This window comes from Marmota monax, unplaced genomic scaffold (genome assembly GCF_021218885.2).
Source record: "Marmota monax isolate L192 unplaced genomic scaffold, Marmota_monax_Labrador192_F-V1.1 WCK01_AAM20220418_F8-fsc00014, whole genome shotgun sequence".
Classification (NCBI taxonomy): Eukaryota; Metazoa; Chordata; class Mammalia; order Rodentia; family Sciuridae; genus Marmota; species Marmota monax.
The window spans coordinates 13,356,041-13,426,528 of NW_026695222.1; the positions used below are offsets into that span (position 1 = coordinate 13,356,041).

General features: G+C 49.8%; 2 protein-coding genes across 3 annotated transcripts; both read left to right on the plus strand.

The window, feature by feature from the left end:
* Window positions 1–4,707: 4,707 nt before the first annotated feature.
* On the plus strand, window positions 4,708–27,897 carry Xkr7 (XK related 7). The gene is made up of 3 exons (XM_046433053.2): window positions 4,708–5,291; window positions 25,130–25,332; window positions 26,480–27,897. Exons 1-3 carry the CDS (start codon window positions 4,708–4,710, stop codon window positions 27,433–27,435), a joined length of 1,743 nt encoding a protein of 580 aa, XP_046289009.1. The 3' UTR covers window positions 27,436–27,897.
* A 10,755-nt stretch (window positions 27,898–38,652) lies between these two features.
* Window positions 38,653–57,071, plus strand: Ccm2l (CCM2 like scaffold protein). 2 transcript variants are annotated; one of them, XM_046433617.2, is made up of 10 exons: window positions 38,653–38,730; window positions 41,782–41,949; window positions 44,300–44,383; window positions 44,466–44,670; window positions 45,514–45,974; window positions 49,744–49,879; window positions 51,263–51,326; window positions 54,024–54,153; window positions 55,219–55,357; window positions 56,044–57,071. In XM_046433617.2, exons 1-10 carry the CDS (start codon window positions 38,701–38,703, stop codon window positions 56,352–56,354), a joined length of 1,728 nt encoding a protein of 575 aa, XP_046289573.1. In that variant the 5' UTR covers window positions 38,653–38,700; the 3' UTR covers window positions 56,355–57,071. The 2 variants fall into 2 exon arrangements, with proteins under 2 accessions (XP_046289573.1, XP_046289574.1); XM_046433618.2 differs by having other exon boundaries at window positions 44,487–44,670.
* Window positions 57,072–70,488: the final 13,417 nt, after the last annotated feature.

The following is a 70,488-nucleotide window of genomic DNA, read 5'->3' on the forward strand; positions in this document are numbered from 1 at the left end:
TTTCAACCAGCTTCTCCCATTCTGTCTCTTCTTTTTCCTGTGATGGCCTTTCTGTATTAGGACAGAGAGTGCTCACTGTTCCAGGTCATTCCACTGTCACAAGTCCCATGGCTTATTTAGCCAGTCTCTTGATGGGCACTTGGGTCATTCCCAATTTATCATAAACAATGCAATATCAATTATCTCGTGCACAGTTTGCATGGGTACAGATATTTTAGTAGGAACTAAAAGGAAATTATTAGTAATTATTCCAAGCAGAGGGGGCAGTAGGCGAGGACTGAACCTCAACAGGATCCCAAAGCCAGGGTGAGTAAGAAGGGCTATGAGAGCTGTTCCTAAGAGTGATTCCTAATGTAGCCCAGAGACCATGCCTTTGGCAACTAGGGAAAACTCCCAGATTTGCCCCTGCCAATCACAAATATAGAACTCCTTGGGCCTCAGTGTCTCCACCTGCAAAATGAGAGGGGCTTAGGGAGCTGGACGAGGAACTAAGGGCCTACTCAGTTCTGACCAGCTGTGGCCCACAGTCTCCCTTCGTGTCAGCCACACTCAGCCTCTCTCAGCTCTTCAATGTATTTGGCTCAGCCCCACAACAGAGCCTTGGCCCAGTCCCTACCTCCCACCACTGGAACACCCCTGTGTGCCCCCTTAGGTCCCAGTCAGAATCTCTGAGCTTGTGGGCCACTCAGAACACCTAGTCCAAACCCCTCCAAGGCAGAGTCCCCCTAATACTCCTGACAGGTGGGCCACACCCATCCAGAGCCCCCCAAATCCTTCTTCTCTATAATTTCCTCTAGTCACCTGAACTCTAGCATCAAGTTCCTGAATGCCAACTTTGCTACTTCCTGACAAATGGCCTTCTGACAGTACTATACTAGGATCAGTTTCCACCCCCAAAATGGATGGTTTGTGTAAGGACAAACCACGTACACAAGTGGTAGAGCACTTGCCTATCATGTGTGAGGCACTGGATTTGATTCTCAGCACCACATAAAAATAAATAAAGGTCCAACAACAACTAATAAAAAATTTTAAAAAAAAGCTTAGGGGAAATGTCCTTGGACTTTTTTTCCATATCCTTCAGTTTGAGGGTAACAAGTGGTACTATCAGTAAAGTTCTTAGTACAGCTGCTGACATTCAGAAGGGCTTAGTCACTCTGCAAGTCACTGCCCTGTATGACTAAGTTATCTTTACAAAATGGGGGAACTAACACCAGGCACCGTGGTACACACCTCTAATCCCAGCAACTCAGGAGGCTGAGGCAGGAGGAGCACATGTTCAAAGTCAGTGAGACCCTAAGGAACTGAGTGAGATCCTGTTTTAAAATAAAAAATAAAAAGTACCAGGGATGTAGCTCAGTGGTACAGCACCCCTGGGTTTCATCTCCCATACTTAAATAAATCAATCAATAAATGAAGGGGGCGGGACAATGGAACCTATTTCATAGAGTCAATCACTCACTCATTTATTAATTCATTCAATGATCTTTATAGAATACCTACTGAGTGCCACACAGTATTGGGTGAAGAGTTATGGAAAATAAGTTTACTACAAAATAGCCCCCAAAGGAAAGCAGAGAGACAGTGAAGCTCAGGAGGAGGGAGAGGAAACTAGCCAAGCATTAAGCTTCCAGGAGATCCTTTCTTGATCACAATGGACCCTGAAAGAAGGAGACAAATACTGAAACTCTGGGAGACAATAAATTCCAGAAAAAGAAATACCCATTTCTCACCATTTGGACTCTGATCTCTCCAAGTAACAATGAGTTTCCACCTTTCACAGCTGCCCTCCTGTAAAACAGTTGCTGTTTTACAACTGTTTTAAACAAGTTGCTGTTTTACCCTACCTAACCAGCCCCTGACTGTCCAAATGGCACACCCACAACTTCCAATGATGAAACCACCCCAGTTGTACCCTATAAAACCCAAATCCACTCTGTAATTGATGGCCATTTTCACATCCAGAAATGAGTCTCTATGGCCCCCGAGTCCAAGAAGAACAATAAATGGCTTCTCTGAATCTGTTGAGGTCTGCACCCATCATGTTGCCCTTATATGGGGCACTAGGAGATTTGGCAGTAAGGAAAATGCATTAATTATACCAACTCTCATGGAATTCCCAGAAAATTGTGAGCATAAAATACAAAAACAAACACTAAAAGATAAATTGCCAGTGGGCTGAGGTTAAGAAGGAAAATTCAAAGGTGTATGGAAACTCAGCAGGAAAGTGTCAGGGAGACTTCATGAGGGATAGGGAGCAGGGCACAGCTGGCGATTCAGGAGGACTTCCTGTGGGAGGAATCGCCCCATTTAATCTTTCCCACTATCCTCAGCACAGGCGTAGGAGGAAGGCACTAGTTATCATTTTACATTTCTGTGAGACTAAGAGAAATTCAGCGACTTGCCCCAAGTCATGGAGCCATGACCAGACAGGTTTCAAACCCACATTTTCTGGCTTCAGAGTATCAGACCTAAAAACCTGTCTTCTATTGCCTGTTTGAATGGGCTGATCCTGGGATACAGGGAGGCATGGGAGGTAGAGGTGCAGACCTCAACAGATTCAGAGAAGCTGTTTATGGTTCTTCTTGGACTCGGGGGCCATGGGGATTCATTTTCTGGATGTGAAAATGGCCATCAGTTACAGAGCGGGTTTTGGTTTCACAGGGTATGACTGGGGTGGTTTCATCATTAGAACTTGTAGGTGTACCATTCGGACAGTCAGGGGCTAGTTAGGTGGCTTAAAACTTTTAGCTTGGGGCTGGGATTGTGGCTCATCGGTAGACGGATCGCCTAGCACGGGCAGGACTGGGGCTCGATCCTCAGCACCACGTAAAAAAACAAAGGCATTGTGTTGTATCCATCTACACCTAAAAAATAAATATTAAAAAAAAAAACAAAACACTTTTAGCTCAGGAGGGCAGCTATAAAAGATTGAAATTCTCCAACAAGCCTCCCAGTCTAGTACTGTAGGAGACAAAAAAGGCAGAGATGGTTCTTTCTAAACCACATTGGAATTCAGATCTTCCAGCCCAACCAACAAACACCCCAACTAGTGTAAACACGGCTGTCAGCCTTGAATCCAGTCTGGAAAGTTCCCTTAACCCCTAACTCTTCCCGCTCTGTTTTCAGCTTTGGGCAACAACTGGTACCCCAACCTAAGTATTATCAAGACCAAAATAGTCCCCAGAGACAAAAGCAATGCCAGGCTGCAGGACTGCAGAGGACTACTTCTTCCTGACCCAGGGCAGCTGTCGCCTTTCATCTTTCCTTCCCTGCCACTCTGAGGCTGGGTGGTCCTTCCACCCCCACATCCCACACCCTCCTCCCTCTTTTCCTCCTTCTCCACTGCTTCCCTTGAGAAATAGCAAAGCTTATTCTGGAGCTGAACAATGGGCTTGAATTTGGCTCTAGTACTTTCTGTGTGACTTTGAGCAAATTCACTTCTTTCTTCATTTGTGTTTAGGAAGGGAGAATGTAAAGTACTTCATAAATTGTGGAAATAAAATGAGTTAGTAGTTGTACAGTGCTTAGAACAGTGCCTGGCAAAGAGAGACTAGGATATGGTGTTTGTATAATAAATGCCCTAGGATGTTCAATCAAAGCTAAGGTGGGAGAGATGGGGGAGGGAGGGATGGGGGGTTGGGATAAACAAGACATGGGAGGGACCCCACCTCTTCTCTGATCACTATGAAAATCTCTCCAGACCCAGGACACTTGGCTGTAATAATTCTCTACTTTGGCTGATGGGTCTTCTTTTTAAATCCTGACACGACCACATTATTTGCCTGTTCGAACCCTGCAGCGGTTCCCCCACTGCCTGCTGGATAAAGCTGCCTATGGGCCCTTCAGGACCTCATCCCAGAACTCCCCAACCTCATCTTTCCCATCTTTGCACCCCCCTGGATCCCTGGTCCAGACTTGCTGGAAAATGTGCCCTCCAATCCTGGGTCCCCAGCACTTTCTCTCTCCTTCCCCTGATGTCCCCTCCCTCGCCTTTCCCTCTGCGTGTTGCCCTCTTCCCTCCTCCTCCTCTATTAGGGCTGTGGCCATATGAAAGCAGTCCCCGAGGGAGGGAAAAGGAGAGTGAGGAAGAGACGGCAACTCTCAGAGCTGCAGTTTTCTCAGCTTCAAAAGGAAGACAATAAGAAAAGGGACCTCTCAAGATCAAAGGGAAGGATGGAACAATAAGTGAACACTCAGGAAACTAGGAAGTGGCTCGTTAGCATGGAGTGATTGCTAAAGGGCTGTGGGGGGCGGGGCGCCCAAGCTGCTGTTCCCTCAGCCCCTTCATTCCCAGACCCTGACGCCCAAAACCCTGCAGACCCAGGAGATAAATGAAGAGGAGAGGACGGGGAGGGGGCCAATATAGAAGGAAGTGAAGTCCAAGGGAGGCGAGAGAGAGAAGCTTGCGGTTGGAGCCCCGCGGCTCCTAGGAGTCAGAGGAAGGGTGACCCGGGATGCTCTCCCCACCCCCTTGCTCCGGTCCCTTCCCAAGGGGGCTGTCCCCATCCGGCCACAGCCTGGGCAGATGGGGGTGGGGCGGTGCGGCGCCAAGAAGAATGAATAATTGAAGTAGAGGGAGGAGGAGGAGGAAGAGGAGGAGGAGGAAGAGGAGGAGGCGGGAGCCGCCCGCACAGGGTCCTCCCCGCTCCGCACCCCACCCCCTCCGCCGCCCGGAAGTCGCTCCCCGCCTCCTGCTCCGCCAACATGGCCGCGAAGTCGGATGGAGCGGCGGCCGCGGCCGGCCCGGGGCCGGAGGGGGCTGCCGGAGGCGCCCGCGGCAGTACGGGCGGGCGCGGGGAGGCGGCGGCGGTGGCCGGGGGCCCCGGGGTGGTCGGGGCGGGAGGCCCGGGGCCGCGCTACGAGCTGCGGGACTGCTGCTGGGTGCTGTGCGCGCTGCTCGTGTTCTTCTCCGACGGCGCCACCGACCTGTGGCTGGCGGCCTCCTACTACCTGCAGGGTCAGCGCACCTACTTCGGCCTCACGTTGCTGTTCGTGCTCCTGCCCTCGCTGGTCGTGCAGCTGCTCAGTTTCCGCTGGTTCGTCTACGACTACTCCGAGCCCGCGGGGGCCCCGGGACCTGCCGCCAGCACCAAGGACAGCGGCACCGGCGGAGCCGCCATCAGCACCAAGGACAGCGCCGTCGCCTTCAGGACCAAGGAAGACAGCCCCGAGCTGAGCCCCCGGCCCGCGCCCTCCTCGGCCAGCGCCTACCGCCGCCGCTGCTGCCGCCTCTGCGTCTGGCTGCTGCAGACCCTCGTCCACCTCCTGCAGCTCGGCCAGGTCTGGAGGTAGGACAAGAGCAGGTGGAGGGAGTTAAGTCTGAGGAGTGTGGGGACAAGGAGCTGCCTGTCGCCCCAGCCCTACTCTGACCTTTCCAGGTTCCCTTCTTGTCCCGACCTCTGCCCCGCCCCACCCCATTGCAGCTCCCATTTCTTCTCAGTCAGCTGCTCCTGACCTCTGCCCCCCTGACCTTGTCCAACCCGAGTCATCCCCTCAGATCTGCCCATTGCAGGAGGAGGGGATGGGGCAAGAAGGGAGAGAAAAAGATCTTCAGGGGCGTGTGAGTGAGGAGGACCAGGGCTCCTGAGGATACTGAGTCTTGGAACAGGGCCACAGGGCTGCCTCCAGCCCTGACGCCTCCTCTTTGTCCGAGTGCTGAGCCCAGAGTTAGGAAAGATCTCAGAAGTCCTTTCTTGTTCTCAAAGAAGCTCAATTTGGAAATGCAGCCCCTTCCCAACCTCTCAGGAGAGACAGGATTTGAGGCAGCTAAATGACCATCCTGCCTAAACTTCTTGGGCTTTTTGGGAAAGGGTGTGCTGGACTCAGAGAAGAAGCTTTCTGCCTTCTTCTGCTTCCTAAGGACTCCCTCAGTGCCCTCCACCTCCAAAAGGGCCAACAGGATCTGGAATCTTGCATCTGACATTAAATGGTCATTGGCTGCCCTTTAATCCTAGGACAGTAAGGCAAAACTGAGGCTTTGTGCAAGCTGCTCACTTCCAGGCTTCCTTCTCTGCCAGGACTGAAGGTGCCTGCTGTGATGAGTTAATTGGTGAGAGGGGAATTCTAAACCTAGGGCTCCTCTTGAATTCAAACTGCTCTAGTACTTTGGGTCCTCCCATGCAGTGCCAAGATGAGTACACTTACTCGGTGATCACAGGCAAACCTCCTCCTCCCTCTGAGCCTCAGTTTCCTCATCTGTGAAATGAGGGAGGATCCCGACTCTTCTCATTTCATTGGCTTAACTTACCTTTCCTTACCTTTTTAACCTGTTGGGATGGTCAGGTGAGACAAGGTCTGCGAGAGGACCTTGAAAACTGGGACCTATTTGGGGACTGTAATGGATGATCCCGCTTCTAACAGATGTGGGGGAAGCATAAGAAAAGTCACTCTAGAAATATAAAGGGAGATTCTTGCTGTTGTTATATTTACTCTGCTACTTGTTAACACATTTTGCCTAACTCAGAAGATTCAGTTCTGGGTTGAGGGTTGGAAACAGGACTCCCAGGGTTTGTCCCAGCTGCTCACTTGCTGTGTCACCCTTGTTGTGTTGCCAGTTCTTTCTCTGCCTTGGTTTCCTCATCTATACCTGCCAAGATAATGTATATATTGCATTTAGTTTGCCCCAGGGGGAAAAAGGGGATGGAGTACTATCCACACAAGGTGGTGTTATTATTATTAGCTCAACACATAAAAATATTCATGTCTACATCCAGGAACTAATCTGCATTTATCATTCTGTGCCCGAGTGGACAGATGGTGAAAGTTATTTTTAGATTCTGAAATGGTAACTTCCTATTCTTGGTAGCCAAAGCTTCATCCCCCTTTCCCTTCAGCCTAAAGTGGGCCAGCTGCCCCACGACTCCCTGGCTACCCTCCTCCCCATTCAGAATCCACTCACAAGAAGTGAATAGGTCTCTTCTTCCTCGATCATAGACTGAGTTTCCTTCAAATAGGGAAAAAATGACCACAGGCAGGTGTTCTCGGGGGAGTGACTGGAAACAGCTAAGGGTTCACTGAGCGCCATGGCTTCTTAGATAAAAGAGCTATTTCCACTGTCTCCTAAGTGAGGGAGTTTGGAGGAGATGACTTTGCTGGGATAGCAATCTAATGGCCATGGGGTGGAATCTGGCTCTGGAAGTGTGTTGTGTGGCTTGTATAGTATTTTTAAAACCCAGGGTCCTAGCTTCTCTTGGGGGAAAAAAAAAGATTGGCTGTGGCAGCATCAGGCCTGTAACAGTATAGACCGGATATGTGTACTCTAGCTTCTCTGCTCTTCCCTTTGATTACATCTGGACCATTTCTCTTAGGCATGAGAGCATTCATTTAGCACGAGAGCCCTAACTTATGGTTCTATAACAATTATTTTATGAAGCATTCATTTTGTTCCAAGCCTACTGGTTGCCTTCTTACCTGCTGTATCTCCTATATCCCTCCTAATAATTCTGTCATGTAGTTAGTATTATAATTTTTACTTGACAGATGAGGGAATAGAGGCTAAGAGAGGGGGCATCCTTGCCCAAGGTCACACAGCAAGGGGTTAGAAGAGCCAGGATTCAAAATTCTCTGCTTTCAAAGCCCAAGTTCAATTTATTCACCATGTAATTCTGCCACTAAAATGTCCCCCGTGCTCAAAGAATTATGAGCCTGAGATTCCAAGATTCCAGGATGATAGAAAGTCAGACTTCTGTTGTACTGAGATAAGAATGTGAAAAGAGGGAGAGGGAGTTGTTCCATCAGGGTGAAGACAAGGAAATAGTGTATACTCTGAGGGAAATGCTGGATTGGAGGAGGTACTTTCAGGAGACTTACATCTTCATCTTTGTTTGCAAGTGACCTTGGGTCAGGCTTTTCCCACCTCTGGGCCTCAGTTTCCCTATGTTTGAAATGAGAAGATTAGATTGGATGACTTTAAGAGGCAGAATGTGCCTTTGTGGTCCTCATAACACGCTAGCATGGTGCTGGGAAGTGACTTGCTCAGAACAGCTTAAGGTCATCTTTAGACTTGGGGACTTTCCCTCTAATACCCTCTCTATGTCTAGGCTACAACATTTCTCCCTCTGCCTCCTAATAAGCCCTTTACTCCAGAGGGGTTCTGAAATGAGTTTGTGACCTGATGGTGCTTCATTCCCTGCACAGAACAGAGATGGCTTGAAGAGAGAAGTGGGGCTGATGTCTGCAGAGAGCTGGGAAGGAATTACCCACAGCTGACTGTTCTCTTTGAATTCAGATTGTGCCATCAATTAGGAGAGATTTCGTAGAAATGGCTATGGAAATGAAAAATCCACATATAAGGTCACATTAATCATGTGAGAATTCTGACTCTGGGTCTAAATGACTGACCAGAGCTAAAGTCTCCAGACCCTTTTTCAGAAGCTTGGGCTCCTAAATGTCTAAGAACCTGGCTGAATAGGGGGAAATCTGGAGAAGGTATAGAGAAATCACTGGGACTGGCTTTCCTAGAAATTAAGCAGTGTTAGCACAACATGTTTGCTTACTATGTGAGATGTTCTCACAGATGTGCTGAGTGGCAGGAACAGGGGTAACAAGAAAGGAGGTGTGTATCTGAGCCCTGCAGAGTCAAACCTGGGAGGCTAGCCAGCCACTCACCTCCTAAGCCCGTGCTCCCAATCCTGAATAAAATAAATTTAATCTTAAAGATTTTTTTTCAATTCTTCAAGCTTATATAATGCTGGATCAAAAGCCCAAGTGCTTTGGGAAACCAGGCAGGTAACACGGACATAAGGCACAAGGAGGGTCAGACAAGGGGATATTATGGGGAAGAAGCATCCTGGAAGAGGAAGTCCCACCTTGCTATCCTGACAGTGCCAAGGGAAATCATGGCCCCAGAGTTGTCGAGTCTTGATTTCTCAAGAGAAATGGGAAATTGGAGTTTTTGTGTGAACTTTCCCAATTTTCAATTACCAATTAAGATATTTTAAAATAATATTAACCAAATGAAACACATTTGTGCACCTAACTTCTTGTAACCTCAGGCAACTTCTTTACAACTGATAAGTCCCTTTCACACAGATGTTATATAATCTTAAACATAAAATGAGAGAATTCACCCTGCAGGACCCATGTGAGGTGTTCCAGGCTTACAATCTCATCTCACCTTGACATCTCCCCTCTGATGGCTATTGATAACATCTATTTATTGGACAAGGAAGTTAAGGCTCAGAGAAGTCAAGAAACTCGCCCAAGGTCACTTGCTGAGTACGTGGGAAAGAAGTGAGGGGCCTACCCAGCTTTGCACGATTACCAAGCCCAGCTCTATCCCAGGCATCCCACGCCGATTATGTTGGGGGATCCCAGAGCAAAGTCTCTGTGCAGCAACAGATTTAATTCTTGAGAGAAGAGCAAATAGACCTTTTCAGCCAGATCCTCTGGCTGTGGGCTGGACACCAGCCCGTCTTCATCCCCCCCCACGCCACCCCTCTATCAACCCCCTGAGCTGTTAAGCCACTGAGGGCTGTTAAGCCAATTAAGGTCCTAACCCTGTCTCCTCTGACCCTATGGGCAGCGGAGCAGTAAGCCATGAATCCTGCTTTCCCTAATCTTGAACTCATGGGCCCCAGCTTTGCCCAGATAAGCATGGTTTGCTAAGCCAATTAGTGTGAGACGGCCTAGCCCGGGATTCCTTCTGGGCTGTCAGGATCTGGACACCTTGAAGTGGAGAAGGGGGGAGGCATTCAGGCTTTGGGGGCCTCCCTTAACACCTCTCCGAGTCTCGGCGGCAGCCCTGCTCCCTGTGCCTCCTAACAAGCCCTGCACTCCAGAGAGGTTCTGAGATGAGTTAGTGGCGTGAAGTGTACAGGTGGGCTCTGGGAAGCTATATTCTTGGTATAATGTTAAGAGCATGGACCCTAGATTCAAATGTTCTCAGCTCAAATCCTGACCCTACTACTTCCTATAGGTGACCATGAGGAAGCCACATAATTTCTCATCCCTCCTAAAACAGGGACTGTAATTGGACCCACCCACCTCTTGGGTCATTGGGGTTTAATGAGATAATGTGTACAGGGGTTTAGCAAGGGGCAGGTCCCACTATTAAGTGTTCAAAAACCCTTGGCCACAATTAGTGTGTCATCAGCCTGGGATTTTCTATTTGTGGAGCAAAGGTTTATTCACTGAACAGGCAGCCCCTGAGGCCATAGTGACATGGTGGCCATTCATTAATCTGAATTTATTCACTCAGCAGCTAGGCCCTGAAAGAGGGAGCTGGGAGAATTTGTCTGGAGGAGGAACAGGGTCTTAACTTGTGTTTTGCAATGTCCACTCTGGCCACTGAATGGAGGCTAGACTGGAGGGAGGCCAGGACAGAAGTGGCAGGGCCAGTGGTCTGCTTCAAGCTGAACTGAAGGATTTATGTCCTTCTCTGGTCCTCAGTTTCTCCATTGGGCAGATGATGAATGATCAGAACCTGCTCTCTAGAATCAGCGGTGTCCTGCATCTGCCACTTCCTGTGACTCTGGGCAGAATTCAACTGTGCCTTGATTTCCTCATCTGCAAAGTGGACATTCTAGTAATAATACCTATTTCATGTGGCTTGAGGATGTAGCAGATTAAATACTGCGTATAGATTTTTCAGCACAGTGCCCAGGACACAGAAGTATTCAACAATTATGATTAGCCTTTGTTAGTTGTATTATTATGTTTAAAATAGCCCAGGGCTTGGGTTCCATAGTGGTTTTCAAACTGTGTGTCACTGTCCTCTCTCCATCATTTCAACCCAGGTGTCTCTGTTTGTCTTTTTTGATATAATCAGTGCCGCAGCTGAAACATGTTTACAGCCTTTGAACTTGTAGTAGTGACCCTCCAGTAGGTTCCTCCCTGCTCTGACTCTGCAGGGCTCCAGCTGGGGCCTCACTACCCACCTCCTGGGAGACCCCTCTCCAGGACACACTGCACCCCACCCACCCTCCTCCCTTGCCCATCCGCTGCAACAGGCCATTAGAGCTGCTCCTAACAGACACAGTGGCGGCAGTTGGGCCCAGCGTCCCCTGTTTGATCTATAAAGACCACACAGGAGAAGCCCTAGGGAGTGGGAGGAGGGAGGACTGCCAGGAAATGGCTTTGAACCCTGACAGCTGGGGCGAAGGTCTCCAGGGAAGGGAGGGAGGCTATTTGGGATCTGCTCTGGCCTCTCTGCTCACCTCCCTGCCTTTGTTAGGGTGTCCAAATTCCTCCCGTTGGAAATTCGATCAGCCTCCGGTTGTCCTCCCCCCAAGACCCTCAATCCTACTTAAAATCCCAGTGATTGTTCCCAAGCTTGGCTCTGGTCCTGCCATCCTGGAGTACCAGGCCAGCCAGGATCCCACCTGCCCTAGGGCAAGTCCAAGTGCTTTGGCCTGGCACCAAGACCCTTGCCCTCTGCCCTTTCATCTCCTCCTGCTCCAGCCCTAGGATGATCTGCTGCTCCCTCTTTCAAAAGCAAGCCCCGCCTTTCTCCCTGGGTAGGGGCTGCCCTCTCTAGCAACATCCCTTCCCACTCATCTCCCAGTGAAATTCTTCACATTCTTCAAGGTCAAGCTCAATTGCCACCTCTTCCAAGAAGCTCTCCCTGGACAAACCAGCACATTTCTGCCCCCTGCCTCCCAAGGCCCCATTTTCCATTTCCTTGACCAGCAAGAGTCATTGTTTTTATAATCTGAAATGGGACTTGCTTGGCAGTTCTGTTTGTTTATGGAAGAGCTACACATGCTTGTTGAAACCTCTGGCAGGACAGACAAGGCTTAGAGAAAGACCCCCCTCCACTCATTATCTCTTGGGGTGGAGGGTGGAGTTAAGATTTCTGCTTAGTAATTATTTATTGCAATGCTTGAAGATTTTACTTTTGGTTTTAAATTAATCAAGGAACACATGAATACATTCAACTATTTTAAAAGGTCAGATAATCCTAAAAATTATAGCTATTAAATAAGACTTTAATCATTCATCTTTACACATTCCTGTTAAATACGAAGAATGGAGATGAGGAATAAGGACAGTAGAGCCAAAACTCTGGCTCTGTCACTTATGAGCTTTGTGGTCCTGAGCAAGTCACTTAATCTCTCTGGTCTTTAGCTTCCTAATCTGTGAAATGGGGATAATGGTTTCTCTGGATGGCCATTGCAGAGGCTTATTGAATTAATATATGGATCATGTTTTGCACAGTACTCAGCACATAGTAGTGCTCAATTAATAACCAACATTATTGGCCCATTTTACAGATTTGGAAACTGAGGGGCAGAAAGGAATGGCCTCCCAGTAAGAAAGTAGCAGAGCCAGGTTTTGAAACCATATTTTCAAGCCCATATGTGTAAACACTAGGCAATCCTACCTTCTGCTAGTGAAGTGTGTTCTTATAAAATAATCAAGCATGTATTGTTTTGAGAAGCAGAAGAAAAAAATCAGAAAACTATTTAAAAATTTTAATGTTAATATAAAGTACCCACTGTTGGCACTTGGAGTTCTTCCTCTCAGACTGCCCCCCAAGTGCGATTACTCATTCCTCTTCACGCCACAGCTCTGCTCACATTCTGTTGTGATCGGCCTGTCTGCCCACCAGGCTGGTTTTCCCACCAATCACAAGCCCCTGGGAGTTGAGGCCTTGTCCCTTCTTCTGTCTCTGGTGATAACTGGCCCAGAACAGAGCCTCTGTTCCCCAGCCTTGCACAGCTAGCTCTGCTGAGGTCCACAGCAGGTCATTGGAATGTGAAGGCTGTTGAAGCAGCCTTTGGGTTTTGGGCTGACTGGCAGGCGCTCAGGCAGTGAAGGAGCCTTCTGCAGTTACGGCTGCAGCGCTGAGGCCTATTAGCCGACACCTCAGCCCTCCAGACTGTCAGTGGGTGGGGCTCAGGGCAATGCAGAAGATGTAATAGGAACAACTGTGGGTTGGGTTACCACAAGGATATAGGCATGAATGACTGAGGGTGAAGGAAGTAAAATTCCTTGTATGCAGTAGGTGCTTAATAAACGTTGGTGTGAACTGAGTAGAACCTCTGAGGTCATTTCATTATTGGAGGTTCAGCAACTCCATCTGTAAAGTCCAGGTGGCGGCTTGAGAACTATGGTTGACTTTTCCAAGAATGTGGTCGAGAAAGCAGAGGAGCCAGGGCCCTGGGCCCCGGTGCAGATCAAGTCGCCACGACTTGCTAGCTGTGTGATCCTGGGCAAGTTGCTCCACCAGCCAGAGCTCCTTCCCTCTGTGAAGTGGGGGTGGTAATGTATCCACCTCTTAAGGTCAATGTAAATTCGCAGGGCTGGTCACATGGTGTAAGCCCAGAAAACATTCAACGCTGCTATCATTATTTGCCCAGCAGCAGCCCACCCTACTTGCTAAGTATCAAGAAGGAGGATGAGAGAGGGACACTAAAGACCTAACTCTCAATAACCCTCGGTCACTGACCCCCTATTGGGGAAGAGACTTGTTCTTTGGCTTCAGAGAAAGTACGTGGACATATGATGACCCGAGGTTAAAGGCTGCTCTTCAGGCCCCCCGCGACAGAGCAGGCTTCTCCAGTGGGGTGAACTCCATCAGCAGAGGTATACAGGCAGAAACAGGCGACTGTGGCAGGGATATTGTAGCAGAGACTTCTGCTGAAGCTTGGAGGACACGTTAGACGACCTGAAAAGCCCCTTAACAGTCTCGAGACACTGTGACTCCAACGGGTGGTTTTATGTTGCTAGGTTCCATGATGCTTAACAAATTGGTAGCACCTGGGCAAGTTAAGCCTAAAAATATGTGTGTTTGGCCTGCACAGTGATTTTGTTTTGTTTTGTTTTGTTTTTTTAGCCTACTTTTTAATGAAAAAATTTTTTTCCAGTACTGGGAAGTGAACCCAGGAACTCTACCACTAAACTGTATCCCTAGCCCTTTTTATTTCTTTATTTTGAGACAGGGTCTTGATAAGTTGCTTAGGGCCTCAAACCTGTAGTCTTCGAGTCTCAGCCTCCCAAGTCACTGAGATTACAGGCACGTGCCACTGTGCCCAGCATGTCTAGCTTTAATGAAACTTTTTATTACAGAAAAATGTAAACATATATACAAGTAGAGAGAATCAGCTAATGATTCCCTGGGTACCATCACCTCACTTAACAGTTATTAAGTCCTGGCCAAGCTTGTTTTATGTAGGGCAGCACCATGCAGTAGGACTCTGGGTGACAGAATGCACTCTCCAATTCAGTAGTCTCTAGCCACACAAGGCTCTTGAGCACTTAGAATGAGGCTAGTGTGACCAAAGAACCAAATTTTTAACTACATTTAATTTTAATGAATTTTAACGAATTTAAATGTAAATTAACTCTATCTGGGAGTGTTGGCGATGTAGGTGTTGGAGAGCATAGTTCTAGAGCTCACCCCGTTTTCTTCACTTTCATATTGTTTTGAAGCACATCTCAGACATCCTATCATTGCTTCCATAAATATTTCAGTATAGCTCCAAAAAGATAGACTTTTGAAAAACATCTAAAATATGTAATAGTGCTATCATACATAAAAAAAGGAATAATAATTTCTTTAACATTCACACGTATTTCTTTAATTAGTTGCCAACATTTCCAAGTTGGAACTTTCTTTCTTTTTGCATAAATATCCTAATTTGCAGCTATTCTTCAAAAATTGATAAAAAAAATATTGAAACTTAGTCATTTAATCTCCATTTTCTCTGAGGGGAGCAATAGGGGCTGCCTCTTTGTACCTGGAACCCCTCTAGAGTTCCCCAAAGCCCCAAATAATGCAGTCACCTTGGCCCCTCTGCACATTAATGTTTGAGACCCTGACTCTTCTGTCTGCAATCTCACAGTTAGGCCAGAGACGAATAGAAGTGATGCTTTCTCCCAGCTATTACTTCCAAGTGCCTTCATATGCCACAAGGAGGCTGGAATCCAGTTCATGACACCCCACCTCCACACAAGGATATCAGGAAAAGAAAGAGGGAACCAAGAGCCTTGGGATTTTAGAACATGGGGTCCCAAGTTTTAGTCTCTGCTCTGACCCAACCCATTTCACAGAGGGGGAGAGTGAGGCCCAGAGAGGGAAGGACAGCTGGCTGTACTCATACAGTAAGGAATGTGAGTGGCCAGAACCTGGTCCCAAATGCTTGGCTTGAGAGCAGTTGGCTGCTTCTCTGCCCAGCAACAGAGGGACACTGGCTGGAAGCTGACAGAAGTGTGCAGGATGAGAGAGGGTTTCAACTTTTCAGCCAGAGCCTAAAATTAGTGGCTGGGAAGTGCTTGGCCTCGGTCCAGCAAGAAAAGAGGTGCTGTGACTCCGTAGGGGGCTGCGAAGGAGGAGGGAGACAGCCTAGCTCCCAACACCACACGGAACGGGAGCCAAACGTGTCGAATCACATTCTTTACTGACATTTATGATTCATTTCACTGCCAACCCCAGGAAGGTCCTATTTTTTACATCCTTGCTGGAGTGCTCAGAATTGAGGGGTGAGCTGATGGGGAAGGGGGTCTCGGCCATCCCCTGCAAGAGCTATCTGGGCTACCCTGCAGATGAGGTGGCAAATGTTTCCCTGAGAACCCACAAACTGGTCTGGGTCCCTGCAGCCTGGCTCGGCTTGACCTCTGCCCTGTGGTGACATAGGTATCACTCAGCCCTCACTTGGGATGCAACTCTGATGCTTTCTGGCTGTTGGACCCTGCACCTCACTATCCAAGGCCTGCTAAGCCTCTCTGGGCCATCCTCACCTGGAAACTGCTCTCCAGTCCTCCACTCCTGTCCCCCTGCAGTCTGTTCCCTTTAACTTTTTTTGTGGGGGGGGGTACCAGGGATTGAACTCAGGGGCACTGATGACTGAGACTCATCCCCAGCCCTATTTTGTGTTTTATTTAGAGACAGGGTCTCACTGAGTTGCTTAGCACCTCACCTTTGCTGAGGCTGGCTTTGAACTTGTGATCCTCCTGCCTCAGCCTCCCAAGATGCTGGGGTTACAGGCATATGCTACCATGGTGCCAGGCTGTTCCCTTTAAAATGCACTATTTGAGACTTTCATGTGTCCTGGGATAAGACACCTTATCTTGGGATCAGACAACACTTTATCTCTGGCCTTCCCCCTTTCTTCTTTGAGCTACAGCCATTCTGACCACTTACTGCCTCCCTCCTGCCCACCTCAGGACCTTTACTCATATTGTTTCTCTGCCAGAAACTCCCTTCCCTCCCATGTTCATCTGCTTAGATCATGTGCCTGCTTGAGACCACGGTCACCCCCTCTAGAAAGCCTTCTCTGACTCCAGGCCCTTCTTCCCTAGCTCTGCTGGAGCCTGGGAACATGTTTGGGGCCTGTGGGGAGCCTGGGGGATGTGTTTCTTATTAGGTATTTACAGGATGGTTTGATTAACACACAGGCCCCCCACGAGACTGAGTTCCTGACAGATGGGCTCAGCTCATCTTGCTCCCCACTCTGTCCTCCATAGTCCCCAGCATATAACAGGTCCCCAAAAATGCTTGGAAAATAAATGTCAAGCGGGGTGGGGGTGTAGCGCAACATGACAGAGCATGTGCTTAGCATGTGTGAAGCCCTGGGTTCAAACCCAGCTCCCAAAAATAAATCAAATGAACCTTCCCTTTCCTGAGACTCATGTCTTCTCATCTGGAAAATGGGAATCTCATTCGCAAACCTCCCAGGGCTACAGTGAGGTATAGAAAGTATTGAATGAATGGTAGCTATTTTCTGGGGGGGCAGACAGACCCCCAAAGGAGACCTGCCCTGTGAACTTATCCCAGAGGGTCTTCTTTGATCCTCTGTCTCTGGGGGACACATTCAATAAGCACCAGGGACAGCCAGCCTGGGAGTGGGTCTCAGCCCCACCAGAAACGAGACTGAAAACTCCAAGCCTCCTTCTTCCCGGTCGGCCTCTGATTCAAACAACCCTTTCAAACCTCCCCTGATCGAGTGCCCAGCAATGGGCTGGCTGTTTCTTACATATTGCCACTCTCTGGTTTTCCCTTTGAGGTGGATATTGGGCTGATGGGTTCAGAGAAGGGAGGCAACTGACCCAAGGCCACACACAGTAGGTAAAGGAGCCAGGATCCCAGCCTAGGTTCCCTGGCCCCTTGTGTGGGCTCCCTGCCTCTGTGCTTGGTGCCTGTCCTCAGGAGCTGGTGAAGCAGAGCCTGTGAGGCACGGTCACCCTCTTCATTCTTTACTCACTCAACAAGTGAACATGCATTGAGTTTTCATGATGTGGCAGGCGCTAGGGACAGCCGAGAACAAGGTAGACCTGTCCCTGCTCTCGTGGAGCTTAGTTTCGTGGAGAAGGACCCACGACAAATATGTCAGCAAGTAAATTAAGGCATTTTGGGTTGTGATGTGTAATGAAGGAAACATGACAAAAACTGACCAGGGGGGCAGAAGTACTTTGGAAAAGTGAGGGTCTGGAAAGCCTCTCTGAGGAGGTGACACTGAGCCCAGGTGACTAAGCAGGTTTACTGGGCATCACTGAGACCTTGCCAGGCAGAGACCCTGAGGCTGGACTGGGCTTGCTGTGCTCAGGAAGCACAAGTCCAGCAGAGCCAGGGGGCAATGAGATAGGGCCACACGAGGCCTCAGGCCATGGTGAAGATTTATCTAAGAGTAGTGGGGAGCAGCTTGGCCTGACTAGGAGTTCATGAGACCCCCGGGCTGCTGCAGAGGACAAGCTCTGAGAGGCCAGGATGGAGGCCAGGAGGCCAGGCTGCTGGGGTACACTGGCTCGGACCAGAGTGGTGACAGTGGGGGAGAGAAGCACTGGGGCTCAGGGCAGCAGGGCCTGCATGTTATCAGAGCTGGGTGGGTAGAGAGGGGCCTGAGGAGAGCTCCTCAGGGGAGGCAAGACTCTATTACTGAGGCCCATTTTATAGAGAGGACTGAGGCCCACAGTGGGCTGGACCTCCCCAGAACCCCCTGGGTCCCCTGACTCCTTCATACTAGTGTCATTTTCTCCTCATCTTTCTCTAAACCCATAGAATCCCAAGAGAAGCTTCTAGGTCCGTATGTCCAACAGGGGTCCTCCCAGGCAGCCCTGCTGCACACCCTCCGTGGTTCTAACAGAGGCACCCTTGATGGGCAGCTGGGTGATGGGGACATGGAATGGGTATGAGGCTTGCTGACCTTGTCCCTTCTCCGACTCAAGGGGCCATGGAGAGGCCAGACCAGAGTCCTAGGTCTGGCACTAACTTTTTGTGTGACTTTAGACAAGTTCCAGTCCATTTCTGAGTCTCAGTTTCCTCATCTGTAAAATGAGGGTAATAGTTGTACCTACCTGAAAGGCTTGCAGTGATAAATGGACATGCTAATCTGAAGTTGGCACCTAATAAATGTGATAAATGTGGGTTGTTATCATTATGATTAACCCCTGAATACTGTCCCCTGCAGAGTAGTGATAGGCTTGACTGGCGGGAGGGTCCTGCTGCCTCCCGACCCCAGCCTGTTCAGCCGTCAGTGGTCTTCAGGGCCCAGCCTACCTTGGAGACCACAGAACTCGCCTGCCAGCCTGAGGCTGGTTCCTGGATGGAGTGGAGCGGGGGAGCCGCTGGAAGCTGCTGTTTTTGGCCCAGAGCTGTGAGGGGGTGTGGGGAGGGGCGAGAACACACACTCGGAAACACCGAGACTGACAGATGGAGGAGCTGAGGATGTGAGAGACACAGACAGACAGAGAAGGACCCAGAGTCAGGGAGAGGATGAGCAGGCAGGAGAAGACGGCTGGAAAACTAGCAGTTCCACTGAGCCACGAGCTGAGCAGCAAGCCAGCAGATGGACCACGCAGCCCAGGGACCAAAAGACCCCAGACAGACAGATTCCCAAGCAGACCCAGGATCTAAGACAGACAGGAAGACAGACTTAAAAAGTGGAATCAGTGTCCCCAGGGATAAACAGATCCTCACAGCATCCAGAGGACAGACAGACAGGCTGACTCAGGATCCCAGGGTCAGACTAACAGAGGGACTCAGTACTGGAACAATGTGGCCCATAGTCTCAGGGACAGTCAGACTGACCCAGGGTCTCAGTATGAGACTGACACACAAATGATTGCCTCACAATGATGTAGGGATGGGTAAAGATGCTGACCCTGTGTTCAAGGGACACACACACAACAGGCAGATCTGAGCCACAGACAGACAATGACCCAGGATCAGAGGCCCAAGGTGGGGCCAGGTTTGACTGAATGAAGACTAAGGCTTGGGCCAGAAACCAGCCTAGGGCCAGAGACTCAGGGTGATGCAAAAACAGGAGAGACACAGGGTGGCCCAGATGCTGAACCCAGAAGCTTCCTGGCTTCTCGGGAACATGAGCCCCCCTTGTCCTCCACCCTTTCTTCTATTAGAGCGGATCCCTCAAACTCTGGGGGATGCTGGGAGTTTCCTGGGTCACAAGAGGCAGTTGGGCCTGGAGAGAATGGAATGAGGTCCCATCTAGTTCTTGGCCCTGCTCCTTGCTGGTGGAGGCCCCGGGGTCCAGAAGAGGCAGCTCGTGGATCCCTGAGCAGAGGGATCTCGTGTCCTAATTGCTGGCTGCTCTCCTCTCCAGGGCCTTTTGCTCCCAACCCTAATAGAACACACTTATCAGCCCCTCTGAGTCCTTCCAGAACATGCTTCTCTTAGCACAAGACTGGGAGACAGCAAGTTAAACCCAAAGTGGACTTCTGAGTGCCTCTGTTTCTTCTTTTATAAAATGGGGGCAGCAAAAGTCCCCATTTGAGGGCTGACTGAAGTGCTGGGCTCCCATGGGCTCAGGCCACTCAAGTGTGAGAACCGCTGGGAGAAGAGAGGCCTTACAAGGACCAAGGGCATCAAGGAAGCTTCCTGGAGGAGGAAGGACAGAAATGAATCAGGGAGGACAGGAGGAACCTGTGAGGTGCCCTGGCTCTATGCAAATTCAGGTAAAGACGTCCAGGGCCCTCCAGGATCAGGATGGAGAGGCTCATGTTTATTCATTCATTCAGCAAAAATGTATTAAGTGCCTATTCCATGCATTAATGCAGGGGACACAGCGATGGCCAAGGCAGAAAAGTCCTTTGCCCTCATGGAGCCCCAGTGATAGACTAGAATAGAAAAACAAAAGTCTAAATAAATGAATAGATAAATAAGCCTATTTCATAATATTGAGAAGATAAGAAGACCATGAAATGTGACAGACTAGAGTGATCTGGTGAGGTGGCAATACCATGGTGGGATGGGAGGCCTTGGAGGCCTCCCTAAAAAGGTGACATGTGAGCTGATGAGAGGTCAGCCACAGAGGGATCAGGAGAAGGGGTGCCCAGGTCCAGCGAGCAGCATGTGCAAAGGTCCTGCATCAGAAGTAGGTCTGGCTAGTTCAAGAAACCTCCAGGGCACCTGGGGGGTGGGGGTTAACAAATGGGACAGTGGCTTGAGGTACAGTGAGAAATGGACAAGGCAGATGGTCTAGAGCCTGAAAGCCCAAGGGAGAAGCTCAGGTTTGATTCCAAGTGTGATAGGAGGCCCTTGGAAGGCTTTGTGAAGGGGAATGACATGATCTGACAGCTTTTAAAAATATCCCGCTGGTCGCCATGTGGAGAGTAGACCAGACGGGGGGAGGGTGGATGCAGGGAGCCTACAGAGAAGGCTGATGTGGCCATCCAGGCAAGAGATGACAGTCGCCTGCACCAGCTGGTGGCATTGGAAAGATGAGCAGACTAGGGATAGATTTGGAGAAAGGAAGATGTGCTCCCCTCCCCCGAGGCTGGATTCCTTGCCTTGAGCTGCAGCGCCCTTCTCTGTGAGTCGTTCAGTCCCATTTATGGTGATACCAACTCCTTTCAAGCCAAGTGGGATGTGGGATAGCCGAGTGGGATGTGGGATAGCGTAGGCTTCCTGGAGGAGGTGTCAAGAGAGGCTGTTGGTAGTTAGGAAGTGCAGAGGCCTCCACCCAGTATATGTTCCCCTCTCCCCCAACCACGTGCACATCCTGCTACAGCCTGAAAATCATTCTCAAATCTATCATGTAATTTAATGCTTACAACAGGGAGGGTAATAAGGCTCAGAGAAGCAGAGAGAGACCATCCAGGGCCGCACAGCAGGTCCAGCGCAGGGCTGGGATGCAAACCTACCAGCAAGCCCAGCATATTGTCATCTTGCCCTTTAGTTGCTCGGTGGCCGTGACACAGGTAGGGTGGCAAGTTGCCAACTCTGTCCTAGAGAAGGGGAAACTGAGGCCAGAGAAACTAGGTTGCATATCCTGGGCAGGATTGTTGTAAGACCTTTGAGGGCTCCGCATCTATCAGGCATATTAAAATGCAGCCACATCAAACATCAAATGTAAATTATATATAACCAGATAAAAGCCAAATTGCAGTTGACTGGCTGACATCATGTTCTGTTTTGCAGACATTTAATTAAACATTTATTAATTTTGATTCTGCAGTTTTTCCCTGTGTTTTAGAGCCAATTTTTTTCCAGGCCTCAAACATTTTCCTAGGCCCATGAACATCTCGCAGGCCCTTGGCAGCGAGTACCTAGCGCCGGCTGGAAAGAACAGCCAGTTTGGCCCCATTGCCAAAAGGGGCAGAGCGAGGCAGAACCCAGGCCTCTCCTCCCCAGGCTGCAGCGTGCTCTTTGTGCTCCCTGCCGACCCCACGTTCCTGGGGCTCGGACGCCTTTCTCCCACGGCAGGAGCCCTTTGGGCTGGGGGAGCCCTTTGTCTGCAGTTCGCCCAGAGCTGGCAGAGGAGAGGGCAGGAATGGGCGGGGAGGTGGGCAGGCGGCCTGTCAGGTAGTGATGGGTGCTGGCCAAGGGCCGGGCTTCCCTCATGCTGACCCAGGCCCGGAAACAGATGGTCTTCCAGCCTGAGAGAAATGTCCAGGGTGTCGCCCTCCCCCAACTCCCCAGGCCCCTTCACATTGGACCAGCTGGTCTCTCCTTCCTGTTCAGAGCTAGAGCTGTAGAAATGGGTTGGGGAGGAGGGGCAGGTGTGGAGGCTGGGAAAGATGGCCTCTGTTCTGGCTCCCTTAGAAACGCCGGGGCCATCTTGGTTTCCTCCTATAGCTCCCCACCTTTGGTCACCTTCAGGCCTGCCCTCTGCCCTTCCTGTATCCCCTGCCCTAGCTCAGTGCTGTCACTGCGGTTCTGAACCAAGGCCCAGCCCCTCCTGGCTCCCCTCCAATCCAGCTTCGGAGCCAGCTTTGAGCTACCGAGCTGGCCACGTCACCTCTGATTCTGGGATGGAATTCAGATTCAGAAGAAAATCTGAAGACTCCAGTCCAGATTGGTGTGTGAGTGTGTGTGTGTGTATGTGTGTGTGTGTGTGTGTGTGTGAGAGAGAGAGAGAGAGAGAGAGAGAGAGAGAGACGCCAGGATGGAAACCAGGGCCTCCTGCACACGGAGCACACACTCCTCTACTTCTCCAGTCCAGAATTTGATGCTCTTCACAATTCTAGTCTTGTTATGCTCCTACCCATTAAAACCCTCCTGTCCAGGCCCATGCGAACCCTGGCCATTCCCTCACATGGCCAGGTGCCTCAGGCCTCTGTGCATCTGCTGGTTCTTCCACTTGGAATGTCCTTCCACCTCTTGGGCGCCTTCAGTGTCACTCCATGCTGTAAAATTGAGATCAAATCTTTCTTCCTCCTGGAACTGTTACCTGACTTCCTCCCCCAGGCACAGTTATCATCTCTTGTCTGGGTTCCAAAGCGTCTTGTAACATCTGTTCCCCCTCCTACTGTTACTCCTTCCCAGGGGTGTGCAACAGGTAAGGACAGAGCAGGTGGCCACGGTGCGCTTGCTGTGTCAAGGAATGACTCTGGCTGCTAAGATCCTTAGGTGAGGATAGGCCCGGGCCCAGAGAACAGAAGCTACAGGGAGACAAATTTCCACTCGTTACAAGAAACACAATCCGGCTCAGGAGCTTCTCCGAAGCTGCAGGTAGCGCGGAACGAGGCAGTGGTTGTCACGCTCGGGCTGGAAACAGCTGAGGAATCCCAGCACTGCCAGAGACTCACAGGGAGGCACCTGTGCATTTTCCAAGGCAGTGGCTGAGGGACTAGCCCTCCCCCCTTCTGGATGCCAGTCCTGTAATGTGTCACATGGAGGGTGTGTCTGCGGCATCATCTGTGCCAGGAGGATCCGGGGATGAGGATGAGGGCCCTAAATTGGATGTTCCTGGCCATGTTTTGGGGGGGAGAGTCTGGCTCTGAAAGGATCCCCAGAGCCGTCCAGCCATCCTCTCAACAGAGGAGAAACAAAGGCCCAGGAAAGGCCACACAGCTGTGAGACGAGGAGAGCTGTTGGAGGACACTCTGGGTATAAGCTGGTCCCATGGCACCGCAGTCCTGTCTCAGGCTGGTAGCACAACAGGAATACAGCTGGTCCTTGTCCCCAAACAACATCCCGATAACAAAATGAGAGCACATCCATCTGGGAATAGACTTTCCAAATCCCTGGTTCTTCAATTGTAGATCCAGGCAACAGGATCACTAAATCTGTGTTGGGATCAACTGCCAGTTTCTCAGGGCACGCATTTTTGGAGTTTCCCTCTATGGTTTCAGCAGAAGCCTGCCTGCCCCAGGAATCAAAGAGCTTTGAGGGCTAGGAAGGGGGAGGGTCTGTGGTCATAACAGCTAAGAGTGGAGCTGTTGAGCAAGAGAGGGGAAATCAGACCCTGAGAACTGTGTGGACAGGTCTCATTCATCCTCCCTGGGTACTGCACTGTACAGTGTACAAAGCAGCTTCTCATCCATTTAATTAATCCTCATAACTTCTCTGGGAGGGACTAACTAGGACTCAAAGAGGGTCTTCTCAAGATCACGCAGTAAATTAAAATTGGGAATTGAACCCAGGGTTCCGCGTTCCTTCCCTACCTGCTCCAGGATTACCAGAGTTCTGTTGAACTCGACACACTCGCAGTCGGACATGTATGCGTTCATTCAACCCACATGGATTGAGTGCCTAGTGTGTACTAAGAACTGAGGCTGCAGCAGTTAGCAAGCCGAACTGACCACTTATGAAACTCACAGTCTGAGGGAGATGCGTACCCCACAAGGACTAGGTGAGGAAATCAGGCAAGCAGGAGAAGCATCTAAAGGTGGAGGGTGGTCAACAGACGCTTCCTAAAAGAAGTTGTGTTTAAAAGCTGAACTCTGGAAGAAAGGCAAGACTTATCCAGGTTTGGGGCAGGGGAGGAGGACAGAGGGGGGATCAGGCAAAGGGAACAATAGACGCAAAAGCTCAGCAGTGAGGGAGAGCACGGGAGCCCTGGGTTCTGTGGCCTTGCAGAGGAACTGGAGCCCTGAAGTTTGTTAGGGAAAGTGGCATGAGAGGGGGCCGCAAAGTCTCAATGCCAGGAGAGAGGGAGCAACTTCCCTGCGCCCCCATGTGGGGACTGGGCCCTCAGAGGCGAGCTCAAGAACAGGTCAGGAAGCTGCTGCAGCAGAACTGGGGGCTGGTACCAGAGGCTATACCTGAACTGTTGATGGTTTCCTGTAAGAAGCAGTGCCATCTAATGGTTAAAGTGCTGCCTGGGTTTGAATCCTGGACTTTACAGTGTGCAAAGTAGCTTCTCATCCATTTAATTAATCCTCACAACTCCTCTGGGAGGGACCAAAGAGGGCTCGGAGATGGTCTTCCTAGTTGTGTAATGTTGGACAAATGATAGGCCTCTCTGGGTCCCACTTTCCTCATCTATAAAATGGGGATGATGAAAAGGTATCCTTTAAGCTTAGGGCACTCTCAGGTGTCAGTAGTCTTTCAAAGAAATTGGGATTGGGGATGGTGGTGCACCCCTGTAATCCAAGCTACTAGGAAGGCTGAGGCAGGAGGCTTCCAAGTTCAAGGCCAGCCTCAGCAACTTAGCCAAATCCTGACTGAAAAAAAAGGGGGGGGGGTGCTGAAGATGAACTCGGTGGTAAAGCGCCCTGGGTTCAATCCCCTACAAGAAAGAAAGAAAGAAAGTGGTCCCCGCAATGGTGGTGATGACCCTGTATTAAGGCCTTCCCTTGTGTCAGTACTTGAAGCTCCTGAGCCCATTCGGTGCTCTCCAGCCACAGCCCCCACCCCCACCCCAAGTGATCCCCCATCACCGTTTTGCAGCTGAGGGAGGGGGCTGGGCATAGCAGGGACTCCCTGCTCTTGAGGGTGGGCCCTGGCAGGTGACAGCCAGAGGCGGAAGAGCCGGGGGAGCTGAACCCGCGTCCCCTCCCGCAGGTACCTGCGCGCCCTGTACCTGGGGCTACAGAGCCGCTGGCGCGGGGAGAGGCTGCGGCGCCACTTCTACTGGCGGATGCTGTTCGAGAGCGCCGACGTGAGCATGCTGCGCCTGCTGGAGACCTTCCTGCGCAGCGCGCCGCAGCTGGTGCTGCAGCTCAGCCTGTTGGTGCACCGCGGCCGCGAGCCCGACCTGCTGCCCGGTGAGCCCCGCCCCGCCCCAGGCCCCGGGAAGCCGTGAGCGCTGCTACAGGGCCGCTGGGTCAGGGCTGGGGAAGCCCGCCCTATATTCTCATCACCCTCCAAGCCTCTCAAGACACCTGGTCCCCCTCGGACCTGGCCCCTCACCCCTCAGGTCCCCTGGGCACCCCCTCCTGCCCCTCCCTCCCCCTTCACCAGGGCAGACCAGACCCTGCCCTTCACCCCCTCAACATACCTTAGATGCACTGGGGAGTCCCCTGTCCCTTCATTCCCTAAACCTTTTTGATCCCAGCCTGCATCTCCAGAAGACTCCCCTACCCCACAGATGGCCCAACTGCCATTGGTTTCCAGAGAACCTGTCCATCTGCTGTCCCACTGGAAGTCCTGGGGACACCTCCAAGGCTTAGACCTGGTCCCCTTCCTATCTTTCTATAGGCCCTCTTCACTCCCACCTGCCCCTTCTAGAACATTCCAGGCCAGCCCCCTCAACATCAGAGAAAAACTGCCAGCCCTGTCTCTCTGGGGCACCTGGTGCTGTCCCCACCCAGACCCTGCCCAAACTACCCTCAGTGTCCCAAAACACTGTTACCACAACTCAGACCCCCTGGGGATCCCTTTCCCAGCATAGGAGCCTCACCTGGGATCTTGTCTTGAGCCCTCAGATTTAAGTCCTAGGTGTCCCTCCACACCTAGACTCAGCCTGGTGCTCCATGTCTTCTAATGGCCCCTCCTGGCTCCCCATGCCCTAATCATGACCCCCTCTTTACCTCTTCTTCCACTCCTAGAGTCCTGATCCTAATTTCCTACCCTCCCACACTAAGACCCTTGAATCCTAATAGCCCCATACTAGAGTCCTAGACTTCACCCTTTTAGATACCAAAATCACCCAACTTGGACGCCCCTTTATGCTCCACGCCTGCAGAAATACCCAGCCCAGCCACTCTTGCTCCGCCTCACCTCATCATTGTTCTTGAGGACCTCCCCCTAAACCCTCTCACACTTCTGCAGACTCAGAGACCTCACGCTTCCTCACGCTTCCCTTATGCCTCCTCAGAACCCAGCTCCTGACCCAGACCCTCCCCTTCTCCCCAGACCCCAACCCAGACCCACCCTAACCCAGCCCATCCCATCCCCACCCTCTCTCCACAGCCCTCTCCACCTCTGCCTCCCTCGTGTCCCTGGCCTGGACGCTGGCCTCCTACCAGAAGGTGCTACGAGACTCGAGGGACGACAAGCGGCCACTGTCCTACAAGGGCGCCGTGGCCCAGGTACTGTGGCACCTGTTCACCATCGCAGCTCGCAGTCTGGCCTTCGCCCTCTTCGCCAGCGTCTACAAGCTCTACTTTGGCATCTTCATCGTGGCTCACTGGTGCGTCATGACCTTCTGGGTCATTCAGGGGGAGACAGACTTCTGCATGTCCAAGTGGGAGGAGATCATCTACAACATGGTGGTGGGCGTCATCTACATCTTCTGCTGGTTCAATGTCAAGGAGGGCCGCAGCCGCCGCCGCATGACCCTCTACTATTGCATTGTCCTGCTGGAGAACGCAGCGCTCACTGGCTTCTGGTACTTCAGCCGCAACTTCTCCAACGACTTCCACTCGCTCATCCTGGTCTGCGTGGTGGCCTCCAGCTTTGCGCTGGGCATATTCTTCATGTGTGTCTATTACTGTCTCCTGCACCCCAATGGACCCATGCTGGGTCCCCAGGCACCTGGCTGCATCTGTCCTGAGACCCCAGGGACGTGTGGCCCACCAGCCGATGCCATCACAAGTCCCCCACGGTCCCTGCCAAGGACTACAGGCGCCGAGCGAGATGGGGCCTCCGTGGGGGGTGAGCGTGCAGGGACCCCCACGCTACCTGTCTTCCAGGTGCGGCCTGGCTTGCCTCCCACACCAGTGGCCCGCCCCTTGCGGACAGAGGGGCCTGTCATTCGGATTGACTTGCCTCGCAAGAAGTACCCAGCTTGGGATGCTCATTTTATTGACCGCAGGCTCCGGAAGACTATCCTGGCATTGGAGTACTCCTCTCCCGCCACACCCCGGTTGCAGTACCGCAGCGTGGGGACCTCCCAAGAGCTGCTGGAGTACGAGACAACCGTGTAGGCCACAGTCTGCTCTGACAAAAAGGGATGGACTTGGCTGATCCCACATCGACTACAGTGTTGAGCCAGGAATTTCAGGGCCACCAGGCTGTGGGGTCATGGATCTGTTGATCCAAGGGTAGAGTGGCCCCATCATTGGGTTCTTTTTAAGGGAGGGGGCTGTCTTATGGAGACTCCAGCCCCAGACCCCATTTACAGCCCTGTGGCCAGTTCCCTAGATTCCCCTGAACCAGGGCCCAGGGAATCAACTGGTGCTACACTCCTCATGAGCTGCCCCACTTTCATGGGGCCTCCGTACCATGCCTGTTGCAGGGGGCCCGCACCCTCTCCCCTGCCTGGCATTGTCCACACATTGCCCCTGGTGAACCTACCAGAGGAAGGGTACTGTCTGGAGTTCATGGCGAGGCCCTGTGCTCCTTGGGGGTATGGCAGTGGGCTGCCTCTGTGGTGGGAGGGGATCACTGAGAAGGATGGAGGAGGCCATGGGAGGTGGGGGTGAGTTTGGAGCATCTTGTGGACAGGATCATCATAGTACCTGGAGGGTCTGAGGCCTGGAGTTAGGCAAGAGGGCAGCTGAAGGAGGGAGTAGGGGTGGGTGGGGAATTGGGATGGGGGCTGATAGTGCAGAGATGGAAAGAACCCCAAGGGGTCCAAGCTGGCATAAACCTGGAAGGGTGGAAGATCTGGGGGAGGAGGACCTGCAGACCAGGGTCAAGTCCAGAGAAGGACTCTTTGGGAAATATACTTCGTCGTGGGCGCTGTTATGGATGAGGTTTGACACCTCGGGTGAAAATATTTCAAGGAGGCATTTTTTGCTCTAGATGAACATCCGGAACATTCCTAAGATCTTGAGCACAGCAGATAAAATGTCCAGGAGGATACATTGTCTGAGTTCAATTATAGATGAGGATCTAGCTCATTTGGCAGAAGAACTATTGTAGAGATGTGCTTAGGTCCAGAAGAAGTTCTAGAAGAACACTTAACTGATGAAATGTCCTAGGAAGTCTGTCATAGATTATGTATGACAAGCAAGGACACTGGACCCCTGCTGCTCTGCTGTGGAAGATTCTAGTGCTTGCCATGGTGGGGGGGAGGCAGCTCTAGAAACCAATGCAAATGGAATGTTCTAGGGGTACTTATGGGACTTCTAGGCTCCGGTCCACCTTGGTCCACAGTTATCTTTCTAAAAGGAAGTTGTCCTCAGAACCCCGAAACATTTCAGCTGCCAACTGGTTCTTAGCTAGAAAAAAGTAGCTCTGGGGATGTGACATGAATCCTGGATTTCAGCCACCCTGCAGATGCCGCTCTGGGGAGGGTGTCTGGGAAGCTGACTTATTTTTGTCTCCAATCTGACAACCTCCCCAAGACCTGTGTTCCATTCCCTTGGCCTGAACATCCTGGGGTGCTCATGGGATCACTCATTCAGGGCCACTTTTAGTCCTGGATGGGGTGCAGAAGGTTGGGAGTAGAGAAGGAGGCAGCTCCACGGAGTGGAGACAGAGCCTCTAGGCAGAGACTGGCTCCCCTTCCCACTCACCCATGCCCACTAAGGCACGTTTGCTGGGAGGATATCTGAAGCTCAGCTGCAGGGCGGGGCCGCAGTGGGTGTTAGAATCAGACTATGCAAATTAGAGGGGGTGCTTAGCCCTTGCCGGCTCAGCCTCCCTGGGGATTATAGTGGGGAAACTAAGGCTCAGAGTGGCAGCTACTCTCCCAGGTCTGGCTGGACCATCAGATGGTGATGGGTAATGATGGATTTACTGAGGATGTAGGGAGGGGGCCACATTCAGGGTGTAGGGTGACCCCACAGGCAGCAAGGGCAGGACTGCACCCACAAGCACACATCATAGCTGTGATACAAGGCCCCCACCCTCCTGGCATCACAGGCGGCTGCATCCCTCATGCAGACATTTAAGAATGCATTTCCTTCTTCCTCCTGTTTCCCTGAGAAGCCTCAGGAACCCAGCCGCAAGAATGATAGGGGGTTCCATCCTGACCCAGATCCGTTCTGGTGATTCTCCTTGTCCTCTATCCAGAACTGTTTTTGGAGATCCAACTCTATGACCAGTTACGCACAGCATTGAGGCTGGGGACCAAGACCCACTACCTGTCTCTCCAGGGCTGATTGTGCCAAGAGTTTCCACCCACAGGGTCTCCCTTACACCGTCCTCTGCTCACAACATCCTTACAAGAGCCATTCTCCGCCTACCCTACAGACGAGGCAACTAAGGCTCGGCGAGGCAACGTGAGGGTCTCCTTGGCAATTATTTTACTCCCAGGGTGCTAGAATGGCCCATTTCCAGCATTCTAGAAGGAGAAGTTAAAATAATACCCTACCTGGCAGCTGGGAGTCCTTTACAGCTCAGAAGACTCCAGGAGCCAGGGAACAGGAATGAACTGGCAATGCCAGGCAGGGCTTGAGGTTCATGGGGAAGCCACAGCCATATTTTCAGGGCTTGTACTCCACCCTCTCATCAGACCAATCCCACAAAACCTCTCTTCAGGGCCTCTGTCTGCAAGGTCAAGGTCATGGTCAAAGGGCTTGAGGAGAAGACTGTGAGCACCTCTCACTTCTCCCCGTTAGCTCAGCCCCTGAAATACATCCCTCCCTGGAGTTCAGGATCCCATCTTTCCCTTCCTGAGGTCCCCTTTCTGCTGACCTGTTTCCTTGTTTCACTGCAATAGAGGAGTCAGAGGGGAGGGCCTCATTTCCTTGGAGCTGTTGTTTTGTGTCCCTTTCTGTGACATAATCTACCTCAGATGGTTGGTCTCTCTTCCCCATCAGAACTGTGTCCCCTGGGTCCTCTGTACCCCATTCTCTAACCTTCACCCTGTCCTGGATGTGCAGTCCTTCCCAGGACCCCTCCAGAGTCCTTGAAATGAGAGAAGTTTCCAGAAACACAGCTCAAGGGGGCTTTGGGGTCCCCTAAATCAACCACCCTCTAATCCCATTATACAGGAGAAGTTGAGCCCCAGAAAGGGCCAGGCACTTGCTCAAGATCGCACAGGAAGTCAGTGCAGTGGGAGTTAGTTGGGTCCACCTTAATTTTGCCAGGAACAGAGGAGAGCAGAACACTGGGTACCAAAGTACTGGGCAGTCGCCAACCCCAGGAAACCCTGTTCCTGAGGCAGACCTCTGTTTCTCTCTTTTCTTGACCTCCCACTTTAAACTGACCCCACAAGCTGATGACTGCTCCCCAAACCTCTCCAGGTACCAGACACCCCAAGTCGCACCTCCATGCACTGATGTGCCTTGTAATGGTCACCCCAGCTGAACAACACAGGCCACCACCCTCCCCCACAGGGGGCTCCCCAACAAGGGAGTACTCTTTGGTCCCCTCTTCTCATCTGCCCCATTCCTATGTCTCCCCGCAGTCCGTCTTCCCCTCAGCCAGCTCTCTGCAGTCTGTATCTCCTGGAGGTGTGTCACCCACAAGGGCGGGGACAGCAGAGGGCTGGGAGGCCAAGGCCCCAGGAGTGTCCAGGTCTCTAGATCAGGACCAAGTAGGGTCTGCAAATGTTCAGGGAAAGTCTTGCCTGGCAGTTGCAAAGCCCCCAGGAGACTGAAATTCTGCAGGTGCTAAACCATAGGGACCTCCCCAGACTCCCCGCCCCCTGCTGCAAATGGGATAGTGTGTGTGCCCTGCTGGAAGGCATGAAAGTTCCAGGTTTTGAAAGACCTCATGCTGGTCAAACTGAACACTGTACCAAGCCCCTGGGGCTACCAGTTTGAGAGCTCTGATTCAAAGTGTTGGTGGGGGTGCGGGGCTTGGGGACTTAGCTTAGTGGCAGAGCGCTTGCCCTGCACTCCCAAGGCCCTGAGTTCTGTCCTTGACCCCAGGGGTGGAGGAAGAAAATGCAACAAATTCTGAGAAGGTTCCAGGGAGCCCTGCAGAGTCTGGAAGCCCCTCTGGTGAAATCAGGGTGCCTTGGCTCCTTCTGAGGCTTCTCTAGTCTAACCCTAAACCCCTTTCAAAGCACACCCAACTGCTCTCTCAGCTGTAAGGGAAGGGAAGTAGGGGAAGGATCATCTGAAAGGGTGACAGGTTTCTCCAGGGCCTTAGGGGGCTGCTTAGGGACTGGAGTTTTCTGCAGTGGTGGGGACTCCTGGTTAGGAGAGACCTGCATGGGGTGGGCAGATTCCAGACACAGTTAGGTTCAAAGTCAGGACCCACTGCCCCCTTGGCACCTGCCTCCTTCCCAGTCTGCGGGCAGGGCTTGTGGGGAGAGGGATCTGTTAATGTCTGTCCTGAAGTGCTTTGTGATATCTCAATGGAAGGGACCAAGTCAGTGCCAAGACACACGGGCAGCTATGGGCAGCAGCCTGGGTCCCTCTTCCCAGCCAGAGAGGTTTCTGAGACTCTGGGCTGGGGACAGGGGTGGGGTAGTGACTGTAGCGTGCCATTCTGGTTGGGGGTGGGGGGTGGGACATTCCTGAGTTTTGGTTGCTACAGGCAGAGGCAAGGGGAGGAGGAGGGCTGGAGCAAGGCATTGTGGGAGTGGGAGAGGAAGGCTCAGTCCAGCTTGGCCTAGTTCCTGGGGGCAGAAAAAGCCCCAAGGGATGAAAGGGGGGCTTCTTTTATCTCACCTTCTAGAGGCAAGGAGGGGGCGCCCCTCTTCAGCAACCCTGGCCTGTATTCTATGCACACTTTCTGTTAGGGTCCCCCAGGCCAGGGGTGGGGGCCCAGAGGCACTGCAATAATCTCAGCGTGGAGGGTACCCAGGGACAAAGAGAACAGCACCAGGTGGGCAAAGGATATCCCTCCGTTTCCCCAGCACCCCAATCCCAGAAGCTAACCCAGCCTAATGGAACCTTCTTCTTGCCTCTCTCCACTGGGCTACACCACCCAGCTCCACGGGGCCTCATATGAACCCCCATGGCTTTCCAAACCAGTCATCAAATAGTGAAGGGCCCTGAAGCATTCCCAGGCTTCCCCAGGGTCCCACAGTTCAGGGGATTCATTTCTTGATGAAGGATTCATTTTGCCACCTTAAATTAACTCAAGCTGAGCTTCTGGCTGTGGGTAAATGCTCCCAAGGCCTCAAGTTAGCTTCCAGGGCTTGAGGGTAGCGGAATTTCTGTATCCTATTGGATCGCTTAGTACGAAATTCTCAAAAGCACTCATGGATGCCCTTTCCGGTCTCCATAGACCCTCAGGCAGGATCCGGGACCCCAAGTTGAGAATCAGTGGCTTAATTATCCAGCATCCTACTTTCTTTACAGAAGGGGCAGTTCCAGAGATAGGAGGTGATCTTCCCAGGGTCACACAGCAAATTGGTGGCAGGGTGGGCCCAGACCCAGGTCATGTGGGAAGGGATCCCACCAGAATACCCCCAGCTCCGATCCCTGCTACCTTTTCTCCAGGAACCACTAGCCATGCCTGAGGGACTGATTTCCCTCTGTCAATCAGCACAATCCTGGTGACTCTCTCCTCTGTGTTCTTCCTTCCCTCCCTCGGCAGCCCCCACCCTGCCCACTGTTTCCTATTCCTGGCCGCCTCTGCCCACCCCGTAGTTACTACATCTGTGCCATTCCCAATCCTCCCACTCCCACTCGCCCTTCTGAGCTTCCCCCAGGAGGGGGAGGGGAGCCCAAGCTGGGGCTTCTGTACTGAGACTCTTTTGTACACCACAAACTTTTTGTATATTTTTAATTTTGCTGCAACATGAGATATTAAAAGTCATTTCCGTACGTGCTGGTTCGTGTTCTATTGTTTTGGCAATTCTGGGCCACAGAAAGGAGATAAGGAAAAGGGGTTAAGAAAGAAGGCTACCTTGGGCCACAATCCCTGTGGCTCCTTTTTAGAAGACAGGCACTTGCCTGGGAGAGGGCAGAACATTACACAGACAGACTTTCCTATTGATTGAATAGAACCTTCCTTAATCAACCAGAATCTCTGGGCCAGACTTCCTAGGGATTATCTCCAAACTCATTTTATAGATAAGGGGAGGGATGGGGGCTGGGATTCTACTTGTTAAAGGTCACAGAATGTTTCCATGACAAAATCAGGACCCAGGCTGAAGTTCCCAACGCCACGAATATGTGTTCATACTTCCTATGTGCTAGGCAAAATTCTAGGCAGAGTGAACAAGAAAGATAAAGCAGGCATGGTCCCTGCCTTAGAGGAGCTTATCTTCTATGGGACTTTGCCTCTAAGAAGTTCCCTACTTCCAGAGTTTCCATTCTAATCCCATTCTCCAACTTCAAAGAGCATCAGAAGCACTTGGGGAAATGGGGGCTTATTTCAAATGCAGATTTCCATCTCTTTAACCAGGGGAAGGACACACAGATCAGGGACTCTATTTCAAAAGGTCTTCTGGAGGTTCTGCAAGGAGGTCTGAAGAAGTCTCTGGAACCAGTCCTTTAACCCTCCCACAAATCAGATCCTGCAGTTTCTTGCTTTAGAACCACCGATGGCTCCCAGTGCCTTCAGGATAAAGGTCAGCATTTTTGCCTAACGCTGACCTTCACAGACTGGGCTTCAAATACCTCTTGGGCCTCATCTCCTACATAACCAAGCCTGGCCCACAGGCCTTCCAAGCCACCCTCCTTCCTGCTTCCATGAGACCCCCGTTTGCCACCTGACAGTCGTCCTTCACACAGGTAGAACCTCAGTTTCCTAGGAGGGTCCCCCTTCCAAGTACCCAAAGCCTGTTTACTTTAACCCCCTACATGACCCCAGAGGGCCAATCATGGTTGGCTTAAGACAGTGGTTCTCAAAGTGTAAAGGAGTAGCACCAGGGAACTTGTTAGAAATGCAGATTCTCGGGCTTACTCCAGAGCTATTGAATCAGCCAGTGTGTGGGTGGGGAGCAGCTGTCTGTCAAACAAACAGATCGATAAACCTCAGATAATCTTGATGCCTATTCAAGTGTGTGAATCATTAATTTAAATAGGGATTGGAGGAGACAGGGACATGTGACCTGATGCTGGTGAAGCAGAGACTGCCCAGGGTCTCCTGTAGCCATGTTTCCCTTTTTCTATAAAAGAACTAAAAGTTGCTAGGCACATGGCCACCTAGAAGAAAAGACTACATTTCCCAATGTTCTTTGCAGCAAGGATACCCCTGGAACTGAGTTCTGGCTAATGAGATGGAAGCAGTAAAATTTCGTGCTACTGTCCAGTTACTCTACTGGCTGAGTACAGCTTTGTGGAAAGCCCTCTTGCAGGTGGCATAAAAACACAGGATGGGTGCCCAGCGTGGTGGTGCACACCTGTAATTCCAGTGGCTCCGGAGGCTGAGGCAGGAGGATCACAAGTTCATAAACCAGCCTCAGCAATTTAGTGAGGCCCTAAGCAACTCAGCAAGACCCTGTCTCTCAATAAAATTTCAAAAAGGGCGGGGGCGTGGTTAGGTGCCCCTGAGTTCAATCCCCAGTATAAGAAAACAAACAAACAAACAAACAAAAAACACCCCACAGGATGGTAAAGCAGCACTGAAGGAAGCACTGGGGTCCAGACACATGGAGTTGCCATGCCTGTGCTGGCCTACAAGTGCCTTGGAGAACAGATAAACTTCTATCATGTTTAGGCCACTGTTATTTGGGTCTTTGTTACTGTCAAAATATATCCTGGCTAATGCATCTGGACTGTTGGTTTCTAAGAGAAATCTTTCAAAGTGTCTCTGGGAAAGGTTTTCTTCCATGATAAAAAACACACAAGAAGAGTCTCTGTGAAACCCTCTGTATTGCCCCAGTGGCTGCACGTCTGTGTTACTCCCAAGGAGGCCGCCGCCATCTTGCCAGCTGTACTCATTGGCTAGGTCTGCCATGACAAAATTCTCAGACAAGTGGACTCAAACAAGAAACCTATTTTCTTGCAGTTCTTGGAGTTAGAAGTCTAAGCCTCTCTCCTTGGCTTAGAGCCAACTGCCTCCTCTTCTCCCTGTGTCCTCCCACGGTCTTTCCCCTGTTCACAAGTGCCCCTGGCATCTCTTTGTACATCCAAATTTCCTTTGATAAGGACACTCTTAAAAGGATGGCATTCAGACCTACCCTAACAGTTTCATTTTGACTCAGTTATCTCTTTGAAGGCCTATCTCCAGGTACTGGTCCATCTTAAGGTACCGGGGGTTAGTGCTTCGACATGCAGGTCGGGTAGGCCACGCACGAATTACCATAACCCCGGCAAAGTAGAACCTATAAGGAACTTTGATGCCATTATTGAGCAGCTGAATTAAAAAGCCCCGAAAGCATTCATTATCCGACGCCTTGCCTTGAGAGAGAATAAATTTGTCTTCTTGCCTGAGCCACCTTTGGTTGGATTGTCTGTTCCTTGAAGCCAGAATCATCACAACTCAGGCACCATGTGCGTGCTCAAGCTGTTCCCTCTGCCTGGAGTGTAACCTTCCTGCCATTCACCCTTCAGAGCTTGGCTGGGATGCCAGGATCTTGGAGAATGGCTCCTGATTCTGCCTTCCCTGAACATGTCGCTGGCCTTAGATGAGAGTCCTGTGCTTAGGTGTCTCTCTCTCTAACCAGGTCACGGTTGGCATAGGCACCATACACCTGCTGCCACGTCCCCCCTCCTGCCCATGGCAGGCATTGATAATCAATCCCTTTTTCCTGCTGGGAGCAGATCTTGTAATCCTCTACACAGTCTCTCCAGGCAGCCTCTGCCAATCATCTGGAGATGAATCCTATCTGCCACTGTTAAGTCTTTGAAAGCGGGACTTTGTTTGGCTCATCTCGTTTTTTATTCACAAGCTAATTTTAATAATATATGTTTTCATTGTGTGCTTCTGTTCCCATTTTATTCCTGTAGCTGTCTTCAGAGGCAGGCATCATTACCCTGTTTTTGACATAGGAGGATTCCGAGGCTCTTAGAGATGAAGTCACTTGTTCAAGGTCATTTACATTCAAACCCAGGTCCACCTGTCTCCAACCACTTCCACTGACATTTACTAAGCACTTCATCTGTTTGCAGCACCAGGCTTGGTACTACAGGGAATACAGAGATAATTTTCTATTTCTAGTGGTAATTCAAAACACTGGTTTTTAAAAATTTTATCTATTTTATGTGGTACTGGGATTAAACAAAGGGGTGCTCTACCACTGAACTACCTCCCTAATCCTTTTTATTTGTTATTTGAGACAAGGTCTTGCTAAGTTGCTTAGGCTGCCCTTGAACTACCATCCTCCTGTCTCAGTCTCCCATGTCACTAGGATGACAGGCCTGTGTCACTGTGCCAGGCCAAACACTTTTTATCCTAGTTGAGATTCCCAACAGTTCGGGGATGTTTGGAGTTAGTCCAGGAATAATATAAGGTTCCATTTTATAGACAGGGAAACTGAGGCCCAGAGAGCAAAGGGCTTACAAAAGCCAGTCACAGAGGGCTGGGGCTCAGTGGCAGAGTGCTTACCTAGCATGTGTGAGGCACTGGGTTCAATCCTCAGCACCACATAGAAATAAACAAAGAAAATAAAAGCCAGTCTTGGAAGTACCAAGACAAGAGATCAACTTTCATGACGGCTGCCACTCTGAAGGTGGTAATTCTGGACTGGTTCAAGGGGTTAAGCGGCAATTTTGATGTCCAGAGCAGGATCAGGGATTGGCTAGCACATCCTGGCCTCTTCCTGTTGGTCTAACAGGCGGAGTGGAGATCTCATTTCCTGTTGCTGGGAGGTGACTGGCAGGATGTAGGGGAGCCAGAGGGAGAGCCATGAGGGCTGGCACTAAGCAGCCTGGGCCACTTCTTTTCCAATAGAAGGAGGGTCTTGATCCTCCCTCCAACCAACACTGACATGGCGGCACCCATGCTTCCCAAAAACCTTCCGGGGCTGGGGGTGTGGCTCAGTGGTAGTGAATTTGCCCAGCATGTGAGAGACCCTGGGTTCCATCTCCAATGCTGAACAAACAAACAAAAAACCCTTCCAAAATAGTCCGATGCACTGACACCTGCATCTTACAATTTCCAATCACTTTCTCATCCGGGCCTTGTGTCTTCCTTGCCACACCTGTGACTAAGCAGGACAGGGCCTCCGGGGTTATGGTTCCACCGGAGAGATAAGGAAGCTGAGGAGCAAACTGTCCGGGGAAATGCAGCAAAGCAGTTCCGGACCTTGGGCCTCAAGAACTTTAGTGTCATGACCAGATGAGGACGGGCCACTCAGAACCTTTCCAAGTGTCCTGGGGGTGGCATGAAGAGGGCATAAGTTCTACAGGCAAGAGACACTAAACTTTAAGTCCAAACCAGACAGCAGACCCAGGTCCTCTTATTGTCTAGGTGACCTTCTTGAGCCAGGCTCCGCATTTGAGCGTCAGTTTTTAAACTTGGTGTAATCTGAATGATGATAACCCAACATGCTAAGGAATGCGTGAGGTGAAATACAGAAACTGCTCAGCATGGGGATCTTGCTTCCCTAAGGTTCTCCTAAGAGACAATCAAACAGTCCACCAGCCACAGATAAGCAAATGGTTAATTATTTCAGCAGTGCTGGGAACTGAACCCAGGGTCTCATGCATGCTCGGCAAGGGCTCTGCCACTAAGTTACACCCTCACAGCACCAATGGTTCATATTTATTGAACACTTAACATGTGTTATTATCTTCTAAGTGCATTTAATCCTTACCAGGTCACTATGAGGTCAAACTAGTGTTATATCCATTGTATAGATGGGAACACTGAGGCAGAAGTAGAAATTGCCCAAGGCCATAACCCTAGTGGCAAAGCCAGCGTTCAAACTCAGCCGTCTCCAAAGATTAATTTGTTTATATTCTTCTCCTTCTTTTTCCAGTACTGGGGATTGAACCCATGCATTCTTGGCAAGTGCCTTACCACAGAGCCACATCTCCAACCCAATTTATTTTATACCTTAACTTGCTCGGACACAACACTCTCACTCTTTTCCCACCCAGGGAAGGGGCAAGGCTTACTCCCAATTTCTGAAGGGAGAAGGCAACAGTCAGTGAAGGGGGAGCTGGCTTGGCTTGAGAAGGTCACACACAGGTGCAGAAGCAGGACTGGAACCTAGAATTTTCCAGACTTGGACTTCAAATCTGGGGGACTCTCCTCCAGGCTCACCCAACTGCGGAGCCCCTCAACAGCGTGCCTTCTGGCTGGAGACCTGGGGCCTTCTGCCTGGGCTTCACCCCTCAGGGGTAGAGTCCCAGGGCTGTGTCCTCCAGCGCCCGCCCCAGCAGAGGGGAGGGACAGGAAAACTGCAGCACTGGTGGAGTTTCCGACCAGGCAGGAAAAAGAACAAAAGCAGCGGGCAGCAGAGGGGGGTGGCCGGGAGGGTGGCAGGAGGAGAGGGGACCGTCACCATGGAATATGAAGTCAAGAAAGGGAAGAAGGTACGTGGGAGTTTGAGAGGGACACAGGGTAAAGGAATGTCCCTGAAGCCAGGGATGGAGGAGACCAAGGGTGGGGGTGGCAAGTGGCCTGAGTGAAGTCTTCCTTCCTATTGTCAGGACCTCCCTTTCTACCAGACTCTCTCAACTCCCTGGCCTGTTTGTCCCCTTGTGGTGGCCTCTGCCGCCCCTGCACAGAAGGACAAGGTCTCCCCAGGCACGTGCTTCCCTGGTGTTCCTGGTGGCTCCCTCCTGCAACTTCAGAGGGAGGGACGCATGGCAGACCATTCCCCTGCTCCCGGACCAACCTGGACAGAAGGGCCCAGCGGTGGCAGTTCTGAGCTAGCAGCTGCCCTCCAGGGAGTCTCCACCTGCTCCCCTGCAGTGCTCCACCCACACCTGCCGCTCATTATCTTTGTACCAGGGCCAACTCCGAGGTCTCAGCCCTGGGGTCACCCCACCTTCACCCCTTCCTGACTCCGAGAACTTCTCTAGTCTGCTTTTCTGGGTGTCTTACCTTCTTGGGGTTCAGGGAGCTCCTCAGATTCCAACTCCCGTCCCACCCCCATCCGCACAGAGCCCTCTTTCCCCAAGAAGCCTGGGTCAGGGGCATTCTAAAGGACACCCATGTAATCTCTGGGCATCCAAACGTGTGTGAGTCCTGTCTTGGTTCGTTTTGTTGTTCTTGTTGTTTGTTTTGTTGTTTATTCTTGGCACCAGGGATTGAACCCAGAGGTGCTTAACCACTGAGACACATCCCCAACCCTTTTTATATTTTACCTTAGATCTTGCTAAGGTGCTTAGGGCCTTGCTAAGTTGCTAAGTTGCAATCCTCCTGCCTCAGCCTCCCAAGCCACTGGGATCACAGGCATGCACCACTGTGCCCAGCTGTTCATTCTTTTAATAGATATTTACTGTTGTGTGCCATGAATTGTGCCTGAGGCTGGTGAGGACGCAGAGGTGAGCAAAGTTAAATAAGGCCCCTGCTCCCTCCCTGGAACTCACAGTCTCCTGGGGGAAACAACTATTAATCAAAAAAAAAAAGGCAATGGATTGATCAACATAAAATTGCATAAAAGGCTCCATGCACAGTTCTAGGGGGCGGACTATCAGGGTCCTGGCCATTGACTGGTCAGTTTGAGCTGAGAGGTGATGGGTAGAAAGAAAGGGAGTGGGGAAGAGTGTTTTGAGCAGAGGAACATCACGTGCAAACAGCACGGCAGGAACGAATGTAGTGTAGGGAGAACTGAGAGGTGGCCACGTAGCTGGGAGTGGGGAGCCAAGAGGAGTGTGTAAGATGAGGCTGGGCCATTCAGGATCACCCCACCCCACCCCACTCACCTACGAGGGATGAAGTTGCAGCTCCAGGGGGCACTCAAGGCCCCTGACCCACACAATGACGGCTCACAGTCCTCTAGGATCATTCCTACCAGCCATCAGAGCTCCCTGGGGTTCGCCCCTGCTGCGCCCTCTGCTTGGAATGCCTTCACCCTGATATTTTGCTCTCATTCTCAGCGCTTCCACATACCCCATTCAGGCTCCATGACACAGGTTCTAGAACTGGGTGGGCATGTGTCAGAATCACCTGGAGAGCCTGACAAAATGCAGATCGTTGGGTCTCACCCCCACTCTCTGATCCAACGGGGCTGGCATAAGATCTGGGAATCTGCCTTTCTAACCGCCCTCTCCACCCCCTTGTCCCCCACCCAGGTGATACTGGCTGCGGGGCCATGCTCTGACCACTGGCTTAGATCCTGGCTACTGGAGCTATGGGGTGCAGACCCTAGCACCCACATCCACTGGCACCTTGTTAGAAATGCAGCCTCAGCCCCACCCCAGATCTACTGAATCAGAACTCGTGAGCACAGTATAGTCTGAGACTCAGGAGTTTAGGTCATTTATCACAAGCCCTGGAGGCAGGGCTGGGGAAACACCAGCGCAGGTCCAGTCACTGGCATGAATGAATGCTTACTGAGCAAATCCGTGGATGAACACATGCACCTGAACTGCGCATCATTTGTTTGTCCTTGTTCACCCTTGTTGTGGAATCTAAGTAACCACACTACACGTTCTGCACGCTCGCTGGGCTTCAGCTGGGCCACTACTGAAATCACCCAGGGACGCTTTACAAATCCTGATGTCTGGATTCCAGTTCCAGAATTTCTGATTCTCATGATTTGGGGTGTAGCTTGGACACCTGAAGTTTTAGAAGCTGCCCAAGTGGTCACAGATTGCAGCCAGGGTAGGGATGGCTGCTGTGAGGTATGGATGTCACACTGGGTCATGCATCAGAATCACCTGGAGGGCGTGCTAAACTTCAATTGCTGGGCCTCCAGTGTGGGGTGGGGACAGGGGGCCTGCATTTCTCTCAAGTGCCCAAGTGCCACCACTGGTCCAGGAACCACACATGACAACTGCTGCTTGAGAGAAGTGCTCAGACTTTCTTCTGGGGGGTAGGGGAGCTATAGGGGATTCAATTCAGGGGCACTTGGCCACTGAGCCACATCCCCAGCCTTATTTTGTATTTTTATTTAGAGACAGGGTCTCACTGAGTGGCTTAGTGCCTTGCTTATTAGTCTGTGCTGGGCCCTGGGATGCACATCTTTAACTTTGATCTAGGTCATTTTTTGTACAGGTGCCTCTGAATTAGACTTAAATTTACTTATTTCTAAATTTTAAGGAAACACAGAAGATAGCCTAACAAATACCTATGCACCTAACACTGGGCCACACCGACTACTTTTCTGTATTTGCTCCCATCTGGACCCATTTCTTACACCTGGCTGGAAGGGGCTATACCTTCCTGGGTGATCAGAATGGAGGTTTTGGAGTTGGACTGCCTGGAGTGAAATATTGATTCCACCACTACTAGCTGGTGACTTTGCCAGTTAACTTCCTGCCTGGGCTTCGTTTCTCCATCTGTAAAATGGGTACCCTTCCTACAGAGATTTTATGAGAATTAAATTTGGTCACGTAAGTAAAATAGCCAACAAGGCAAGCGATTGTCAAAGCCATTATCACTATTATTACTGTTATTCCCTCTGTCTCCCCCAGGGCTTTGTGTCCCCTATTCGAAGACTGGTGTTCCCCAAGGCTGCACGCCGTGCAGCCTTTCGGACCAGTGTGAGCCGCCGGCCCCTGCACTCAATGCCCCTTTATCCTCCCGACTACCTCATTGACCCCCAGATCCTTCTGTGTGACTACCTGGAGAAAGAGGTCAAGGTGAGTGTGGGATGTGAAGGGGTGGGAACAGCTTTGGGGTCAGGAGAGACCTTTTCTGTCCCCCACACCAGCTCCTGACCAGGCCTACCTCAACACAGGGGAAGCTGTGGCTCATGGGAAACAGGAGGCCTGGGTCCAAGTTAGCCACACCCCTCTGTTATGCTGTGCACCCCCAGCAAGAGACCTCCTTTCACTGAGCACCCGTGTTCCCATCTCAACATGGGCTCCTAACCTATTCCCAGGGGAGAGTGGCTAGGAGAGGGTTCCCTGCTCTGAAAATTCTGTTCTCCCATAATCTTTTACTACAATGACTTTGTGGTTGCTCTGATAGTGTCCAGGTTAAGAGCAAGCCACAAAGGACTCTTGACTACCTAGAAGCTTTATTTTTATTTCCAGGATACCATGAAGGAGCAGTAAGGGATCCTAATTTAGCTAGGGGAAGACTGCAAAGGGATAGAGTTGCAGATTTAGCAAACAGGCCACCTAGTTAAATTTGAATTTCAGATAAGCAATGAATACTTTTTTAGCATAAACATGTCCCAAATATTGTACATACTAACCATACCAAAAACCTAAAAACAAAATTCCTGTTGATATGAAATTCAAATTTAACTGGCATCTTGTACTTTATATGGTATATAAATACTGCACACTGACCAATTGTGCCATGGGAGCATCCCTGTATTTTATCTGGAAACCCTATACAGAGGGAAAAGCTAACCAATAAATCTACTTAAAAACTGGAGACTGAAATTTCATAGAGAATAAAAAGAAGAGGGAGGCTGGGCATGGTGGGGCACACCAGTAATCCCAGCAGCTCAGGAGGCTGAAGCAGGAGGATTCAAAGGTTCAAAGCCAGGCTTAGCAAAAGCAACGTTCTAAGCAACTCAGTGAGACCCTGTCTCTAAAAATAAAATACAAAATAGGGCTGGGGATGTAGCTCAGTGGCCAAGTGCCCTTGAGTTCAATCCATGGTACCCACCCGCCCGCAAAAAAAAAGGATGAATGGAGAAGCCTGGCCCAACCAGTGGTGCTTGCCTGTAATCCCAGCAGTTTGGGAGGCTGAGACAGGAGGATTGCGAGTTCAAAGCCAGCCCCAGCAACTTAGCAAGGCACTTAGCAACTCAGTGAAACCCTATCTCTAATAAAATATAAAAAAAAAAAAAGGACTGGGATGTGGCTCAGTGGTTAAGCACCCCTGGGTTCAATCCCCAGTAACAAAAACAGAATGAAAATTAATATGCTGATTTGAAGCATCATTTTTCTTTCTTTTTTGAGGGACAGGGTACTGGATATTGACCCCAGGGGCACTCTACCACTAAACTAAAGCCCAGCCCTTTTATTTTTTATTTTGATGTTTTTTGTTTCTTTGTTGTGTTTATGTGGTGCCAGAGATTGAATCTTGGGATGTTCTACCATTGAGCTACATCCCAGACCTTTTTAAAATTCTTATTTTAAAATTTATTATTTAAATTTATTTTTAAATTTATTATTTTAAAATTCATTAAATTGTTCAGGCTGTCCTTAAATTTATGATTCTTCTGCCTCAGCCTGCTAAGTAGTTAGGATTGCAGGCGTGCACCGCTACGCCGAGGTAGCACATCATTTTTCGGACAAAATGATATACTAATTTGACACCTTCTTTCCTTTTCATTTGACTTCTGTAAAGGAATCCTAAAAGGACAATTAATTTGTGGTCCATTTGGCAATGATGCTGGAGGTGGAGGCAGCCACTCAGGCTACAAGGAAATTCACAGGGGGTCAGTTCTTTCAAACTATAACAGTGGAGGCCAAGGATGTAGCTCAGGGGCAGAGTGTTTCATAGGAGAGCCCCTGGGTTCCCCTGCCAAATAAACAAAGCTATAGTAATGACTTTTGCTTCTTTACGGAACCTTATAGCTAAATGACCTGTGTTAAGGCAGTATCAACTAGCATTTGAGAGTGTGGGCTCTAGCATGTGGAGTCCAGTCTTGTCCCTTGTATAAACCTGAGTAGGTTTTTCTTTTTTTCTGTCCCCCCCACCCCCGGCCTTTTCACTTACCTAACATATGTGAGGTGCTGGGGCTTGAACCCAGGGCCTCACATATGTTAGGTAAGTGTCCTCTGGGCAGGATTTTTAGGCTTGCTGTGCAGTTTCATCCTTAGTGAGGATGAATGAGTGAGTGAACCATAAAGCACTCAGACCTGTGCCTGGCTTCTATTATGAGTTCAGTGAAATTTATTATTGGGTTATTATTAATTTAGGTATTTTTATCTCAGCCTGTCTTCACTGTGTCAGTAAGGAAGCCAGGGTCCACCAAGGTTTCAGAGTGACCTCTCTGTGCCCTCTCCTACTCCATTCCCCATCCAGTTCCTGGGCCACCTCACCTGGGTGACTTCCTCACTGAACCCCTCCAGCAGGGATGAACTCCTGCAGCTGCTGGACACCGCCAGGGTGAGGCTCTGGGGAAGAAGGAGGGCAGGGTCTCCCTCAGGTCCCCTTCTCCCTCTCCACCCTCCCCACTCTGGGTACTTAGGCGATCCGACCATCCCTGCAGCAGCTAAAGGAGCTGCCGCTGAAGACAACAGCGGAGCAGGACAGCATCTTGAGCCTGTCTGCCCGCTGCCTGCTGCTCACCTGGCGCGACAATGAGGAGCTCATTCTGCGCATTCCGACGCACGAGATCGCCGCCGCTTCCTACCTACAGGACGACGCGCTGCACCTGCTAGTGCTTAAGACCGGTACAGCATGCAGGACCCTGCCGCGGGAGGACCGAGAGGAGAGCAGAGAGAGAAAGGGCCTAACCTTTAGTCTTGGGAATGGGCGTGACCTGCGGCAGGGCTGGGGCTTGAGGCCGGGAGGGAGGTTATGGAAAAGGCCTGATCACAATACCCTGAGACTAGCGGCAGGCGGAAGAGACCCTGTGCAAGTAGACTGAGCCCGAGGTTGAGTGACAGTGGGCCTGACCGCTTTCCTGATGGAGCAGTGGAAGGATGGAGAAGTCGGAAACCTGAGGCCAGGGAAAGGCCCTAAGTTAAAGCGAGTGAAGGAAGGGCAGGGTGACCGCAAGACCTGACCCACGGGTTAGGGGAGCCTCCAGGCCTGAGGGCGGGGCCACGCGCCGGGTGCGCGGCTAGTGTCCGACCACTAGGGCGGGGCCAGGGGCGGGGTTGAGGAGACCCGAGAACTCGGAACTCAGGTCGCAGGGGGCGGAGGCGGCGTTAAAACTGGGACGTGGTCAGAATTAAGGGCATAGCATAGAGGCAGGGTAATTGACCACCAATCTCAAGTCAGAGGGCAGATCTGAGGCCAGGGCGTTGGGGTGAGGTGAGGAGGGTAGGAGCGGCTGGGCCACCACCCCGAGGCCGGGGGTGGAGTCAAAACCAGGGAGGAGTCAGGCCGCGCGCCTGGCGCGAAAGTAAGCGCAGAGTGAGGTGGAGAAGAGCTGCACAGCCGGGTGGTCAGGGCGGGCCTTGGGCCAGGGGCACCCGACTCCAGAGCGGCTGGAGAGGTCCTCCAGGTGGCCTCGGGAGGAGCCCCTTAGCTGCGATCTCCTGCAGCTGACCGCCCCCGGCTTCTCCTAGGTCTGGGCGTGGACCCGGTGCCGGCCGGCGTGGACGCTAGCCCCGGTGGTGCGGGGCGTGACCCGGGCCCGCCGGGCGCAGCGCCCGAGAAGCGGCGGGTGGGCACCGCGGAGCGGCGCCACACCATCTGCAGCCTGGACTGGCGGATGGCGTGGGGCGGGGGCGCGAGCGCCGAGGCTCGGGCGGGGGGCGGCGGCGGAGGCAGCCTGGAGCGCCAGCGCGCAGGGCCGCGGGCGTCCGGCAGCTGGGAGCGGCGGCAGACGTTCAGCGGCAGCTGGGAGCGGCGACACACGGGCGGCGGCGGCGGCGCGGGCAAGCCCGGCGGCAGCTGGGAGCGGAGGCAGGCGGGCAGCGGCGGGGGCAGCTGGGAGCGGCGCCACCCAGGTCTCAACCCGCTGGACCCTCAGGACCCCAGCCCCGACGCCTACTGCAACCTTGTCATCCTGGCTGTGGCTAACAGGGTGAGCCCGAGGACACCTGGGGAACACTGTACCCGCTCCCCCCCTCTCCTTTCACCAGATCCTGGGATCTGCCTTTTCCTTCCTTCAGCCCCACCCAGGACTTAGGTGTGCCCATGACTCCCACCCTATGCCCTCTGGGACACATCTCCCTGGGTCCCACAATGGGACGAAAACAAAATGGCCAATACACTTGATAGTAACCCTCTCCTCAAGCCCAGCTTCTGCTACAGTACAATGTCAGCACCACCACAATAACAATCACGAGGACACTAAGACCAGCACGAATGGAGTGCCAAACCTCAGCAGACGGGAGATGGCATTAGTATTTAAATTTCAAGGCAATATTTAGTGGCAAATAATATAGCTATTTCCATTCTGTAGGGACAGAAACAGATCCAGAGATATGGTAACCAATGCGAGGTTGCACGGGAAGCAGATGATGACTTCAAGATTCAAACTTAGGAAGTTCAGAATGCATAGAGGAGCACATGTGGCGAGCAAGGCAGAAGACATAACTGCCCTTCTTGCCTTCCCACCAATCTCCCTCATTCTCCACATTCACCCTTGCTCTTATTCATTTGATTGTGTGTATTGAGTGCCCGGCATGTGCTAGACATTGGGCTAGGTGCTACGGATGCAGAGGTGAGCAAGACATTTGGTGTCCTCCCTTGCCAGCACACAGGCTAGCTGGCACTTTCAAGCCCTGAGCCTTCTAAGCTTTCCTCTGCCTTAGGGCCTCCAGCTGTCTTCTTGCTCTGTATAAGCAGGAGTGAACAAAACAGAGGTGGTGCCTGGAGGGAGAGGTGAACAGTCACCAGGAATCTACACACAACAAGATTCCCTCCCCTTGAGACACTCACTTGGGTCTAGCTCTACACATTCTGGTTTTCCTCTGCCTCCCTGGCTCCTTCTCCAGAGCTGTTTCTCTTCTCTGCAACCTCTGAAAGTTAGAGTGCCTCAAACATTATCCTGGATCTTCATCCCTTGGCCACACTTATTTCTCGGTGATCTGTAGTCCCTCAGCATGTGTGTATGTCTCTATGTTGGCAGTACTGGGAGTTAAACCCAGGGCCTCGCACATGGTATTCAAGAGCTCCACCACAGACTGCCTCTCCAGTTTTCTTTTCTTTTTTTAACTTTTTTTTAAAAGTGGACACAATGTCTTTATTTTTACTTTATGTGGTGCTGAGGATCCAACCCATTGCCTCACGTATGCTAGGCAAGCGCTCTACCCCTGAGCCACAACCCCAGCCCTTTTAACTTTTATTTTAAGACAGTTTCCTGCTAAGTTGCCAAAGTTGGCCTTGAACTTGCCATCCTCTGCCTCCGTCTCCCAAGTAGCTGGGATTGCAGGCAAGCACCATCATGCCCACCTGGTCTCGTGACTTTTAAAACACTGGGACCCCCATAATTTCATCTATCACCAAATCTCTATTCAGCCTCTCCATTCCAAGGTCTAATGACCATCTCAAGCCTAATGCATCCAAACCTGAGCTTTGGATCTCCTCCCCCAAACCTGAGGACCTTGACCTCCCTGTCTTGGTGACTGGCAGCTTCATCCTTCTGTTGCTCAGGCAGAAACCTTGCAGTGGTGCTTGGCTTCCCCTTCTCTCCCTCCCTCCGTTCCCCTTTGCACACACCCACACCCTGTGTGCTCTTGTCAATAAATCCTGTTGACCCTATTTTTCAAATATGACCAAAACCCACTTCTGCATCTTCCATTGTCCCCACCTAGACCCACATGCCATCTTCTGTCACTGGAATCATGATGTCATCCCTTCGCTGGCTCAGCCCTTTCTTATAGTCTGCTCCCCTACAGAATCAGAGCAGTCCTGTTAACACAGAAGTCACATCATATCACTGCTCTGAATCTTCCAGTGGCTCCTTCTTTCACTCAGAGTAAAAGCCAACATCCTTACAATTGCTTAAAAGGGCATCAAGCTCCAGCCATGACCCCCAGCCCCTCTCTGGCCTCACCTCTTTCTACTCCCGCCACCTCCACACTTTATTCCACTCTAGCCAGACTGACCTCCTTGTAGAGTGCAAGAGACCTGTGTGTTCTGGGTGGCTCTCTGTGGTACCCCTGGCACCTAGAACCATGCCTGGCACATAATAAGTGCACATTAAATACCAATTGGCTGAATGAATAAATTAATGCATCTTACATTATACCTTGCGTGGGGACTAGGAAGGAAATAAGCAGATTGGGAGAGGGGAAAGTGAGTTTGTGCTTTTCAAACTGAAGGGCAAGGAAGAGGAAGGAGTCGGCAGAGGGATGGGCCTGGAAATCAGATTCCACACAGAGGTGACAGTGTTCACTGTCTACCCCACTGGCCTGTGGGGATTTTAGGGTAGAGGGCCTGGCCTAGAGCTTGCCACATAATAAGATGAAATGAGAACTTGTGGAATGAGTAAATAAATAAGAGTTGCTCTCCAGGGTGTCTGAGCCTCTGGGCTCCTTTCTGAGGCATCGTGGTGCCCAGGAGGGTAAAGGAGTTAGAGTCAAAAACCACACGTGCTGCCAGTTTTATCTAATGCCACAGACCTACTCTCTGAGCCCAGGCAAATCACTGAACCACTCTAAATCTTAGCATCTTAACTATAAAATAAGGATCCTCTCTGCTCTGTCCACTCTGTAGGGTCATTGTAAGGATCAGTCCTGGTTTAATGATTAGTAATTCCTCATAACCCCCGAATGCCTATCCTGAGTTACATTTGAATTTATACCTTAGACTTTTTAGAGACACAAAATAGATAATAGCTGCAAGAAAGTATTCTGTTTTCATTAATTAATGCTTTCTTTTGTGTCTCTGCTTAAACACATAAAGATGTGAATTCTTCAAAGAATGTGCAGTCTCAAAAAAAGTTTTACCCAGGAATTTGAATTCCTTCCTTCAACCAGAGAATGAAGTTTATGTATTCATTCTACTTTGATTTTCACACTGAATAACGGGAAGCTCTTATCTAAATATGGCATCCAGTAGTAGTAACTATGTTGAGGTTAAAATCTTCATACTTTTTTTTTTGATACCAGGGATTGAACTCTGGGGGACTTAACCACTGAACCACATCCCCAGCCCTATTTTGCAGAGACAGGGTCTCACTGAGTTGCTTAGTGCTTCATTTGTTGCTGAGGCTGGCTTTGAACTCGTGATCCTCCTATCTCAGCCTCCCGAGTCCCTGGGATTACAGGCGTGTGCCACTGCGCCCGGCATCTTCATACTTCTAATAGCGCCTCCTTCTCTCTGGATCTCAACTTTTGTACCTGTATTAAGTTAAATTGGAGGTTAATCTATTATTATTACTATTATTATTTCAGTACTGAGTACTGAGTCTGGGGGAAGTTTATCACAGAGCTACAAGCATGGTCTATTATTATTATTATTATTATTAAAGATAGGGTCTCACTAAGTTGCTGAGGGTCTCACTAAGTTGCCCAGGCTGACCTTGAACCTGCAATCCTCCTGATTTGCTGAGATAACCAGCATGTTCCACTCTGCCTGGCAGATTACAGTTCTTTTTGATAAGTTTCAGGACTCCCATAAATTGGAGTACATTTTTCATGGCAGAGAAGACAGAGTTCTCTGGATTCTATAAAGAAGTCATGAAACCCAGAGAGTGGCCATATAATTTTGATGGGAACATCTCTGATATTGATTTAAAGGGGCCCACAGGCGAGTGCCTCGGAGCCTGCCCATTGCGTTTGAGGAGGCGGCAGGCTTCCTGGTGGTGGGGAGGGCCTGAGCTCTGCTCTTCCTCCCTGGACCAGGATGCCGCCGAGGAGTCCTGTGCGCTCATCTGTCAGGTCTTCCAGATCATCTATGGAGACCAGAGCATCGAGTGTGTGGACCGGGCTGGTTACCACTACACGTCCACACCTGACCGGCCATGGCTCTGCAGCCGCAGTGAGTACCGGGGTCCCTGGCCTCCCCTTCTGTGCAGCATCCTCAGAGGTAGGGGAGGAAGGATGGCCCAGGACTCAAGGCTAGTGAAGGCCTTTAGGGATCCTAATCTCTGCCAAAATTACAGTGTCCCCTTAATATGTAGATAAAATAAAATGTTGATCTTCATGATGACCTCAAACCTGGTTCCATCAAAGATGTTCAGGATGCCCAGTTCAGATTGAGCTCCTCACACTTGAACTTTTCTCTTTTTGTTTTGGATACTTTACCAAATCCAAGCATATGAACTATCTTTCTGAACCTTCCAGTCTCACTTGGCTCCTAGATCAAAACCAATATTTGCAGATGGGACCTTGGATACAGTCGAGGGCTGAAATGAGAATGAGATTAACAGAGGCATTTATTGATCACCGACTATCAAGTTGATATTCAGGTGTCAAATCTTATTCAATCCTCATAGCAACTTATCTGCCCTCTTGGCCTCGCACAGGACAGGTCCATCACAAGGGATGTAAGAACCCTTGGGGCCTTATGATTGCAGTTTTACAGATGAGGACACTGAGGCCCAGAAGAGTCAATAGTAAATTGACTATTTCCTATGGTAGGTTACGTAGTTGGTGTCAGTGTCAGGATTCAAACCCAGATCTGTTGGATTCAAAAGCTTCTATTTGCAACAACCTCACTTCTCAGGGCCACTAAGTGAACTCTAACCACAGCCCCCAGAAGTGTAGTACCTGTTTGTGTAGCTCCTGCAACAGGGCTCCCGTTCTTGTCTTTAGAAGTCTCTCCTACCAGTGGGAGCTGGGACAGCTCTCAACTCTCCCAGGGATGACAGTCAAGTGAATGAGATCATTCAACAGTTTCAACAAATATTCCTGAGTGCCTACCACGTCAGATCCAGTGACGTGGATACACTGATGGGCAAAACCAGAGGTGGCCCCCTCTTCTCAAAGCTTTGTGGCTGAGGCAGCCTGACAGTAATCAAATAACTGCACAAATAAATGTGTAGCCAGACAGTGCTGTGAGAGCGTTAATGAGAAGCCAGCCTCACCTGAGGAGTGACACTGAGTGAGCTCAGCCCAGAGGCTAGGGACAATTCCTGGAGGATGGGACAGCACTCTGGAAAGAGGCATATTCTCTGAAAATAGTGCTGTTTTCCTCTGACGGTGTTGACTTCTTTTCCCCTCATAAGATTCTTCTTGTCTTGCCTCAAACACACAGTTTACAACCACCGCCCACACTGACCCTTCCCCTGCTATTCCCAAGGCCCCTGGTGGGCAGGCAGGAAGGTGCTATTGACCATGATTGGGGAGGAGAGTTGCCCAGAGGAGCCAGGGATCCTGGTGCCACTTTGCCACTCTGATAGTCCCTCTGTGTCTGGTCTAGGTGACAGCTGCCGGACAGATGGGACTTACGCCTATGACGCGGACTTCAGCTGCTGCAGCTCCTTGTAGGTACCGTCCTTGTCAGGGACTCCACTCTTGCTTCCCCACCCCTGCACAAATGAGGTCACTCTTCATGAGAGGGTAAGAGAATATGACCCAGCCTTAATTTGGGTGGAGATGCAAGGCACTGTGAGGGGAGGTGATATGAGCCCTGGGCTCTGGTGAGTTTATAGCATCCAGGGGACAAGAACCCAGACTGGGTCCACATAGGTCTGCCGTTCTCTCCCAGCTATCCAGACATGGTGGCCTGCAGGGTCAAAATCACAGCTAAAGCCAAAAATAATTTTACTTTACTTTAGTTTGGGGTCTGTATAATTTAAAACCCTAAAAAGAAGAGTAGCTGAAAAAAGATTGAACTTTTTTTTTTCTTGTGTTTTACATAAAATAGAGCAGGAGTTCAGGGCCTCAGCGCCTTTCAGGGACCCACACCCTCTTTTCCTGCCACACCCTCCTTAGTGCTTGCTTCTATCCTCGGGGTCACCTCATGGATCAGGATAGTGGTCGGAGCTCCAGCCATCACAGTAGCATGCTAGAGGCCTCTTTTAAAACTTCTGTTGGATTCCCACTCAGCAACTTCTGCTTCCATCTTATTGGTCATCTGATTGGTCACATGGTCATTACATTATCTGCAAGCAAGACTGGAACATGGAGGATTTAAAGAAATTTCAGTTGGGAACACTGCCCAGGGGTCTGTTTTGGGTGACTGACTGTCCCAGTTTGCTCGAGAATGAGGGGTCTCCCAGGATATGGGATTTTCCGTGGTAAAAGAACGTCCTGGGAAAATCCATGTCAGCTGGTTACCCTGGCCATGTTACTGAGGGCTTTGGGTTGGTGAATAGCAGTGCTTGCCGGTTATATATGCCCCCCTTTTTTCTCTTTTCTTGTTCTTCCTTTTTAGTGGCAATAGATTTGCCTTCTTAAGATTCTGTACCCCTTAGGCTAGTCCATCAACAACCTGATTCTGCTACAGAGACGAAAATCATGGTAATGCCTAACATTTTTTGAGCTTGCTATGTGCCAAATGCTCTCTATAATGCACTTCATTATTTTTTTAGTGGCTACATAGCAACATTATAGCTGCTACTATTTACTTATTCCATAGAGTCCGTGATTCTAAATACCTTACAAATAAGAATTGCTCTCATTCCTCAAGGACACCGATTTCCATCCTCCCACTTTACAGATGGAGAAAACTGAGGAAAAGGGAAAGTTCAGCTTTCCAAGGGTGAAACACCTAGTAAGTGGTAGCCTGGGAGATGAACCAGGAGTCCACACCCTCACCCAGGAAGCTGTCCTGCTTCTCTGGAGGTAATAATGCAAGGTGGTTCTAGAACAATTTAGAGACTAGGGTTGATATTTTATTAAGTCATAGTTAGTTAGCACCTTCTACATGCCAAGCACTGTCCTGTGTGCTGGAGATACAGCAGGAAAAGACAGAGGGCAAGAGCCATGCCTGGCACACAGTAAGTACTCAAAAAGAAGAAAATCAAAATCCCTGCTCCTGCCAAGTTCTCAACCTAGCACAAGAGGCAATGGCCTGTCGGGCAGCGGTGAGCATTAATGGTACTAAGCCCCGAAGAGAAGCCAGGCAGGAGAGACTGAGAGGACCACACTCATCCGGGGAGACAGGAAGGCCTCATGGAGCTGATGACACCAGAACCAAGACCTGGAGGGTGAGGACAGGCTGTTCCATGCAGAGGGAAGAGCAAGCTCAAACCTTCCGAACAGAATGGAGCTTTGTGTGTTGATGAGCAGGCGAAAGGCCATGTGGCCACGCAAGAGGGTGTGGGGGAGGCAGTGGTCAGTGGGAATGTTGGGTGGAGGATCTGGAAAGGGCTGCATCTGGAAAAGGTCTAACCTGGTTTTGAGGGGATCATGGAAGGTCTCCCTGAGGAGGCGACATTTGGAATCAAAGGATGAACAAAAGTTAGCTTGAGCCAGGCTCTGTGGTCCATGCCTATAATCCCAGCAGCTCAGGAGGCTGAGTCAGGAGGATCACAAAATTCAAGGCCAGACTTAGCAACTTAGCATAACTCTGTCTCAGAACAAAATTTTTAAAAAGGGCTGGGGGATATAGCTCAGTGGCAGAGCACCCCTGGGTTTGATCCCCAGTATCCCTCTCCTCCCCCCAAAAAAAGAGCTTGAGCAAAAGGAAATGGAAGAGAGGTATTTGGACAAAGGGAAGAGCTTGGGCAAGGACCTCTGGGAGTGTTAGAAGTAAAAGGAAGCCAGGCGCAGAGGCGCTCACCTGTAATCCCAGTGGCTCAGGAGGCTGAGGCAGGAGGATCGAAAGTTCAAAGCCAGCCTCAGCAATGGTGAGACCCTGAGCGACTCCTTGAGACCTTGTCTCTAAATAAAATACAAAGAAGGCCTGGGGATGTGGCTCAGTGGCCGAGTGTCCCTGAGTTCAATCTCTGGTGGAAGGAAGGAAGGAAGGAAGGAAGGGAGGGAGGGAGGAAGGGAGGGAGGAAGGAAGGAGACCAGAACAAAAAGAGCAAGAGGGAACAAGTGAGGGACAAGGCTGGAGAGGTCCCAGAGGTCAGATCATGCAGTGTCTTGGAAGCCAAAACCGCCTTGGATGGGCCTGAGGCCTCATCCTAGACCCCACAGCAGTGATGGCTGACCCCACCCACCTGAAGTGCACCCCAGGGAGAAGAGCCAGTGAGTGGCAAGTGAAGGCCCCTTTCCTCCTGTCCCTACAGCAATGGCTCCCAGGACACATTTGAAGCGTGTTACAGCGGCACGTCAACTCCTTCTTTCCACGGTTCCCACTGCAGTGGCAGTGACCACAGTGGCCTGAGCCTGGAGCAGTTGCAAGATTACATGATCACGGTGAGCTGGGGCAGCTGGGGACAGCACGGGCTGCTTCCTGAGATGTTGAGAGCCACAGCCAAAGGGGCCCCAGCAAACTTCCAGCTGCCAGCACGGGCCCGGGCCATTTTATCTTAGAGTGACATTGGAGAGGGAAGTAGATACACATAGGTGCATTTTGGGAATCGTGCACAGCTCAGCCATGCGACCAGCACGCTAGCTTCATAATAGAGGTTCGAAACATAGAAATTAACTAGTGAGTTCAAATTAAAGAGACATGACTCTCAATTTACCTTTTATGCCCAGCTCAGAGACAGCTCCTCCCAGCTCCTGTCTCTAGCCACCTGATGGGGTAGCGAGGTTTACACAAGAGGCCAGTAAGAGAGAGAGAAACTCGCCAGGGAGTGAGCTTTTTTGGGGAACAAAAAATTCAGGGGAAAATTCCATCCAATGAAGGTCGAGGGGGGCAGCATTCCAAGGTCATGGTCAGTGATTGGTTTTCAGGTCAGTGGTCAGGCACACCCCCACACGGACAAGCCCTCGCACCTGGGGAAGGGTGGGGAAGGCTCTGACACAGTGTGTCTAAGCGCCTCACACCCAGCCAGAGAGGTAGCTCAAATCCTGTTCGAGAACGGCTTCCCACACACAGCCCTGCTGGAACTGACAAAGCAGGGGACCTTGGAGGTCAGGGACCGAGATGAAGAGTAAAACCGAGGGCAGCTTGTGAAAGGCCTTGGCGCATGTCAGGCCACCAGCATTCACTGGGTGTTTGCCAGACACTACTCCAACACCTTCAACAACCCTAAGAGAGGAGCCACCGTCATCCTCAGTTGCAGAGGGGGAAGGCAAGAATTGGAGGTTGGGACCTACCGGAGATCATAGAGGTCACCCAGGGAGCTAGGATTTGGACTCAGGCAGCTTGAATCGAAATCCCATTCTTGGATGTAGCCCAACAGGGCTGGTGTCCCCTGAGAAGGTCATGAAAGAATTTTTGGAGGAGGGCTCGTAGAGAGGGCTCTGGTTCTCTCAGGCAGGGGTTGGGTGGGGTTGCTCTCTGGGACTGATCTCCAGGGGTGTCGTCCACAGTTGCGGAGTAAGCTGGGGCCCCCCGAGATCCAGCAGTTTGCACTGCTGCTGCGGGAGTACCGCCTGGGCCTGCCCATCCAGGACTACTGTGCCGGCCTGCTGAAGCTCTACGGAGACCGTCGCAAGTTCCTCCTCCTAGGTGAGCCCCTGACCCTCCCAGGCTTTGGCTAAGGCTCTTATTTGGCCCTTGATGTCAGCAATCCAGCACCACCTTGGAGTATTTCCTCCTTATTCTTCTGGCCAAGATCTTGAGACTATAGGGTAGACAAGGAGACTGAGGTGCAGAGAAGGGAAGGGCCTTGAAACAGAGCTAGGAAATGGCTTATAAGAAAAACAGGACCCTGGTACAGCCATTTTATCTTAGAGTGATAAGGGAGAGGGAGACTACAAAACTTGTCCAAGGTCATACAGCTAGTAAGGATGACTATAACAATAGGAATACTAATACTGAAAAGCTAACAGGTGTTTGGCAGTTACCATGTGCCAAATATCTGGTTGAAAGCCCCCAGTTCTGGGAAGTAGATACTATTTGTCCCCATTTTACAGGTGCAGAAAGTGAGGCTCAGAGTAATTAATTAAAGTCATGTAGCTAATATGTGGAATATAGCAATCATAAGAACAATATATTAAGCAAGTTAACACGTAGTGAGCATTGACTGTGGGCTGAGCTTCTCATCATTATCTGCCCAGAGTTAAGGACCGCGGGCAAAGCCTCACAGTGATTGGCAGCGCAGGGATTTCAACTTAGATTTCCAAGGAGGGAGCGGCCTCTGTGGGAGGGGAAGCAGCTGAACCCCAGGAATCACTGTACCCCGCGGCCTGCAGGGATGCGGCCCTTCATCCCGGACCAGGACATCGGTTACTTTGAGGGCTTCCTGGAGGGTGTGGGCATCCGTGAGGGCGGCATCCTCACCGACAGCTTCGGCCGCATCAAGCGCAGTATGAGCTCCACGTCAGCTTCCGCTGTGCGCAGCTACGACGGTGCAGCCCAGCGGCCCGAGGCGCAGGCCTTCCACCGGCTACTGACCGACATCACGCACGACATCGAGGCTCTGGCCCCAGACGACGACGATGACGATGATGAGGAAGATGAGTCCAGGGATGGAGGCGATGCAGCTGAAGACAACTACCTGTGACTTCCGCCCATGAAGAGGGAGTGCAAGGGGTGACCCCACAGCCAGCCCCTGAATCTCCCTCACTTTTTCATGTGGAACCCCATCCCGGGGACCCCTAGTCACACCCTGGTCACAGGTTTCCACTGCCGGGGTTTCCATCCCTGCCCTCGGGGCTCAGCATCCTGCAGTACTGATAGCTTCCTGCAGGGGGCGTGCGAAGCGGGGCCCTAAAGCACCAGAGGGTCTCCCAGGGTTCGGCAGGCGCGTCTGCTGCCAGACCCAGAGGATGGGCAGCGGCCCTGCTTTGTCCCACTGTCCCCTGGGAGCGCGGCTCCAGGACACCCTTCCCTTCTGGGGACTTCGAATCCCCGCAGCTTTCTGGAGGCTGAGGGATGAAGAGTAGCTCCACCTGCTGGCCGACTGAGAAGAGACTATCCCGTTCACTACCCGGCAACACCACCACCACCATCCCCGCCCCCCCCCAAAAAAAAGAAAGGAAAAAAAAAAGAAATCCAGAACTCAGAGACCTCTGTTTGCCCAATTTTACTGACTGAGAAACAGAGCCAAAAAAAGGGAGGGATTCTCCTGATCCTGTTTAGCTATGATCTCCCATTTCTCATCTCTGTAATCATTTCAGCCCTAACAATTTTCAAGAAGATGGTAAAGGTCAAGACCCTAGTGCTGGGCCTAGCACATGGTAGGCACTTTACAGTAAAGGCTGTTCCCTTCCACATGGAACACTTTTTGTGTCAGTTTACGCGTCTGGCCTTGGAGCCATAGGGCGGGAACTGAGGTGGGTGAGATGTTAAGAAGACTGTCAGGGGGCTCAATTTGGTGGGGGAGGAGTCTCCTTTAACAACGCTCTTACACACTGGCTCTGTGCCTAAACCCCAGACCAGAGAACAGCCAAAACTCTGTGAACAACATCCTGGGGTCTGGGAAAGTCAAAGAAATCTGGAAGCAGGGGTAGAGACCTAGAGAAGTCAAGATAAGGCTAACGCTCTGCACAGCCTCAGTAAAGGCTGGGAGGCTTGAGAGGAGGCCAGAGACGCCCCTAGAGAAGCTCAAATATATTTGTCAAACTTTACAAAGCCTTTAGTGGCTGGACATGTGATACTTACTGAGGTACATACTATTATCGGTTTTTAAGTTATATTGTTAGACCTTCGGATCCAGAAGGTTCCATGATTCATACTCAGCTTGTGGGAAATGATCATCCCATCATCACTGGTCCATTGGAGAAACTTCCTGATGTCTTATTTTGTTTTATTCCCCTTCCACCCACTTCTCCCCATGAGCACCCGCCCCTACATGCTAAAATGTCTCTGTTCATAGAATACACAACGCGTGTGTGTTTCTAGACCTAAGTGGTATTGCATAAGGCCTCATTCTGTTGCTTTCTTTTTTGATTCCATAATGTTGTTAAGCTCTACCCACGTTGCTGTAGGAAAATCTAGCTTATTGCATCCAACTACTGCAAAATGTTCTGAGCTGAGCATCCACTCTTTTATTTATCTGTTTCCCCAGTGAGGGATATCCAGCTTGCTTCCAATAATGCTGTGATGAACAGCTTTGTACTTGACCTCATTATGGGCCTATGTGAAAATGTCTTTGGGTTCCATCCCCAAGAGTGGAATTACTAGATCAAAAAGCGTATACATTTTAAATTTCACTAAATTCTTCCAGAATGGCCCCACCAGCGGCATGTGGATGATGCTGTTACCCCATGCATCCATCAGATTTTACACTGACTTTATAATTGTTGCCTACCAGTCTGAGTATAAGATGGCTTTCCTGCTGGGTGCAGTGGCGCATGCCACTAATCCCAGGGGCTCAGGAGGCTGAGGCAGGAGGATCACTAGTTCAAAGCCAGCCTCAGCAACTTAGTGAGGCCCTAAGCAACTCAGTGAGACCCTGTCTCTAAATAAAACACAAAAAAGGGCTGGGGATGTGGCTCAGTGGTTTCTTTCATTTGACAAAAAAAGTTTCATCAAGACATCAAGTTTCTTTCATTGGACAAAAAAAAAAAGTGGCATTTCTTCATTGGTTATTTTGTTGTTGTTGTTTTGGTGGTTTGTTTTGTTTTGTAGGATGGGGATTGAACCCAGGGTCTCATACATGCCAGGCAAGCACTCTCCACTGAGTTATTTCTCCAGCTGCTCCTCCTTGTTTTAACTTGCATTTCTCTGTTAATCCTGAGATTTAGACTCTCATCCTATACTTGTTGTGCATTGGTGCTTCCCCTTCCATGAATTGCTTGTTCATATCTTTTGCTCATTTTCTGTTGGGCTTCCTGTGTTTTTCCTGTTGATTTGCAAGAGTAGCTTACAAATTTTAGGTATCTGTCCCTTATTGGATGTTGATGTTCCACATATCTTCTCCCTATGTGTTGCCCATCTGTTAGGTTTTTCTGGGGTATTGGTTCTCAAACTTTAGCACTCATCAGAGTTTCCTGGAGGGCTTGCTAAAACAGAGTGCTGAGCCCCACCCCCAGAGTCAATAGAGAAGGGAGGGGGGTCCATTCATTTGCACTTCTAACAAGTACCCAGGTGATGCTGATGGTCCAGGGACCACACTGTGAGAACAACTGGTCTGTGGTGGCTTCTGTGGAATAAATTTGTTCAATAGACATCAAGTTTCTCTCATTTGACAAGTTTAAGAATTTAATTTGATGTCAAATGTCTTTATCCTCATCTTATGGGTGAGGGAACTGGAGCTCCAAGAGGTGAAGTGAGTGAGCCAAGGTTGGACTCCTACAGGCTAATCCCAGAGCACATGCTCCAAGCTTCTCTCCTACCCATCTCAGTCTGTGGGATATGGTGGTCATAGGCTGAGGCATGGGGACCCAAAGTTCCAGGAGCCTTAGTAAGGTGTTGAGTGAGGCATCCTTAAAGGGAGAAGTTGATTGGGTAGGGGCAGGGACCAGAGATAGGCGTCTCTCTTGGGGGGGCTTTGCAAGATAATCCAACTCAGAAATCTCCTATTCCTGGTCGAGGCCTGGTAACAGCTGCTGAGAGCCCTAGGACTGTCTTACACCACAGCTTTGGGGATGAGGCAATTTCCCTCACACCCCAAGAAAGTCCCCATCCACCCCGGAACTATTGTCTTACTAAACCCATGCAACTCCTTGGTTTCAGAGGTCCAAAAGCACCAGCTAGGGTGGCCCAGGCCCTGAGCATAGCAACTCTGACCACACTTCCTCCTGTTTATCCTGACACCCTGCCAGGGTCATTTCCTATCTTGGTTCAGTCCCTGACATTGCAAGAGGGGAAAACCCCTTAGAGGCAGCACCATGGGTTCCCAGGGACCTCTAGGGGGTAGTGCAAGTTTGGAACTTCCCTTCAGCTGGTTCCCTGGGGACAGTTCTGACCAAGGGCAAGTGGTGAGGTGGGTGAAATGGTCTCCAGCTGCCCCCTAAATGGAGGCTCTCCCAATTGACAGCTCTGCAATTTCCTGCTCTCTCCAGCTTCTAACTAGAGACTCCTAACAGTCCTCCCCAACTGGGACCCTGCCATTCAGTCACTCGACATCTAGAGAGCACTCGTGCTACACCAGGCTTGGAGCTAGACACTAGATGGAGATACAGCACAATTCCTCACCGTCGGCTGGGGAAGACAGGTCCCCAGATAACCACAGCACAGAGTTCTCAATTGGAAAGTCAGAGAGGAAGCAACCAGCTCTCTCTGGGGAATCTGGAAAAGGTTTTGAAGAGGGAGTAATATAAGCAAGTCCTTGAAGAGCAAATAAGGTTCTGGGTGGATCATGGAAAGGAGAGCCCTCCAGGGGGGGACCCAGCATGGGCAGAGGTAGGGGAACATGAAGGGACGTGGTGGCATGGTCCAAGACTGTAACCAGCTAGGACTAGTACAGTGAGGGTCAGACTGAATGGTTTGGGTACTGGGAAAGGAACCCAGGGGAACTTTACTCTATCACTGAGCTATAACCCTAGTCCGTTTTTTTTTTTTTTTTTTTTAAAGAAAGAGTTAGAGACAGAGAATTTTTTTTTAATATTTATTTTTTAGTTTTCGGCGGACACAGCATCTTTGTTTGTATGTGGTGCTGAGGATCCAACCGGGCCTCACGCATGCCAAGCGAGCGCGCTACCGCTTGAGCCACATCCCCAGCCCTTTTTTTTTTTTTTTAATTCGAGATAAGGTCTCACTAAGTTGCTGAGACTGGCCTCAGACTTTTCAATGGACTCTCCTGCTTCAGCCTCCATAGTCCCTAGGGATTACAGGCATGGGTCACCCTACCCAGATAGACTGAAAGGTTTTGAATCCCAATGTCATCATCTGCTACGTACTGACCTTGAGTAAGCCCCTGTCTCTGGGTTTGGGTTTCTAAATGGGGATAACCATGACATCATCCTCTTAGATCTCACAGAATGTTGTGGGGCTTGAAGAAGATAATTCATGTAAAAGTACACTTAGTGCTCAATAAATGTAACCATTTTTATTGCTGGAGCAGCATGGGGTATGAGAAGTGAGGGACAAGGTGAGTGGGCAGGGCCTCCTTAAGGAGGGAGAGGGAAAGGAGACATTTACTGAGCACTTCCGCACTGGCCTCTTGGGATGTACGCACCAGGAGATTACTCAGGGCATTCAGATGCGACAACCATCAGATCAGGCTTAAACCACCAGAGATTGACAGCCCTGAGGGTGGGTTCTCTCACTTCAGACTCTTCTATCCTCAGCTGTGTCAGATGAAGGGCGAAGGGATCTTAAAGCCAGGGCAGCCTCTCTGGCCTGCTCCCTGCAATGGGGAGTCTATAGTCTTCTGGGGCATCTGGTTCAGAACCCGGTAACTGCCTCTGTGTCCTCGCCCTTCCCCCTCACCTCTTGCATCCCCTGCCCTCTTACCCCCAGGTTCTAGCACCATCTTCTAGGGCTCTTCATGACCCCCTGGGCTCCCCCAGCCCTTGGACAGCCCTGCAGTGGTGTGCAGGCACTTATATGACCTGCAGGACCTTCTCAATTGTGTCTAAAAGCCACCTGTTCCAAAAATAAATAAATAAAATAGTCAGGAGGAGGGTGACACATTTCTCAGTGTGTCGGGAATTCCAGTAATCCAGTGGCTCAGGAGGCTGAAGCAGGAGGATCACAAGTTCAAGGCCAGCCTCAGCAGTTTTGCAAGGATCTAAGCAACTTAGCAAGATCCTGTATCTAAATAAAATCTAAAAAAGGGTTGGGGATGTGGCTCCGTGGTTAAGCAACCCTGGGTTCAATCCCTGGTACCGAAATGTACATAAATAAGTCAAATAGTTTCTGAAGTTCTTTGTGCAAAAAAAATGACAGTGTCTTGGATTATGAAGAGGACCTACAAGTAAATAATAAATACCCACAGCCCAGTAGAGAACTAGATAGATTATTTGTACAGTTTGCAGAAAAGAAAATATAAGTGACTCTAAAACATGACAAGGTAGTCAACCTCACTTGAAAAAAAAAAGTACAAATAAACACTACACCAGGAAACCACTATTCATCTTTCAATCTAGCAAAAGTTCATAAAGTTTGATGACTTGTTTTCTGGGTACTGGTGTGAGGACACAGGCATCCACTCACAGTTTTTCTTTTTGTTGTTGTTGTTGTTTGGGGGGAGGGAGTATACCAGGGATTGAGCTCAGGGACACTCAACCATTGAGACACATCCCCAGCCCTATTTTGTATTTTATTTAGAGACAGGGTCTCATTGAGTTGTTAGCACCTTGCAGTTGCTGAGGCTGGTTTTGAACTCGTGATCCTCCTGCCTCAGCCTCCCCAGAGGCTGGAATTATAGGTGTGCATCACTGTGCCCCGCCCCATTCACATTTTAAGTGAGAGGATAAGTTGGTATAAACCCCATTAAGCAATATCTACCAGTATTTCATTTTATTATTTTATTTTATTTTTGATACTGAGAATTGAACTTAGGAGTGCTTTGTCACTGAACTAGGTACCCTAACCCTTTTTTGTTTTTATATAGAGACAGGGTCTTTCGAAGTTTCCCAGGCAGGACTTGAACTCAAGATCCTCTTGCCTCAGCCTCCTCAGTTACTGTCTACTGGTACTTTAAATGCATGAGCCCTTTGCTACAACTCCACTGCCAGGAATTTCTCCTACATTTATACCCTCGTGCTTGGAAAAGGATACACAAACCAGCAGCTCCATCTCTAATAACAAAGAGATTAGAAATAAAGCAAATGCTCAGTGTTAGGGGACTTGTTAGATAAATCAGGGCTTCTGCAGACAGTAGAATACCAGGCAGTCATAAGAATGAGGCAGCTCTCTCTATACTGATATGGAATTATTTCCAAGACAGAATAAGGCAAGGTATAGAACAATACATTCGGATAGTGTGTCTTGCTTAAATAGACAACAAATGCCTTTGCCTGATAAGAACTAGATCTGGAAGGATACACAAAGCGTGCTGCGGTTGTTGTCTCTGAGCTGGGAAGTGTAGAGGGAAAGAGGCTTTCTTTTCATGATGTGTCTTAAACATTGTGCATGAATATGCATGACAGCAAAGCAGATTTTAAGAATCAACTTGGAATAGATTGTCTAGGCCCAGTTGAGCCTTCAGGTGACAGCACACCAGGCTGACATCTTGAATGAAGCCTCTCAAGAGACCCTGAGCTAGAACCACGAAGCTAGGCTGCTTCCAGATTTCTAACCCACAGAAACTGGGTGAAAATCAACAGGTATATTGTTTTCAGTGCTAGATTTGGGGCAGTTTGTTACACAACAGCATGACTAATACACCAAACAAGTCTTTATTATGCACTGACTGTGTACCAATTCTGTGGGAATGCCAGAGAAAAGGATATGATCCTGTCTTCAGGAGAGCAAGACACATGCTGGTTCATTCCTAGATCCACTTTTTCCTTCAACATTTGCTGAGCAGTTACTATATACCTGGCCCGGTGCTGTGTGCTGACTCATAGGATGCTGGCAGTTTAAATACACTGTAGGACAAGAGAGAACTTTCTGGAATGATGGAAATGCATATCCTAACGGGATTTAAATTATACAGATGCATATGCATTTGTAAGAACTCAGCAAATGAGCACTTAATCTTGTGCACTTTGTTGCAAGTAATATGTGTTGAAATAATTTGCTTGGAAATGCATTAAAAAAAAAAAAGGATGAACTGGTTTGGGTAGCCCAGTAATACAGCACTTGCATAACATGCATAAGGCCCCAGGTTCCATCCCCAGCATTACAAAAAAAAAAAAAAGACAGAAAATGAATTGATGGACAGACATGGGATAAAGCAAGTGAAACTCTAATGGTAGAATGTAGGTGGTGAGTTTTGTTGCCAAACTCTTTCAGTTTTCCTGTATGTTTAGAAATTTTTTATAATAAAATGTTTGGAGAAAAAAAAACTCTCCATAACCACATATATCATTTCCCTCATTTATTATTTTAATTGCACACACAAAAAAGCAAAAGCCTTGTAGGTTATGGAGGAAAAAAAAAAAAAAAAAAAAAAAAAAAAATATATATATATATATATATATATATATATATATATATATATATAAAGTCAACTCCCTCCCTGACTCCAAAGTCCCTTTCCTCTTCAGGGATCACCTCTGTTTCTTGTGGGTTGGGAGCTTCCAGACCTTTCTCTATGCATTTTCATACTTGTGTAGGTAAATACAAAACCATCATTTTAAAGGAATATACTGTGTGCTCTTCTTCCAGGTGTGTGTCTCAGAGAAGAGAGGGCCTTGTTCAGGAACATGCAGCAAGTTTGGGGTGGGTACTTGAACTCACTCTCCCAGCTCCCAGGCCTGAGAGCACCCCATCTGAATGTGTCCACCACTGAGTGGGAGGAGTGGCCGTGCCTAGGCCCCATTTTTGGTGGAATGCTTTGGGCAGGTCTGGCTTTGCTCCTCCTGAAAGGACCAGCCTGGCCCCAGTGCAATGACCCAGGAGGAAGTCCGCAAAGTGCTTCCTCTTTTCTTGGCCTCTGGGGACACTGGGGAAGGGGAGGGGCTGTTGTGAAACTGGACCATCCCCCAACCCCCTGGGGTGGACCTGTCAGCTGGAGGTGGCCACACAGCTGGGGGCAGAAAAACAATTTCACAGGCTGCCCCCACAGACCCCATCTGTTCCTAGTGTGCCCTACTCCTGAGCAGGGCATGGCTGCCCCTAGGATGGTGACTGGGCGTGGTGAGCTTTAGAGACACCCCAGGCCAGTCACCCATGTGAGATGCCCCAGCTCCTCTTCTGTGGCTGCCCCTTCTCACCTCACCCTCCCGAGTGAGTCTGGGCCTGGGGCACGGGAGTGTTGGTGGTTCCTCTAACAGGCCTAGCCCTTCCTCCTGCAGCCTCTCAGGCTGTCCCTCTGTCTGCAGTGCCCTTTACCCTCATGGTCCACTGGGATCCTTTAAGACTCAACCCATATACATTACCCTCCTCGGGAGTCTTCCTGGATGCATCCCGGGCTGGGCTTATCATCCTGCTCCTTGCTCCTACAACACCATAGGTCTCCCCACCCTCAGCATTTTCCACTGTGTCTGCTTCAGGATTGGGTTGAAAGTTACTTGAGGGACAAGACCATCTTCTCCATGTCTGTACCCCTAGGCTATGGCAGAAATGTACATACGAGGCTCTTAATAAGTAGCAGTATGAATGGAAAGTTTGGGTGCCAGCACCAGTGTTCCCTCTCCGTTCATAAACCTTGAGCCTCAGCTTCTCTACCTACACAATGGGCGTGCGACTCTACCTCCGTGGAACTTGCAGACACACAGAGGGGCCAGACAGACAACAGTTGAAACATGTGCGTGTGTATCACACACCTGCTGGTCACAAGTTCTCTGGAGAACCATAAGGCAGAGTGGGGGCCAGAGAAAACTAGAGGATGCAGGAACTTTCTAGAAAGGGGGATCAGGAACTTGCTGGGAGCCATGATAGGCTTCTCGAAGCTAACCTTTTTGGATGTGGGGTTTTAATTTGTCCTTCTTGGGAAAAGGAGGGCCACAGTGACCTCCTGCCTGGGCGACTATAACTGTGAAATGAACACCCAGCTGCTTTGCAAATAAAAGGGGAAATGCTCGCAATGGGAAGTCATGATTACTGCGCTCTCCACCACTCCCCAGCTGGTTTTGAATATAGGATAATCAACAGTGGTCTCAAGAAATTTAAAATGTGGAATGCAAATGCTAGGAAAATCTATTTTGGAAAGAGCCAGCCTCTGACCCACTGCAGAATGAAGGCTGCATTGTTCCCTGGCTCCCGCCTTCCCTCAGCCTGCCTCCAGTCCCCAGTCAGAGTCTCTCTCCTGTGCACACACTCACACGCATGCATGCACACGCACACACTGCATTTTGTGTAGTGTTACCAGCAGCTGTTGGAGGCACCAGAAGCACAGGCCCCATGGTTTTGAATCCCAGCCCTCGCCTAGCAGTGTGACCTTAGGTCACCCCCATTTATAACAGATAAATGAGACAATGTAAGCCAAGGTGACCTGGTGAGGCAGGTACTGCTACTCTGCTTAGCAGGTGAGGAAACAGGCAGAGAGGACTCGCCCAAAGTCCCTGCTGATGAGAGGCAGGGAGTCCAGCCTCTACCCCTCTGGCTGTACAGCTGCACCACCCTGCCCCACCATCAAGTTCACGCTCGGAACACCTTCCTGAACTGTTCATCCTCTGCCAGGCTTCAATTCTATCTTGTTCATGAAATCTGATTCTGCTTTTCTTTCTTTAAAAGCTCTTTATTTTACTTGAATAACTAATATGTTGAAGTGGTTCACAATTCAAGAGTAGGAAGAATATACCAGGCAGTCTCCTCCCTGCCGTGCCCTTGGGACCATTCCATGCGTGTGTCCCAGGCATTTGCTAAAAAATCCCCTGTGTCTGTTCTCTTGTTCTGCACAAGCAGAAGACACAATAGAAACCATTGTGCACCTTGTTTCTCCCCCTTTACCCGTTTATCTTGGCCCTTGTTCCTGGTTAGTACACAAGGAACTTCCTCATTTTTTAAAAAAGTGCTTTTATTGAATTATAATTTACATACCATACAATATGCTTGTTTTACAAAGCAATGGCTTTGGGTACATTCACAGAGATATGCAACCGTCACCATGAGAGATTTTATTATATTTTCACACAGCCCTGGAAAGCCCACTGTGTACCCTTAGCAGTTACTAGTTCAATGCAACCCATATCTGTTTCTCTTTCCACCAGGGATTGACCTCAGGATTAACCACTGAGCCGCATCCCCAGCCCTGTTACAGGTGTGGGCCACTGAGCCGGGCCCCAGATCTGCTTTCTGTTTCTGTGGATTTGTCTATTTTGGACATTTTATGTACATGTTTTCACAGTTTATCCATATTGGAGCATGCACCTGTGCTTCTTACCTTTTTTTTTTTTTTTTGGTACTGGGGATTGAGCTCAGAGGTGCTTTACCACTGCACCCCCATCCCCAGCCCTTTTGTTTATTTTTTTTTATTTTGAGACAGGGCATCATTAAGTTGCTTAGGGGTCTCTCTAATTTGCTGAGGCTGGCCTTGAACTTGCAATCCACCTGCCTCAGACTCCTGAGCCACTGGGATTACAGGCAGGCACTACGGTGCCCAGTAAGCTTTTGAAGAACTGCCAGACTGCTTTTCAAAGCTGTTACACCTTTTACATTCCCACCAGCAGTGTATGAGAGTTCTAATCTCTCCATGGTCTCACAATACTTGTTATTACTTGTCTTTTTTTATTATAGCCATTCTAACAGATGTGAAGTGGCATTTTATTGTGATTTTAATTGGCATTTTCTCAGGACTTGTGATAGTAGGCATTTCAGATCTCCTGCCCATTTTCAAATATGGTGTCTTATTGTTATTGAGTTGTACATATTATTTATATATTCAGGATCCAAATCCCGTATCAGAACTATGATTTGCAAATACTTTCTCCCATTGTGTGGGTACTCATTTCATTTTCCTTAAAGTATCATGTGCTGAACAAAAGTTTTTAATTTTGATGAAGTCTAATTTATTTACTTGTCCATTTGTTGCTTGTATCACAACTAAGAAGTCTTTGACTAACCCAAGATCATAAAGATTCACTGCTGTTTTTTTTCTCAGAGTTTTAGTTCACATATTTACCTTTATGATCCATTTTAAGTTATGTTTAGTGTGTGGTGTGAGGTAGGGGTCCAACTCCATTCCTTTGCATGTGGATATCCAGCTGTTCTAGCACAACTGTGGAAGAGACTATTCTTTCCCTCATCGAATTGTCTCAGCATTTTTGTTGAAAATCAACTGGATGTAAATGTAATGGTTGACTTGTCAACTCTCAATTCTCTTCCATCAGACAAACATTGCTATCCTTATGCTAATGCCACAATATTTGGATTACAGTAGTTTGTAGTAAGTTTTGAAATTGGAAAGTATGAGAGACTCCTCCAACCCTGTTTTTTCAAAACTGTAAGCTGTTCTGGATTCCTTGCATTTCCATATAAATTTTAGGATCAATGTGCTTTACCACTGAGCCACATCCCTAGCTCCTTTATATTTTATTTTGAGACAGGGTCTCAGAAGTTGCTTAGGACCTTGATAAATTGTTGAGGCTGATCTGGAACTGGTGATCCACCTACCTCAGGCTCTCAAGTCAATGGGAATAGAGGCATGCACCACCATGTCCAGTTACAACTAGGATTTTGATAGGAATAGTGTTCATCAATTTAGGGAGTCAGCTCAGTGTGGTGGCACACACCTGTAATCCCAGTGAGTCAGAGGCTAAGAGGCTAAGGTGGAAAATTCCAAGTTCAAAATTCTCAGCAAATTGTGAGACTCTGTCTGAAAAAGGGGGGAGGGGGAGGACTGGAATGTAGCTCAGTAGTAATTTAGTGGTAGAGCACTTGCCTAGCATGCGTGAGAGTGTAGGTCCATACCCCACACAACCAAAAAAAAAAAAAAAAAAAAGATCTGGAGAGTATTGTCATTTTAACAATCTCAAATTTTCCAATCCATGAACATTAGACATCTTTCCAATCTCATGGGATGATATTACTTAAGCCATAAATTTCTTTTCTTTTCTTTTTTTTTTTTAAATGGGAATTGAATTTTGGGGCACTTGGCCATTGAGATACATCCCCAGCCCTATTTTGTATTTTATTAAGAGATAGGGTCTCACTGAGTTGCTTAGTGCCTCGCTTTTGCTGAGACTGTCTTTGAACTCACGATCCTCCTGCCTCAGCCTCCCAAGCCACTAGGATTTCAGGCATGTGCCACCACACCTGGCTAAACCATCAATTTCTCTCAAGAATGTTTTGTTACTTTCAGAGTTACTTCTTTTGTAAATTTATTCTGATCTTATTCTGGTTTTTTTTTTCCAGTACTGGGGATCAAACCCAGGCCTCACACATACTAGGCAAGTTCCCTACCACTGAGCTACTGAGCTATATCCTTAGATCTGAGTATTTTATTGTTTACAGTAATTTAATATCAGAAATGGAATTTTCCTAACTTCGGTTTCAGATTGTTTATTACTAGTACCTAGAAATACAACTGGTTTTGGGGTGAGGATATAGCTCAGTTGGTAGAGTGCTTGCCTTGTATGCACAAGGCCCTGAGTTCAATCCCCAGCACTAAAAAAAAAAAAAAGAAAAAAAGAAAGAAAAAGAAAAGAAAAGAAATACAATCGGCTTTTGCATTTAGACAACTGCTTAGTATTCCATTATTGTATTAACATTTATTTTTCCCATCTCTAAATAATGGACATTTTGGTTGTCCAACCATTTTTTTTTTCACCCTGCTACTAGGGATTGAACCCAGGGCTGCTCTACCACTAAAGCTACACCTCCAGTTTTTTTTTTACTTTTTGTTTTGAGACAGGGTCTCACTGAGTTGCTGAGGCTGGCCTCAAGCTTGCAATCCTCTTACCTCAGCCTCCTGAGTTGCTGGGTTGACAGGCATGTGCCACTGCACCACTTTGTCCAATCTAGTAAAAGCAGCGCTACAATGATCTCTTCTTTTTCTAAGCTTTCTTTTTCTTTTTTTTCTCTCTCTCTCTTTTTTTTTTTTTTCTTTTTGTGTGTGTGTGTGGTGCTGGGGGTTGAACCCAGGGCCTTGGGCATGCGAGGCAAGTGCTCTACCAACCGAGCTATGTCCCCAGCCCTTTCTGAGCTCTTTTTATTACCAGTAGCCACTATTCTTGCCCCATCATCCCGCCCTTGGTGACTGCCTTGGCCCCCTCTCCGGACTCCCTGTTGCCCTCCTGCCCTCTAATCCATTCTCCACCCAGCAGCCCAGCAGATTCTGTTAAAATGTCCCTTTTGTTACTTGTGCATTATCTAAGAAGACTTTGCCTAACCTCGAGTCACAAAGATTCACTGCTGTGATTTTTTTTGTCTTTTAAGCTCGTACAATTACCTCTGTGCTTCATTTCAAGTTATGAAAACATAATTTCAACCCATTTGGCTCACTGCTCTGCTCAAAATCCTCCCAAACTCCCTCTCGTGTCAATTAAAGTTTAACACGGATACTAGGACGTTTGTGCCTCACCATCCAGGCCACTACCTCTACCGCACCGTCTCCATCATTCCAGCCACCCTGCTCCCTGGCATGCTGTAACAGCACTGCCATTGCCTTTCAGGGCCTTTGCTATCACTGTTCCTTCTCCTTGGGACAGGCCTCCCACCCCCAGATTATCACATGATGCATTTCCCCGAGTCAGCCAGTCTGCCTCGGGGAAATGCATCATGGCTCCTGACCACCCTGCCTCAGGTCACAGCACCCTCCTCTCCCAACACGCTGTCTCTGCCCTTTGCCTTCCTTTGTCCTGCTGTAACCCACGTCATCCCTCCTATAAGATGTGCTCTCAGAGCTGGGCACAGTGGCACAGGCCTGTCATCCCAGCGGCTCAGGAGTCTGAGGCAGGAGGATCGCAGGTTCAAAGCCAGCCTCAGCAACTTAGCCAGGGCCTGAGCAACTCAGTGAGACCCTGTCTCTAAATCTAAAAAATAAATAAATAAATAAGGGGTGCTGCGGATATGGCTCAGAGGTTAAACACCCCTGGGTTCAGTCCCTAGTACCAAAAAAAAAAAAGAGAGATGTATTCTCAGTGTCTGTTTATTATCCATCTTCCTTTACAGAGTATAAATTCTAAGAGCACAAAAAAATTAATTTTTTAAATCAGTTTGTCTTTGTTACTAAAGTCCTAGGCTGGAGTCTGACTGCA

Coding starts and splice junctions, on each gene's coding strand:
- Xkr7 (XM_046433053.2), top strand. CDS start 4,708: ATGGCCGCGAAGTCGGATGGAGCGGCGGCCGCGGCCGGCCCGGGGCCG. Junction 5,292..25,129: donor CAGCTCGGCCAGGTCTGGAG/GTAGGACAAGAG, acceptor CCCCTCCCGCAG/GTACCTGCGCGCCCTGTACC. Junction 25,333..26,479: donor CGAGCCCGACCTGCTGCCCG/GTGAGCCCCGCC, acceptor CTCTCTCCACAG/CCCTCTCCACCTCTGCCTCC.
- Ccm2l (XM_046433617.2), top strand. CDS start 38,701: ATGGAATATGAAGTCAAGAAAGGGAAGAAG. Junction 38,731..41,781: donor AAGTCAAGAAAGGGAAGAAG/GTACGTGGGAGT, acceptor TGTCTCCCCCAG/GGCTTTGTGTCCCCTATTCG. Junction 54,154..55,218: donor TGCAAGATTACATGATCACG/GTGAGCTGGGGC, acceptor TGTCGTCCACAG/TTGCGGAGTAAGCTGGGGCC.